A 52,904-nucleotide genomic window follows, 5' to 3' on the forward strand; every position below is an offset into this window, starting at 1 on the left:
AGGACATGGAAGCTCCGTGCCCCTTCAGCCACACCTCGCCCTGTGCATCTCTCCCATCTGGCTTTTCCCGAGTTGCACCCTTTATGTAAACCAGTAACCTAGTAAGCAAACTGTCTTCCTGAATTCCGAGAGCCCCGCTAGCAAATTAATTGAACCCAAGGATAGGGTTGTGGGAACCTCCAACTTACAGCCAGTTGGTCAGAAGCACAGTTAACAACGTGGGCTTGCGGTCGGCGTCTGAAGTTGAGACGGTGGGGGCAGTCTTGTGAGACTGAGGCCTTACCTGTGGGATCTGACTCCAACTCCAGGCAGACAGCGTCAGAACTGAGTTACACGGCAGGACACCCAGCGCCGCAGCAGAACTGCTTGGTGTGGGAAAATCTCCATACATCTGTTGTCAGAGTGTCGTGTGAGCGTAAAGGAGAAACAGGGACTTTTCCCCAATAATGGGCTCCTTAACCTTCCAAAGAAATGCCTTTATTTATTTACAGGGTTTAGGAAAGGAAAAAAGCTCTAGAAAAAGGAAGTTTCCAAAATAGGTCTTCAGCAAGGGTGGGTGCAGGCTGGAGTTTTGCTCTCACTGGTGGTCACTTCCAGGTTGTGAGGACGGTCCTCCCGGAGTCTCTCGATCGGCCCCCTCTGGGCCCCAGCGACTGGCCTGGCCGACTCCTCAGCTCTCGGTCAGCCCCGTCGCCCTGTGCCAGCTCCTCGTCGTACCTAGAAACAGAGAAGCATCTCCAGGGCTCAGCGGCAGTGTCGCCATGGCTGCGGTGCGGCAAAGGCCTGTCACCCGGAGAAGCAGCCTGGCCCCGTCCCACACGCCTCCAGCCCACCAACCACTGCCCCAGGCCATGGAACACAAGTACAACTGCCTCAAACTGTTACTGTGGGCGGTCCCCACCCCTGCAGCTGACATTTTATACAGGCCACCAGACTGAACTTGGCAATGACCCCAAGGAAAGGAATGAGACCTCAGGGTAGCGAGGGAGAGAAGTGAGGTCTGGAAATACTTTACACGCAGCATCTCACTCAGCATCTGTGGGGCGAGGATGACTAACCCCGTTTCAGACAGGGCACAGGGTGTGGGTGGCCTGCCCAGGAGGAGGCCAGGACAGGGAGAGGCCCTGCAGCTGGCTCACAGGCAAGGCCAGTGCCGCCTCCACCAGCTGTGACCCCCCACCCCTCCCCCCCACCAACGTTCCTGCGTCAGGCTGGCGCGGCGCTCAAGCACGGCCTGGACAGAGAGTACAGCCTGGACTCTTTTGCATCAGAAAGAACTGGCCTAGAACCTCAGCGTCCCTGACCGTTTTGGCATCTGGGTGATCCTTTCTTGCCGGGGTGGGGCCCCTCTTTTGGGGGTCCCATGAGGGTGGTGAAACCCGCAGGACCTGTTGTGGGCCCTGGCACCAGGCAGGCTCCAGCAAACAGGGTCTCCTACCCACCCCCGCCGTAGCTTCACAGCACCCTCCTGACTCAGACCAGGAGGCATTATGATTCCCACTTCCTGTTTGAGGAACGTGGGGCTCAGAGGGGTTGACTCTGTGCTCAAGTCACACAGCTGGTACACGGCAGAGGCAGGATTAAATAAAATCCAGGAGTCCGGATTCCTAATTCGGAACTTTTTACCCTGTAGCTCAGAGCGTGAAGTTCCTGCCACTGTTGAAGTGTGTGCGTAGGTATCACTGCTGACCACACCCTGACCGAGGAGCCTCTGTGACACGTGTGAAGACGTTCACATCAAACGTAGACGGTGCTAAGATGCTCAGTTATGTTGCGTTAGCTACATCTTGCTGACTTCTGGGAGAGCGTGTGCTTCCGTTATAAGCTCATTCCCAGAGCCAGAATCCGTGGGTTGAGTGTGGGTTAGAGGCTCTGAGGTTGAAGAACACATTTCTGCATTGGGCTTCTGGTGGCAAACGGGGCTGAAAGGGGAGGGGAGGGAAGAGGAAGGCCAGTCGCCGAGTGTTGTCTACGCGGCAGGTACAACGGGGTTTCCCTCTGCCAGACGTAGATGTCAGACCACAACACATGGGCCCCCCTCTCCTCCCCGTCTCCCTACAGAGAGACGAAGCTGGACAGAGGACTCCCCAGGGACACTGGCGGTTCTGCCCGTGGGGGGCTCTCCTGGAAGCCACCCTGGCCCCTCCCCTCCCCCAGGGACTCCCGTTCATATGTCATCACTCTATTGCCTGTGCGCGTCTGCAGTACCGACCAAAGGGCTGAGTGACCCCTCCCCACCCCACCCCCCCCCCGTCTGCTTCACGGTCGTTCCCAGCATCTCACTCGTGGGGTGGTGTGCAATAAGAATCTGCTGAATAAACAGAGGGGAGACCCACAGGTGGGCTCCCAGTTTCACTGGGTATTTGTGCAGCTTAACAACAAAATGAACTGAAATGAGCGTTTGGCAAGCAGCTGGCAACCGGGACTCCCAGGGATGGTGTGCCCACGGACAGAGCGGGTGTGGAGCAGAGTCAGAGACCGGATGGCTCTTCTCAGGCCCCTCCTGTGCTGGTGGGCTGCTCCCCTGGCCTTCTGACAGGCAGAATCCACTCACTGTCAGGGTTCAGAGCATTTCTTTTTTGAAAGGCTGTAAAAGTAGAACGGGGCCCTGGAGGGAGCAGATGCAAGGTGCCAGGCCCTGCGGCCCCAAGGCCAGGACGGCGAGCTGGGGCAGCGGCAAGAGCGCCTGTTTCTGGGTGCCACACCCGGGGTGCCGGCACCCTGGCTGGGATGCTCTGAAGGGCACTTGGGAGCACGCAGCGGAATGCAGAGAGGCTGGCACGGCAGGAGGACAGGGCGGTGCCTGTGACGTCAGGGCCCACCCCACGCGGCCCCAGGGCTGTAAGCCCACCCGGGACTCTGACAGGTCGTCTGAAGCACTGGGAACAGATCCCGAACGGAAGGATTCAGAACTGTCGCCCCGCGCTGGGGCTTTCCTTATCACCTCATCTGGGGAGAGGGTGGCTGAACGGATTGAGGGGGGCCCACCTTTTTGTCTCTCCAAGTAAAAGCACTGAGGCTTTGGACCACTACGTCTTCAACTGGAAATGGAGCGTCTGCCCACTCCCTCAAGGAGGCAATGGGTTGATGGGGGCAGAGCGTCCCACAGGGCCCTCATAGCCCGCCTCCCCACCACCCTCAGCTGGACCAAGGTGGACCCACCAGACCCTGGCCAGACTCCTTCCCCACACAGCCCCCCATCTGTCTCAGGACTGGGCCCACGAGGCCCTCCATCACAGTCTGATGTCCGTCACCCGCGTGTCACCCTGCACCGCCCACAATGCTAACCTCCGAGGCTCTGGACGGGCCCCATCCTGGCCCCACCAGCAAACTCTCCCTCCCTCTGCGCACTGAGAGTTCTGTCCATCGTCAGCAATGGACACAGCACCTCCCATCCTCCACCTTATCCTGGAAGGTCCCCTTCACCTTCCTGCTCGGCAACCTGGCTTCCCCTGCAGCCCCTGGAGTGGGCCTGTTTTCCCTCCCACTCTGGAGGAGACCCTCCCACCGCAAACCTCCTTCCCAGGTCGGCAGAATTCACCACGCTCACCCGGCCTTGTTGGTCACCTCTAATCCTCCGTGTCACTGCCCCTAATTCCTTAAGATTCAGGCTCTCAGCTCACTGTTGCTGGTGACCGCAGTGACCAAACAGATGGGACCCCGACTCCCTGACCTACTGCCCTCTCCGATGACCTTGTCCTCCACCCCAGCTCAGCCCCGTTCCCAGGGCACCCGACCTTGCCATGTTTGGTGACCGCAGCCCCTGCAAAACCTCGGCCGCCAGCCTCACTCTGACCTCTGCCCCTTCTCTTCCCAGTTCACTGTCCTACAGCCCTGACCCCATGATCCCTACCCACCCCCGCACTGTCCTCATCTGCTCACACCCTCATGCTTCCTTGCCCTTCTCCCGCACCTGGCGAGCACCCCACCCCAGGCACTTCCACCCTCTGCCTACTCTCTACCTCACCTGCGCAGCAGAAGCGCTGGAGGACACAACCGACCGGCCAACTGGTCGCCCTTTCGGTTCCCGACCACCCTTCCCACGCTGCACACTTATGTCCACATGGCAGCAGTGCTACCAGCCAAGAGCCTGGGATCTGTGCGCTGTGTAAAGCTCACTCACCACTTCTCCATTTTTTAAAAATGTTAAGTTAAACGCACATGTTTACTTTTACAGGATCATGTAATGTGATCCTAACATATTCAGTCCTACGGGTTGGGTGCTGTTCCCCTCTCTTCCTGGCTCCCCTTCCCCGGCCCACACCCCTGCAGCAGTGGTGTCCATGCTGACACCCTAATGCATGTCCCTCCACGCCTCCGGGCCCGTCCACTCTCAGAGCAGCCACCACACGTGGAAATGCCCATCACACCGAGGGAGGAGGCACGGGACCACTGCCCGTTTCACGTGGATCACATCAGGCACCCTTTCCTGCACTTGCTTTCCTCCCGGGCCCCCGGCACAGCCCCAGGTCAGTCCTCTTAACGTCCACTCACTCTTCTATGGTGAGAACGAATTGGACTTGCTCGACCACTGCCCTCCTGATGGGTTCTCACTTTCCCCCACTTTATGTCACTACCAACGTGCCACGTAACCCCTCTGAGCCTTTGCTTCCACACGTGTAAGATGGAGCCATTGACAACCTCACCTCACAAAGTTGCTGGAGAAATGAAATGTGTGTCAAGCCCTCAAATGCTACGCTTCTTTTCCTCTTACCACCATAAGACAGATTGTATCATCCTCATTTAAGAAGATGTACACACGGAGACTCAAAGAGATCGATTAGTTCCTCAGTGCCACACAGCTCTCGGGGTGGGCCAGGGCGTGGCCCAGGGCGTGGCCAGCCTCTGCTCCACGGCCGGTGACCAGCTCCCGCTGCCCCAGCAGCAAACGTGGCAAATGCTTCATTAATGTTTCTCAGGCACAAGACCAGACCGAGGCCTGGTTCAGCACGAAAACGCTTGTCTGCTACAAGATCTATCCCATGACACCAAAAACCAAAATACTCTACCCGATAAGGTGAGTCCACATATACCTAGAAGATCCCAGGTGGGCCCTGGTACCCCCCAATCTGACACACACGAGGCCAGCTGCACAGACACACAAACTTACAGAATTTCATAATTGCCAAGGACTTCCTTTGGGGGTGACTTGTTCCATTTACAGTCTGGAATTTCGCCGTTAGGGACGGCGATGTTGAGGGTGTCATTAATCAGGTTATACTTAAGGATTCGGTCGTTGGCCGTGCTGGAGGTGAGGGATGGGGACGCGTTCACCTACGAGAGGAAAGAGAACACAGCCTTTGGCTGGACAGGAAAGAGAACACAGCCTTTGGCTGGACCACTTACTCGCCTGGAGCGAGGGCGCGACGCAGACAAGGTTGTGATTCACACTGTTCATACCTAACACCTTCAGGGACCATTTTGTGATCTATTTCATTAGCTGTTAGGTGAAATACAAACGGTATTTAAGGACAGGATTAGGAACAGAAGCTACAAATCCGTCACCACGCAAACAAAAGTCGTAGGTCAACGTCCATCACAAATGTAATTTCAGCGTCTACCTGTGTGATGAGCTCTGTCCTCAGCACCAAAAGCTGCCCAGAGCTTTGCTGGAATCAGTAACCCAATGACCCTGACCAGGCAGCATCGTGGGTCGAGTAAAAGGAAAAGGACCCTTTCTGCTGAGAGAGTAAGTACTAGCTCACCAACAAAGCAACATTCTGACCAGGCCTCTGAGGAGGTCAGCCAAGTCACAAAATCCACGTGTTAAAACATGGCCATTTACTCCGCCGAGAGTCCCACGGGCCCTCAGTCAGTACCTATTTACCCTTATTTTAGGCACAGTTGTAATGACTTTGGTGGGCTGTTTTCTCAGGCCGTGAGAGAGAAGAGACAGCAAATGGGCAAGTTGTTCAGGCTTCCCCGCCCAGTAGTCAGACTGTGTCTTTGTGCCGCCAGCAGGGTGGACCTCGGTTGCCCCTGAAATTACCACTGTGGTTGATCGTATAATACTGTAATTCTTATTACAAATATGCTACAGTTAAGACCTGTTATTATTTTAGAAGTAATGTTCGCAATTAAGATCCTAGTTCATCAAGGAAAGCTTGAGTTCCATTCAAGTTATTTACTCTGTTTAAGATGGAGGGGAAAAAAGCATAAATGTGTTATATCTAAGGACTGACCTACCTGTCTATCTATAGGCACATTTATCTACACACACACACACACACACACACACACACACAGCTCGCCCTCCCGTAACCTGTTCTCCTGGCAGCTCCCTGCAGGGCCCCCACTGACTTCCCTACAGGGGACCACTCACTTGCTCTTGTGACTCAGCTTCGCCTGCAAACAGGACTGAGCTAAAGGGCCTGAGCCGTCCCGTCCACATGGGTGTGGTGAGAGGACACGGCACTCAGGGGCACTAGCGGGGAGATGAGTCACCAGAGTGGAAGCCTGCACCCTTTCTGCCCGTCCAGCCCTGCGCCCCTCAGAGGCCTGAGCCCCTCTTCCTGGCAGCAGAGCAAAGCAGGACCACCCGGCAAGGTGGGCTCCGTGTCAGGGCCTCAGACGGGTGTGCCAGCGCCCGCTGCCACTGTCATCAGGAAAAGGGTGTATGAACCTTGCCCTTTCTAGAACAGCCACCACTACATCCTGTCTACGCCTTGAAACGGGCATATGAGTCCACTTCCAAACTGCGCCTTCCTCCCAAGAGGATAGCGTTCCTTATTTCCAGACAGAACGCTACGGCCTCCCAAGGGCTTCCGGGTCTGTGAGCTCCTTTCCTGAATGGGAACAGTGTCTGACAGGGCCAGGCCCCAGGACCTGGGCTCACCCGGAAGCACCCATTCGGAAGGGGGAGGATGGCTCGGGCTCTGTGGGCTGGGCTCGCCGGAGGTGACAGACCGGGAGTGTGTATTCCCCAACCATCAGCAAACCGTCAGACCTGGACATCTGCCCCCCCATCCTACCGCGCCCACCGTGGCCTGGGAAACATCTGGCTGGGGCCGTGGAGCCTGAGGCAGAGGCACCGGGAGGGTGTGGGGCGACCAGGCACGCGGGCATGCAGCGCGTGGGTACCTCGATCAGCCAGGGCTTCAGCTTGTCGTCGATGATGATGTCATAGCCGTAGCACTCAAAGCAGTGTTTGTCGTTGTTCATCACCGGCTGCAGGGAGAGGACCAGTGGGTTACAGAGCCAGAACTGGGGGGCCCAGCCGAGACCCACATCATGGAGATGCGGGATGTTAAAGTGGCAGGACCCTACTCACGGTGGTGACGCCAGCGGCTCACTCCTGTGACCAGCGGATCCCCATCTCCGCCCTTTCCCCTCCCCCCTTCCTCTCCATGTTCCTCCCGCAAGGTCAGGGATGGAAAGGGGGTTCGTGAAGCAATCATCGTCTCCACGTCTCATTCATCAGAGGCCTGACGACCAGCAATGAAAGTCTCCGTCGGCACAAGACTTTCTTCAGAGTGGGCAGAAGTCCAGCTCCAAGCGCAGGCACCCAAAGTTCAGGCCTGTGCGTCTTACACACACACACACACACACACACACACACACACACACACACAGCCCACCAGGCTGTCAGTCCCTTCACAGACCCCTCGAGATGCAGCGTACGAACCTCTGTTCTCTGTGACAAAAGTCAAAAGTCAAATCCACTTACTTAAAATTTTTCGATTGGGCTTCCCTGGTGGCGCAGTGGTTGGGGGTCCGCCTGCCGGTGCAGGGGGCGCGGGTTGGTGCCCCGGTCCGGGGGGATCCCACGTGCCACGGGGTGGCTGGGCCCGTGGGCCATGGCCGCTGGGCCTGCGCGTCTGGAGCCTGTGCTCTGCAGCGGGAGAGGCCACGGCAGTGAGAGGTCCACGTGCCGCAAAAAAAAAAAAAAAAAAAAAAAAAAATTTTGGATTTTCTTAGGTTTTTTTTCTTTAATTAATTTATTTATTTTGGGGTCTTCGTTGCAGTGCACGGGCTTCTCACTGCGATGGCTTCTCTTGCTGCGGAGCGTGGGCTCTAGGCACACAGGCTTCAGTAGTTGCAGCACGTGGGCTCAGTAGTTGTGGCGCACGGGCTTAGTTGCTCCGTGGTATGTGGGATCTTCCTGGACCAGGGCTCGAACCCGTGTCCCCTGCATTGGCAGGCGGATTCTTAACCACTGTGCCACCAGGGAAGTCCCTTCTTCTCAGTTTTTAATTCCATTTCAAAAACTGTTCTCCAAGTGCATAAAAAAGCCACCAGCGGCTTGTTTACAATACAGATTTCCAGGCTGCCCAAGCTGCCTGGATTAAACCCTCCAGGAGAGGCCCAGCCAGCAGCAGTGCCACGTGCTCCCCGGGGACTCTCATGCACCCCACAGCGAGGGGAGCACACAGACGCGACTGTGAGGATGGTGAGGCCTATTCATACGTTAGTGGATGCCTGGACTCTCCCTAAAACACTGGATTTAGAACAGGAAACGTCTAAGGGGGAGAGAGCCCAGTGCAGCCCCACTCACTGGAGGAAAACCAGGCTGGGGGGCTGTTTCATCTCGTGGAAATTTAGCGGAATTGTTGCATTTCCACTGAAAGCCTGGTGTCCTAACCCGGCCAGCGTACACACCACTGTCCCCCAAAGCCTCTGCAGCACAGAGGGAACAGAGGACAGTCACTCACCCTCTGTCATCCCCCAGCCCCCCTGTCTCTGGCCCTCTGAGCATTCTGCTCCCGAGCTCTGCCTCTCGGCCTCTCCGTGGGCCCCCACGTGGTCCACACCCTGCACCAGGCCCTCCTCACGAGTTACCGCAGCCTCCTGTTTCCCTGCCTGCCTCTCCCCTAGATTCCCCGAAGGCAACAACCTGGTAAAAACAAGGTGACCAAATATTTGCTAAATTAATAAAAACTGAAAAAATAAATCCCTGCTCCCCAAAGCCTCAGAGCCTTAGAAATCCAGCAGCTTCTCAGCTCAGGAGGCTGAGGCCAGGAGAAGACGCTCAGAGGCGCCTGGCGGATCCAGCCTCGAGACGGGCTGTGGAGCCGGGGCCAGGACACAGGCCTGTGTGAGAACTCTTTCTCAGAGTTCTGCCCATCAGGCCAGGACGGGAGCGGAGGCACTGGTTTAACCAGGCACTAAGGCTCCCACATCGCCTGTGTTACAGCCGCTGCCATTTACCTTCCCAGCCCGTAAGTTAGCCTCCGCGGAGCGCGTTCACACAACCAGCCTGAGACACCAGGGTCGTGATCCCAATTTCACAGAGGACACCCCCGAGGCCCACGGAGGGCAGGCACTTGTGCCACGTCGCCAGGAGGCACATGGTGGCCTCGGCTTGAAGTCTGAGCCCAGGCCCCCCCACACATCCGCACCGTGACCCCTGAGACACCTCTCTCCAACCGCTAACTAGACTAACTAGACCCTGGGCTCTTCCCCGCCGAGTCCTCCCTGGGGGCCCGAGATGCAGACTGAAGGCACAGGCAGGGCTCATCAGCGCTTGGTGACACAGGAAGAGCTCGATTCAAGGCACAGCAAAGCCAAGGTGTCCACTGAAGGGTCACCTTTCCTGTCCATAATTTTCTTTACACAGTTGTTTCAACAAAGCTTTTCACGTACAGGGGAATTAGTATAAGTTGGCAGTTTCAAAGATAAAAATGGGAGAGCAAATTCCCCAGCGGTCCAGTGGTTAGGAACTGCCGTGGCCCAGGTTCAATCCCTGGTCGGGGAAGTAAGATCCCGCCAAGCCGCACAGCGCGGCCAAAGGGGGAAAAGGAAAAGTGGGGAGAGAGGGCCTTAATCTTCCACTGAGAAGGTTTCACATAAATTTTTTCACACACGTCCACCTCGCTGCCAAACCCACATCACACTTTCTCCAGAACAGCAATCTCCCCGCGTTTCTGACTCCAGCAAGCGCAGCTCTTTTCACAGCCCCTCAACGCCGGTGTGTGGGCATTACTGCAGTCTGCCCACCGCTACCTGCACCAGAAATAGCGGCCTGCGTGCTGGTGCTCCAGGGTTTATCCTTTGCTTTCCCTTTGAAAATAGATGCACACCTGCTTTAGAACGGTGAAACGAAACACAAAACCTTCAAACCAGACAACAGATATGAGACTTGAGTAAAAAAAAAGGGAGGCTCTCTCCAGCCCTAAATGTCTATGAAATAGCAAAGCAGGAAGCCTAAAAATCGGGAGGCTGCTGAAAAGTCCATCTCCAAAGCATCAGCTCATGACAAAACACTCATTCTTGACTCAGTGGGCACAGAAGAGCCGACGATGACGTCACGAGGTCCCTGCCCTTCTGTAGAGGTTCCAGGGCCATGGCTGCAGCAACGCCAGCCAGGAGCCAGCCCCTCTCCCTTCCCGAGACCACCCTGGCCCCTGGCAGACGTGTAGGAGGTGAGACCATAAAAACAGCTATTTTTAACAAAAGAGCCACCTGCACCCCCAAATCCCAAACTCTTGCTAGGCCTGCGTGGTCTCCTTCGCTCCCTCTGCTCCCAGGGCGCCCCGCCCCGCCCCCCAACACCCCTGGGACTCACCGCCACAGCCTTCAGGGACTGCACGATGATCCAGTGGATCTCGTCGAACAGCCTGCTGGTCACCTCCTTGCCTCGGGTGCTCTCCAGGTAGAGTCGCAGGTTGTGCACCGTCCACTTGCCCCCGTGGATGTGGTTGTAATCCTCCTGGCCACAGAAAAGGGGATGGGGCCCCAGGCAATGCTCCCAGAGGAGCCCAGCGCTTGCTCTCACCCTTGTGCATTTCCTGGTGCCCCTTGGTGTGCGGGGGAGGGGGGCGGGCGAGCACCCGGGAACAAAGCGGATGCGCCCTGCCCCTTGAGGATCTGGGCCTCCTACACATGCGATTTTTTAAAATACAGTTGTCCCTCGGTATCCACAGGGGAGTGGTTCCAGGACCCCCCCTTGGATGCCAAAATCCTTGGACGCCTAAGTCCCTTATATAAAATGACATTGTATTTGCCTGTAACCTACACACATCCTCCCCATCTCCTGTGTACTTTAAATCATCTCTAGATTCCTTATAATAGCTAATGTGATGTAAATGCTATGTAAATTGTAAACACAACATAAATGCTACAAAAATAGTTGCCACTGAGCAGCAAATTCAAGTTTTGCTGTTTTGGAAATTTCTGGAATTTTTCTTTTTTCTGAATTCTCTTTGTTTGGTTGCTTCTCGCAGCTGGCAGGATCTTACTTCCCCAACCAGGGATGGAACCCACGCCCCCTGCGGAGGAAGCGCAGAGTCTTAACCACTGGACTGCCAGGAAAGTCCCTTTTCGAATATTTTCAACCCACGACTGCTTGAACCCACAGATGTGGAGCCCTGGGATATGGAGGGCCAACTAATCAACTCTGCAGTATTCTCATAATCAATGCTTTATCCCTCGCAGTGCGTGCTGTGGAGGGAGTGCCACCCAGACACCCCTTCAAGATCAAGGCGCTCCTCCTTGCAGCAGAGACCCTTTCAGGGAGCTGCCCTTGGTTAAGAGGACCTGCCTAGTCCAACCCCTCCTCGGGCAGCCCACAGACAGTGAGGGGTTGGTGCCTGGGTATTGGCCCCTGTCTCCGTCTGGGACAACTCTTCAGGGGCACCCAGCTGCAGAGCGCGCTGAGGTTGGCTGGGGCCCCTGCTGCAGCTGTGTCCCCACTTGACCCCCCTCTGCCCGATCCGGCTCCCCCCAACTCCTGGCGTTGCCCATGACATCGTGCCCCAGTAAACCTCCTGCACGCTCATCTCTGCCTCTGTTTCCTGGAGAAGCCAACCTGGGACACACCGTGCCCCGGGCACGATGGTTTAAGAGACCCACACGTGAACCTCCCTCACAGGATCCCAGCTGTCTGAGAGACTCGGGCTCAGAGAGGCCCCGTTACTTGCCCAAGCTTTCATCCTGGCTGTGACAGAGCTGGGACCTTAGCCCAGGGTTTCCAATGCCAGTTCAGTGCTCTTTCTACTTCTCTGACTCTGAACATTAATTCTCCACACACTGCCCCTTTGGAGGCAAAAAGCTAGAAAATACTGACGTGTATTAGAAAGTTATGAGACGGAGATTTCATTTTCTAAGTAGAAAGTTGGTAACTGTGAACTAAAACAAAATCAGCCTAACAAGGAACAAACTCAAAGCAGACTCTGTTTACACATAAAAGCCAAGAATTATCCATATCTTTAAAAGCATCTTTTCAAGGTCAGAGACAAATTCCTTTTACATGTCAGTTCTTACTAAAATGCCTCAAAAGATGAGGTGCCCAAGCTTGTTCACCTCAAACAGGCTCTCAAATATATTATTTGGTGTTTGTATTCCTAAAAAAAAAGGACTGTAGCCCTAAATAAATTATAGGAAAAACTAGGCTAACTGTCCAGCAATACCTTTTCTTTTCCTATATACAGATTCTTTTTACTATCAAGAAAAATTTGTTTACTTAAAAAAAAAGTTCCAGAGGCATAAAGTGTACACTTTATGAAAACACTGTCTTACATGTGCATAAATATAAAAAGTATAGATACAGGGCTTCCCTGGTGGCGCAGTGGTTGAGAGTCCGCCTGCCAACGCAGGGGACACAGGTTCGTGCCCCGGTCCGGGAAGGTCCCACATGCCGCGGAGCGGCTGGGCCCGTGAGCCATGGCCGCTGAGCCTGCGCGTCCGGAGCCTGTGCTCCGCAACGGGAGAGGCCACAGCAGTGAGAGGCCCGCGTACCGCAAAAAAAAAAAAAAAAAGCATAGATACAAAGTAATGATACAAAAAGCGCCTGCTTTTTGGCAGTAGGAAAGTTATTTTATCAGAGTTATCTCAGAACATTTTTCTCCTATCAACGTGCAAACACTGCGCATTTCAGGACCCACCCTGCACCCTGGGAAACCCGCCAGCAGTCGTGGTTAAGCCAGCCTCCTGGCAGGCCCCAAACCCCACTCCCGCACTCTCAAGGCAGCACTGAGGTCTCCTGACCTTTCCTGACACTCAGTCCTTTGCAATCTGCCCCTCTGGCTGGACTCTGAGCTTCCTGAGGGCAGGGATGTGTCTCATCATCCTGCCCGAGAGTGCAGGGCGGTGCTCTGCCCCCAGGGGCCCTCAGTGGACAAGCAGATCCACCGGTCCACAGCATTTCTGTGTTCAATATAACATCTATTCTCTACGCAATGCTGAAGCTTTCATTCAAGGGTGAAACGGACGTTTCTCGGAGTAACCTGTTTCTTACATTAAAAAGCGAAGCATTTAGAAGTAGGAAGAACGTGGAGAGCACTGCTGCTTCCGGTGCACGTAGAGATGCCAGGCTGAAGACAGCCTCAGCTCTCTCCTTCTGTCTTTTATGCTAACACATATATATGGAATTTAAGAAAAAAAAAATGTCATGAAAAACCTAGGGGTGAAACAGGAATAAAGACACAGACTTACTAGAGAATGGACTTGAGGATATGGGGAGGGGGAAGGGTAAGCTGTGACAAAGCGATAAAGAGGCATGGACATATATACACTACCAAACGTAAGGTAGATAGCTAGTGGGAAGCAGCCACATAGCACAGGGAGATCAGCTCGGTGCTTTGTGACCGCCTGGAGGGGTGGGATAGGGAGGGTGGGAGGGAGGGAGACGCAAGCGGGAAGAGATATGGGAATATATGTATATATATAACTGATTCATTTTGTTGTGAAGCTGAAACTAACATACCATTGTAAAGCAATTATACTCCAATAAAGATGTTAAAAAAAAAATACTATATATAATACCATTCAAATGCTAAGCAAAGGAAACCCGGTATAGTTATATTGTTTTCAGGGAAACTAGACCATAAGGTAGTAAGTATTGTTAGAGATAAATAGGGTTACTTCATAATAATAAAGAAAGATATAACAATTTTGTATTTTTATATACCTAATAAGAAAGCCTCAACATATATAGGTGAAAAACTGACAAAAGAAAATAGGTCAATTCGTGCGATGAATTGGGAGATTGGGATTGACATATATACACTAATATGTATAAAATGGATAACTAATAACCTGCTGTATAAAAAAATAAATATAATAAAATTCAAAAAAAAATAAATAAATAAAATGGTTTATTTTCCTTAGTGATGGAAATAGTGACCTCGTGTTTGATGTCCTGAGAAGGCTCATCAGATGGGACCCTCCCAACTTCAGTCTGGCCCCCCCAGGGTGAGGCGGCTTAACAGGCCAGCACATCATGCCCTGTCCTCAGGGCACCAAGGGGACTGGAGGTCGGTCACTGTCATTTCCCACCCCTGCCCAGACTTCACAAAATGTGCTACTTGGTTATGAAGGGTGTGGCGTCCCCAAATGGCTGACAAGTTCTGTGCTGTGTCACCTGAGAGACCATTTCCCCAAATTCTTACGAGTAAGGCCTTGGCTGAGTCACCCCTTCCCCTCTAGCTGTGAGCACCGTAACGGCAACGCTCTCTCACTTTGCTCGCAGGAAAACCCGAGGGGCAGGTGAACTGGGGTCAGCCCCACAGGGAAGCCAGTTGCCACGACCAGGACGGTAAAAACCAGGGCTCCTGTTTGAGAGGGAGGCTGGGTGACTTGCCCAAGTCACCCAGAGGTTAAGTGATGGGCACGGGATTGGGCCCAAGCTGGTCTGACCAAACCTTTCAGTAGTTTACTCAGAAAAGCTTGTTTTCTATCAATATTTACCCTCTTTCTATTCAAATGATAAAAAGACTAGGGTATTCAGGCTTCCATTCCAGCAAGACCCAAATAGAAGAGTCTTTCCTATAGAAATGAGACCTTCAGGCCTTGTTCGCCAGGACTGGATTATAGCCCCAAAGCCTGCACAGAACCTACCACGTCCTGTGTCCCGGCCTCCGCTGGCCTCTACAGGGCCCTCTCACTCTACCCGCCTTGCATGGGGGCTCCAGCTGCCCCAACTCCTTTCAGCTCCTGCGATGCTCCTTCCTGTCACGGGGCCTTGGCACGTGCTGTGCCCTCTGCTAGAATGCTCTTTCCACTCCTCCACCCAGGGAACCCCCGCTCAGACTTCAGCTCTCTGCTCAAGGCCACTTGTGCGCGGCGGCCTCCGACCACCTGGACTACAGGCCCCTTCATTCCAAGCTCCTCCAGGCCTGCATCTCTACCTGCAGAATGCGCATCTCAGTTGCAGTGTGATTATTTGATGACTGCCTTCCCCCCACAGGCTCTAGGCTCCATGAGAGTAGGGATGAAGGAGGTTTTTGCCCATAATTGTAGCCCTCATCATGGGACCAACCCAGACAGATGCTCAGTACCTGGTCTTTAACTGAATGACCAAGCACAGGTTCTCTCATATAATCCTCCCACAAGCCCCACAAGGTAATAATATTATCTCCTCTTACAACTCGAGAGACCCAGGCTCCAAGAGTCAATGAAGTTGCCCAAGGTCCCAGAACTACTTGAATGCGGGACTTTCTCCAAATGCCCCACCCCCCGAGGGACAAGCACACTGGATATTTGGGGTTCCCCCTCCCAATCAGTGCCAGAGCATCTTAAATACAACTCTTATACCAACCCACCCTCTCCTGCAAATAGAAAAATGAAGAAACCCACAAAATCCTCATCAGTGCCAGGGCATCTTAAATTCAACTCCTGTACCCACCCAACCCCTCCTGCAAATAGAAAAACAAAGAAACCCATAAAATCAGTCCATTTCCTTGAGCTCAAGGGAAAAGAAACACTTACCCCGTGTTTCTGAATGGCAACGTTGGTGAGATGAACAAACATGTTGTCCAGCTCACTGGTACTCGGGGTGTATTTTACTGTGCAAAAGCGGCAAAATCCAAGTTTATACCTAAGTGGGAATTCAGATCAATTCAATACTCTGAGGACAAGCGTAAACAAAATATAACACTTTTTTTTCTCTTAAAAGAGCTGCTTTTTGTTTTAAACTTTTTAAACAGCTGCTTTGTTATTTTTTATGGTTCTTTTTACATAATAGCTTTATTAAGATATCATTTACGTGCCATACGACTCATCCACGTGAAGTGTCCAACTCAACGGTGTTTGGTGTATTCAGAGTCGTGCAACCATCACCACAATCAATGTTACATCTGCATCACCCCAGAAAGAAACTCTGCGACCATCAGTAGTCACTTCCCAACCCTGGTGTTGGGCAAACACTAATCTACTTTCTGTTTCTACAGTTTTGCCTCTTCTGGGTGCGTCATATAAACGGAATTGAACAACATGTGGCCTTCTGTGTCTGGCTTCTTTCTCTGAGTATCTTTGTAAGGGTAAAAGAGTTGCTTTTTGTTTTAAAGATTCACATTCGTGTCAAAGTTACTGCCTTACTCAACATGGATCACATGCCAGGCACTACGCGTACAAGGAGTTCGACCAACCCTTGCAAGGTCTCCGAGGAGTAGGAAGTATCGTGTCAAAGCACGGTCTTTTTTTTTTTGCCACAGCGCGCATTATGTGGGAATCTTAGCTCCCCAACCAGGAATCGAACCCGGACCCCCCGCAGTGGAAGCCAAGTCCTAACCACTGGACCACCAGGGAATTCCCAAAACTCAGTCTAAAGAAATGGAAACAAAACTCCGGCTCTTACATGTAGCAGCGCAGTGGGCGGTACGTAGACACCAGAACATACAAGCGCAGGTCAAACTTCCTGCCGCCGATTAGTAATGGGTTGTTAATGTACAGAGAGATCACGTAGGCTTCCTTGGTAGACTGAGTCATGAACCTGGGCATGTCAAAGTCGAGGTTAGATGCAAAGACCAGAGGTCTCATAGAGAACAGACTTCTGGTTGCCAAGGGGGAGGGGGTCAGGGAGGGATGGATTGGGAGTTTGGGGTTAACAGTTGCAAACTGTTATACATAGCATGGATAAACAACAAGGTCCTCCTGTACAACACAGGGAGATATATTCAAATATCCTGTGATAAACCATAATGGAAAAGAATACAAAAAAGAATCTATATATGTATAACTGAATCACTTTGCTGTACAGCAGAAATGAACACAGCATTGCAAATCAACTGTACTTCAATAAAATAAATTTAAAAAAAAAAGACCAGAAGTCTTTAGTCGGCTGGTGACAAGCTTGCTGCCTCTCATTAAGTGAGAGGCCAGTTCACGGGGAGAAAACGAGGGTGGGGGGTATCCACAGAGGAACCCCCGGGTGCTGGCATCATGCAGTCAGACTTAAATGCGGGACACAAGGAGGCATCCCTGCCACTCCTGGGAATTCAGGGGAGCCATCGGCCCACCCGGAAAGGATGGCACCAATGGTGGCCTCCAGGCACTTCCCGGCAGTTAAGGACCTCGAAGAGGCAAAGAGTGAGCCTTAGAGTAAACCTCCTGGTGTCCTCCGTTCTGAGGGGCACCCAACCCAGAGAGGAGACCTGACTGACGGTCACGTAGGTCTTCTCTACGCTGACCGCACACACTGCCTGGCGCTCGGGTCCATCCCCACCTCGGCCCCGTGAGGCTGGTGCTACTTGTGTCCCCAGTTTACCCGGATGAAGAACCGAAGAGTCTATACAACAAAACTCAGGTGGTGAGTGTCAGACAGGGGTTCAAGCCCAGGCACCCAGGTGTTAAGCATGTGCTTCGCCACCTCAGAAGCACCAGGACTGGACGGGTCTCCCCCCAGCTTTCAGGACAGAGAGCGGCCAGCGAGGCTCCCTGCTCCTGTGACCTTACGCCAGTTTACCCACCATCCCCAGGTGAGATTCTACGACTGGTGACGCTACAGTGGCCACAGAGCCTTGTCCTGCTGCCACGTGTATACCTGAACAAATGCTGCACACCTGGAAAAGCAAGCAAGGGCCCCCCCTCCACCCGTGGCAAAGCACACGCAACGGGCTCCCCCACTTACGAAGACGTTTTGCTGTCCCGGGACCACTTTTTGATTTGCGAGAGCTTGTTGATCAGAAAGATGCCCTTTCCCTGGGCTTTGCCACAAGGTTTCATGATCCAGGTGCTAGAGGGGCTTTTCCTGAACTCCTCCACGAACAGGTTGTAGTCGGCAGGCAGCATGTAGGTGACGGGGACGAAGTCTGAGGGTAACAGAGAGGGGACAACGGTGAGCCAGCCCGCCGGGGGCCACGGACAGAAAGATGCTGCCACTGCCTCTTCAGGGCCTGTTTCGCTCCCTCATGCCCCCACCCAGCATCTCACAGGGCAAGGGCTTCTGCAGTTCAATCCCGGTACAACGCAGGCGAACCTCGTTTTATTTTGCTACACAGATAATGCATTGTTTACAAACTGAAGGTTTGTGGCAACCCTGCGTGGAGCAAGTTAATCGGCACCATTTTTCCACAGCATTTGTTCACTTTGTGTTTCTGTGTCACGTTTTGGTAATTCTCACAGTATTTCAAACTTTTTCATTATTATCATGTTTGCTATGGTGATCTGAAATCAGTGATCTCTGATGTTACTACTGCAAAAAAATTACAACTCACTGAAGGCTCGGATGATGGTTAACATTTCTAAGCAATAAAGTATTTTTAAATTAAGGTATGTCGGGACTTCCCTGGTGGCGCAGTGGTTAAGAAGCCGCCTGCCAATGCAGGGGACACGGCTTCAATCCCTGGTCCAGGAAGACCTCACCTGCCGTGGAGCAACTAAGCTCGTGCGCCACAACTACTGAGCCTGCGCTCTAGAGCCCGCAAGCCGCAACTACTGAGCCCACGTGCCACAACTACTGAAGCCCGTGCGCCTAGAGCCCATGCTCCACAACAAGAGAAGCCACCACAATGAGAGGCCTGAAAACCGCAACAAAGAGTAGCCCCTGCTCGCCGCAACTAGAGAAAGCCCACATGCAGCAACAAAGACCCAATGTCGCCAAAAATATAATTAATTAAGTAATTAAGGTATGTACATTGACTTTTTTTTAAGACATAATGCTATTGTACACTTGACAGACTACAGTTTAGTGTAAGGATAACTTTTACATGCAGTGGGAAACCAAAAAATTTCATGTGGCTTGCTTTTATTGCGGTATTCGCTTTATTTTATTTTAAAACTTCATTCTTTTTATTTGTTTACTTATTTATTTGGGGCCACACCATGCAGTTTGCAGGATCATAGTTCCCTGACCAGGGATCGAACCCGGGCCCCTGACAGTGGAAGCGTGGAGTCCTAACCACTGGACCACCAGCGAAGTCCCATTGTGGTAATTTGCTTTATTTTGGTGGTCTGGAACTGAACCCACCGTACCTCTGAGGTCTGCCTGTAATGAGTTTTCTCTTTTAGCTGTGTGCTAAGTACTTTACAAATCTGTATCATTTAATCCCCACAGTAAACTGTAAGATAGGTATTGTTATCATTCCCATTTATCAGATTAGGAAACGAGGCCCAGAGAGGTCACTTATGTACTTTTCCCCACGTGTGCTAAAGGGATTCTGAAATTACCCAACAGCCCAGCTTTTCTCACCAGACGGGGCAGGGACGCACTGTGCTCCCCAGGCATTGCTGGACACAGTAATGGTCCCTCCTGGCAGTCTGTAACTCAGGGAGTGTCCCCCACGCCCACCACCTCCTGTGCACATTCCCAAGGCACTCACACAAACTCAGATTCCAAGTGGAGCCCCCTCCCCCAATTCTGGAGATGCCTGGAATGAAAGAGGTGCCCACAAACACGTTCATCCCTCAAAGCCAACAGTCACCATCTCGCGGTCTTGTGCCACTGGAGAATACTCCACTATCTATTTAAAACGTGAGGCCGGTGGAAAGGACACAAACCCAGGTAGAGGTATTTCCCACTTTCGTCCTTCTCTGCCAAAGGACTCCCTTCCTTCTCCAGCTCTTTCCTGTATCTCTTGATGTTTTTCACCATCAGATCCTTCCGCGTCAGTTCATAGTGGTTCGGGAAATGGTTGACTATTTGATCATCTGAGAGCCGGTAGCCAGTCTCGACACTAAAAACATTGCGGATGGTTTGCACACTCATCCTGAAAGAGAAGCACAGAAGGGATGTGCAGGACAGAAGCTCAGAATGTGTCCATGTGGAGGCGGGTGTCATTAAAGCCCGGGGACTCCTGACCAGGAAGCACGCTCCCTCAGAGCTTACCTGTCCCCAGCCCGGCACCGAGCCAGGTGCCTGGCCCACAGCAGCAGGCTGTGTGTCCGCTGACTGTACCTCAACTATCTGAGGCAGGGGCTGTTTTGACTCTGCCCTGATTGGTTGTACTCTCTGGCACAGAGTAGATGCTCAATAAATGTTTATCAGTTAATGATAACATTGATTTTGATACCCAACTAATGAAAGTCAGACTCTGAAGTCAGGAAACTCATTGACTCAATATCTGCACCCAAAGTCAGGAAGGACAGGGACCCCCTAAAACCAAAACCCCACGGACTTCCCTGGTGGTCCAGTGGTTAAGAGTCCGTGCTTCAACTGCAAGCGGTGCAGGTTCCATCCCTGGTCAGGAACTAAGATCCCGCAAGTCACGTGGCAAACCCAAAAAATTAAAAACAACAAAAAAACAGGGGTTATTTAAGGACCCTGAGTTGGCATGTGATATTCTTGGAGAGACCCCTGACAGGCCAGCTAAACCGCGAAGCCCCCAGTGAAATGAGAGTTGAAAGAGAAATAGATTCCTTCTCATCCTCTAAGAAAGCCAGTCTCCCTGCCACACCTGTCTGACTTCCCTAGCCACCCCCAGAGAAGCAGGAAGGACAGAAGGGCTGGCACCCACAAGGGAGTCCTGGAGTCACAAGACAAGGCAAGGTCCTCTCTGTACTCCCTGCCCCCAACCCGCCCCCTCCCCATAGCACCAACCAGAGGGTTTCTTTTGATTCCATAATCATTAGAACAAAAGGATTAAAAGGATTAAAAAAAAAACAACAACACTGTTTATTATGGGAAAGCTCAAACACACGAAGAAGTATAGAGAAAAGTGTAACAGAAGCCCGTAATCCAGCTTCAACAGTCACCACGAGGCCAGCCTTGCTTTGCCTGTACCTCACAGCACTGGCTTATTTTGAGGCACTTCCCAGATACCATATCATTTCATCCAAATTATTCCTGTTAGAATCTCTAACAGTTAAGGACTCCTTTTTATATTATATGATATGCTATTTTACACTGTTATCACAACTTAAAAAAAAAAGGAGCGCAGCCAATTCCATTTTTTTTTTTTTCCTGCACCACGCAGCTTGCAGGATCTTAGTTCCCAAACCAGGGATCGAACCTGCGCCCCCTGCAGTGGAAGCGCAGAGTCTTAACCGCTGGACCGCCAGGGAAATCCCAGGAGCAGTAATTCCTAAATATCATCAAATATTACTCAGTGTTCAAATCTCCCCAGTTGTCTGATAAATATTTTTTTACAACTTTTGCAAATAAGGGCCAGGCCTTCTGATTAGTTGTTCTCTCTCTCACACATCTCTTTAAATCTATACATTCTCCCCTACCCCTCCTTAATTTTTTTCTAGGCAATTTATTTGTTGAAGACACCGGGTATCTGTTCTGTAGGGGTTCTCACAGCTTCCTTATTTATCATGCTCCCCAGGGCCCTGTACTTCCTGTAAGTTGGGAGTCAGACCTAGAGGTCTGATGAGCTGCAGGCTGATGGGGGCAGAGCTGCGTCCCAGGGTGGCATCCAGCCGGAGAGCCTCTCCCTTCGGGATGTCAGTGACTAATCAGCTGCACTGCGCAATAGAAAATGTGACCCACAGCTGAGGCACATAGTGAATTTTCTAGTAGTCACATTAAAACAGAAGTTAAAGGGGGACTTCCTTAGTGACACAGTGGTTGGGAATCCGCCTGCCAATGCAGGGGACACGGGTTCGATCCCTGGTCCGGGAAGATCCCACATGCCGTGGAGCAACTAAGTCCATGCACCACAACTACTGAGCCCGCGTGCCACAACTACTGAAGCCCGCACACCTAGAGCCTGTGCTCCGCAACAAGAGAAGCCACCACAATGAGAAGCCTGAGGACCGCAACAAGGAGTAGCCCCCGCTTGCCGCAACTAGAGAAAGCCCACGTGCAGCAACGAAGACCCAACGCAGCCAAAAAAAGTTAAATGAAAGAGGTGAAAGTAATTTTAATGTATCTTATTTAACCTAATATATCCAAAATATTATCATTTCAACAAATTACCAACATAAAAATTTGTGATGAGGAATTTTACATTTGTTTCTTCGTACTAAAACGGGAGCGTACGTCACACTCCGGCACATACGTCTCTGTCTGGACCAGCCACACTTAAGTGTCCTATTGTCCTGTGGTCAGCGGCCTCCGTCCTGCACAGGTGTAGATCCTTAGGCCATGAGGGGTTGCAAAACAGTGAAATTCTCCTTTTTCATTCCGCCTTCATTTATCGGCAGGAATATTTCTACAAGGAGAAACTTCCCTTCGTCAACAATTTAGGTAACCCATGAATGGTTCGTACAGGGAAGACTGAGTAAGTGTGTGACTCTTTCCCTTTACCAGTTTTCAAAATAGTGAGCTGGTTCCCTACCACCCGCAGACGTGTGGTGAGCTGTGTTCTGGGAACCTATCACTGCAAAACGAATTACCCAACGTTAGCTACTTAAGACAACCACCATTTTATGATATCTCGAGGTTTTGTGGGTCAAGAATTTGGGCAGGGCTCAGCAGAGCGCTCTGCCCCAGGCAGCACTGAGGTCGCTGGGTGGGATTCAGCCGGCTGGTCTGGGGGCCCCGAGAAGGCTTCTTCCACATCCGGCACCTTGGCAGGCGTGGCTGGAAGGTGGGTGCAGCTGCAACTTCTCCAGCACAACGGCCCCGGGACGGGCAGGCTTCTCACGTGGCAGCTCAGGGCTCCCGCAGGGGGTTCCCACACAGGAGGAGGAAGCTGCTGGTTTCTTAAGGCCTGTATCACACTGACTGGATCACACTGACTGCATCCCACTGGCCAAAGCAATCACAGAGCCCACCCAAGGTCAGGAGGAGGGGAACGAAGACCCCATCTGCAGAAGGAAGTGGTGTCAAAAACTCTGTGGCCATTTTAACGTGCCACAAATTATGTGGGGTTTTGTTCCGTTTCAGTTCTTTTGGGGGGCATTTTTATGAACTCATAGATTCAAACATGATTCATGAGTTTCAGTCTGCTGTCATTATTCTTATGGAAGCTCTAGGTGTCCCTATTTGGGGCAGAAGGAACTCTGCAAGCTGTCTCCTGAGTTTTATTAACCTGAATCCAGCAGGCCTCGACGACGTCCTCGCTTTCCCTTAAGACAAGCTATTCCAAGCTCACCTTGTACAATTCTTCCTGAGGCCCAGCATCAGGCATCTCTCCAAGGAACAAAGGACCCTTTGTTATAAATAAATGTTCACCTACTGTGTAGCCTGATTGTAAAAAGGGTCCCAACTGTCCACCCCTCAACTCCCATCGGGAGGTGAAATATATTTCCCCTTGAACTGGGGCTGACCTAATGCCTTTCTTTGGCCAAAAAGAAGGGCAGAGTGATGGTGTGCCATTTCTGAGACTAGCCCCGAAAGGCCTTGAGAGCTGCCACCTCCCTCTTGGGCCCCCGACACCACCACGAGCCCAGGCTAGCCGGTTGGAGGGATGTGAGAGATTTGTGGAGAGAAGCCCCTGTCGTCCTAGCCAAGGGCATCCTAGACCAGCCAAGCCTCAGATGACCCACCAGGTGACAGCAGATGTGTGAGTGAAGTTCTGCCAGACCAAAAGAACCGCTCAGCCAAACCCACAAACTCCTGTGCAGCAAGAAGTGGTTGTTGTTTCAGGCCCCTAAGTTTGTGGTGTTTGTTACTCACCATCAGTTCGGCAATGGATAACCCATACACCCCCTCCAGGAGAGCCAGTGTTTACCTGTTTCTCACTCCTTCTACTTCCTGCCCACATGCAAGCTGTTTTCGCATAGTTGTTATCAGAATACAAATACAATTTTGTAATATGTTTTTCTTCACACTTACTGTTATTCAGTTTCCCAAACTGCTTTATAATCATCGCAATTATTTCAATGGCTGTACCGTAATCCACTTGGTTAATCTATTCACCTTTCCCCAACCAGTTAATGTTTAGTTGTTTCCAATATTCTTCCCTAACCAATTTTTAAGACCCGACAGGACACTTAGTGCTTAAAGCATGAGCTCTCAAGATATCTCAAATATCCAAACTTATCATACTGTTTAGCTCTTTTCTTCTCCGTCATTCTCTTGTTGGTTAAGAAAAGCTCCAAAACGCTTCTCGGCATGAAGAAGCAAGCATTCAAATCCCCACCCCCCCACCCCCATCCCTGGCATGTGACCCCCTGCCCAGAGAAGCCGAAAGAACGCGCTGAGTTCTGCTGGGCCCCACAGCACTGGGCAGTGGGACACCAAACAGCAAGTACAAAATACTGTCCTGTTCAGCCTTCTTTTCAGAGCTCCCATGAAACAGGGCTCTGGATAAAGGATTTCACTTTACCTTTGAGAAGAAAGAACGTAAACTTGACACTAAACCATACACAGGCACTGAACTACTCCATAAACACCCTTCCTCTCTGCAGTCCACACTCCTGAAGGGAAATTAGGTTGCAGTTTGTTTGTTTGTTTGTTTATTGGCCATGCTGCCTGGCTTGTGGGATCTTAGTTTCCCAACCAGGGATCGAGCCCAGGCCCTCGGCAGTGAACGCGCAGAGTCCTAACCACTGGACCACCAGGGAGTTCCCAGGTTGCAGTTTAAAGGGCAGGTGACTTCACTGCTGCCAGGAGCAAAGCTAGGGTCACCTCTCCATCCACCGCTGCAGCTGGAGGCTGGGTGCTGCCTACTCTGTGCCCAGGCCCGGCCAGGCTCCGGGGATGCTGACATAAGCCAGGCCAGGTCCTCATTCTCCAGGGGTTCACAGTGACACTGGAAGAGGGGACAGGCCGGGAAATCACAAATCATGGCACTCAGCATTTGCTGCCACGGCACCTGAATAGAGCAGCCTGGGAGGGCGCGAGAGGCAGAGGTGGCTTCCAGGGCAGGTGTGCTGGTGCACAAAGGACAGTGGCAGCACATGCTGATGGGGCGCCCGCCATGTGCCAGGCGCTGCCCCGAGTTCTGTGCTTCACTGCTTCCTTGAAACCTCAAACAACGGTATTTGCAGAGAGAGGCCAAGTCCTCTGCTAACAGCCACACAGACGGCAGCGGAAGAGCCAGGGCTGAAGCCACGCGTGGCTCTGGCTCCAGGGTCTGGACATGTAACCCCTGGATGCACTGCGTCTCCAAATGGGGGGCTGAGGAGGCATAGAAAGCGTAGCACGTACACAGACGGAAAAGAAAGACCGTTTCAGCAGCGGGTCAACAGGGGAAAACGCGCAGCCCGCTGCACCGGCGGGGACCAGGGGAGGAGCGGGGAAGGGAAGTGGCTGAGAGAAGCCGAGTAACGTCTCTCAAGGTGGCGGCAGGGAGAGTGAGTCCGGGGCGGGGGATGTACAGGGTGACAAAGCCCCTGCCGACCCCGACGTGTGCCCCCACTGGCCCCCTGCCCCCTCAAAGGTTCACTGCAGTGCTCTGGACCCAGGAGCTGCACAGGGTCAGCCAAATGTTTAGCTGAGGAACCCAGCAGGGATGTGGAGGCCGCCCCAAGGGAGGGAGCAGACCAGGCCTGGACCAAGGAGGACACAGGACCTCACCCTGAGGAAGTGAGAGGCGAGGAGAGGAGTCTAGGAAGCCTCCAGGCTCCTAGCTGGGTGGTACCACCCGGGACTCAGGGCCCACACACTGCTTTTCCAGCCTCACGCATTTCTGCGGTTTCTCAGTCAGTCCAGCCGGCACCCTCTTGGCCTAACGGGAGAGAGGTGAAAGGAAGTCCCGAGCCCTCCCCACAGACCTTTCCCCAATCTCCTCCCCACACCACCCCACAGGATGCTGACCTCCCCAGCGCACCCCGAGGTGCCAGGCAACAGGGCACCACTGTGACCAGCACGAACTGGAGGCGGGTGGGGCTCTGGTTTCTCACCCAAATTCCCACTGCCGTGTAACCACACTCAGCCGTGCTGAGACATCCCGGGACCTCCTGATAACCAGGAGCAGGGGACGCTCCACCATGTATACTAACCCAGGGCCTTCTCCCCACGCGCACAAAGGGCCCGGATGAGCGAAGTGTAAGGGGAGGCGGCACGATGGCGTGGGGGCGCCTGCACAGGACAGTCCGTGCGCCGGTATGGGATTAACCGCGCTGATAAACGGGCTCTGGAAGACAACCAAACCCTGGTTTATACTTACCAGTAAAAATTCCAGTCCTCGTTTTCTGTCACTTGGACCCATCCTCTCTTTTCAAAGTTATTTATCAGCACCGACTTCTCGATATCAGTGACCCATTTCACTTTTCCTGCCATAATCCTGGAAGAGATCACCTTATCGGAGCCATGAAACTTAACAGCTCACGTCCCTTCGCCCAAAGGAGTCCTCTACACGAGGCGAGCAGACGTCCCCCACCCCCAGCTCAGTCCTCCCCACAGTGGCTCTCAGCCAGGGCAGCTCACCCCCGGGGGACATCGGCAATGCCTGCAGCACTTCGCTTGCCAGCACTGGGGGTGAGGGATGCTTCTGGCATCTGGGAGCAGAGGTAGGGATCCTGCTCAACGCCCTCCGACGTACAGTATGCCCCCCGCCAGCCCCCGCCAACAAAGCATCCAGCCCCAAAGGCCAGGTGTGCTGAGACTGAGAATCCTTGTTAAGCGGGAAATAACGGCAACACACGCCGAATGGCAGCTGTGACTGGAACCACGAGGACAGGCATGAGGACAGGCACCACTGTGAGAGCGGAGGCAGCGGGGAGGCTGCCCTGAGCAGGGATCCTGGAGCTGGCTTCTGACGGGTGGGTGCGAGTACTCACCCCAGTCTGGGCACCCCCCGTCCCCTCAAGTTCTGCCTATCTCCCTGCTGCTTCCGGATTCGCTTCACCAATTCACTCTCTTTAACTGTGGGTGATCTTTTTTAATATCTATCTGTTTATTTATTTTGGCTGCATCAGGTCTCAGTTGCAACACGCGGGATCTTTTTAGTTGCGGCATGTATGTGGGATCTAGTTTCCCCGACCAGGGATCAAACCCGGGTCCCCTGCTTTGGGAGCATGGAGTCTTAGCCACTGGACCACCAGGGAAGTCCCTAACTGTGGGTGATATTAAGTGTTTGTCTCACCACATCAATCCTGGTGAACAAGCAACGTGGCTCTCACTGTACTTAAAATACGCAGCCCCCTGGCCCTCACCTGCTTTTCCAGGTACATCTTGTGCCACCTTCTCCCTCACCCGCTGTTCCTGCCACATTGGACTTCTCTGCCCACCTCCTCTTCTACCTCAGGGCCTTGGCACATGCTCTGCCTGCAGCACTCCGCCCTGCTCTGCCTGGCCAAGCGACCGCCCACCAGTCTGCCAGCATAAGTGAATGTCACTTCCTCCACAAAGCCTCTCTGACTCTCCAGACCAGCTACGCAGCCCCTTGGCACCCTGCAGTTCTGTCCTTGCTAGAGGGCAGGAGCTGGCTTTCTTTGTCACTGCTTTGCACCCAGGGCCTGGCACCGTGCCTGGCATGCAGCAAATGATCACTTCAGAGAGAATGAGTGACTGTGGTCACAGGCCTGTCAGTACCACCATGTGACTTTGAGAAAGTTTCTGGACTTGTTTCCTCCTTTGAATTCTCATTTTCAAACTGCTGGGGCAGCCCAGGATTCCAGGCTCCCACCCCAGCGCCGACCAGAGACGGCTGCATTTGTTACGCTTCTGTGTACCTCTTCACAGAAGGTGAAGGGCTTTCAGGAAGGGCTTCTGTGAAAAACTGGGCTTGAAAGCCGGGGGACCTGAGGAGCCTCGAGGGCCTTTTATGAAAGGAGGCACCTCCCCCATGGACTTAAAATAGCTTCACGTTTGGGGCAACTTAACCGGGCAGAAAAGGCATGGGACGTAGAGATGGGGACCCAGGTATGTGTTGCTTGGGAGAGGAAAAGAGAAGACACTCTCATGATAGAATCCACCAGGCGGAGCTTGGGGTGCTTCCACCCAGCATCAGCCCACTCCCTCCTCGTGTTGCCCAGCAAGGCGGGTAGTATCATCGAGGCGGGACTGTGGTCAAGCATAGGTCCCGGAGCTTGGGTTTGAGGCCCAGCTCCACCACTCACGAGCTGTGTGACTTTGGGCAAGTTACTTAACCTCTCCGAACTTGTTTCCCCCTCTGTAAAATGGGGATAACAACAGTATCTATCCATGTCATAGGCTGGAGTGAGAAGTAAATGTGTGAACACGTGTAAAGCACCGAGAATGGTGCCTGGCACGTAAGAAGCACTCAGGAAGCATCTCATACGATTGTCATTATCCCCAGTTTTCAGATGAGGACGCTGAGGCTCAAAGGTTAAGAGCCTGTGTAAGAACAGACCAAAGGGACTGATGGTGGCTTGAGCCAAACCTAGGGTGACCCTACCCTAAACCTCTTTCCACACAGCCCAGCCCTTCCCTCTGTGAACTTGGCCTTCATCAGGATGATGACAACGCCCACAGGGTCAAAGTGAGGAATAAATGGACCGCTCTCTGCAAGCTCTAAGTGCCACGTGACAGCCACATAAGGTTGCTGACTGATCGGTCATGACCCACGTGCAGGTCAGCAGCCACCACACGGAAATGATGGCAGAAGCACCACAGAAGCCGAGTCCCCGTGTGCCGGTAACTCATGTCTGTACCGGAGCAAACCCCGCATGCCTCACACCCTCTTGCACTGTCCAGGCCGACTGCTGAGGGGAGTTTACTTTTTCACCACCGGTGATTTGCACATACTGCGTGTGTTACAAATTGAAGTTTTGTGGCAACCTTGCATCGAGCAAGTCTGTCGGCACCATTTTTCCAACAGTATTTGCTCACTTCGTGTCTCTGTGTCACAATATTCTTGTAATATTTCACACTTTTTCATTATTATATATGTGCTACGGTGATCTGTGATCTAGTGATCTTTGGTGTTACTACTATAACTCACTGAAGGCGCAGGTGATGCCTACCATTTTTTAGCAATAAAATTTTTAGTTAAGGCATGTACCTCTTTTAGACAAGTTGCTAACGCCCAATACAGTCTGCAGTACAGTGTAAAGATAACTTTTAAATCCAGTGGGAAACCAAAAAACTCATGTGACTTGCCTTCTTGCGATAATTCGCTTCACTGCGGTGGTCTGGACTGGAATCTGCAGTTATCTCTGAGGTCGGCCTGTATTTGATTTCAGTCTGAACAGCCCTGCATCCCTGACCAATCCTGCTCGTACTCTGCCCCCTAGAGTCCAACTGCAGACACAGGATTTCGGTGAGAATCACCCCCAAGCCAGGTAGCGCCTACACCACAACCCACACCCTGCACTTCAAGCGCCAGTCTCACTGGGCGACCTCACTCCCGCCACAGCTCCCACCTGGAGATGACGCAGAAGTAAGAGCAACAACACAGAATAATGATAAAGGCCATGCTTTATACGTGTGCTGCACTTCAGTTATAAAATAGTCTGAAAATACTTCCAAGGGTACACTCCTAAACCCAATAAGGCCGATGGGGCAAATATTCTCACCTTCACTTTACTGAGCAGGAAATGGAGCCTCCGAGAAGGGTAGGTTTCCTCTCGGCCTCCTGCAACCTCCACCTGCTGTGTGGACAAGTGGTCACCAAGGAAAACATCTCAGCCCGGACCTACCATAGGTACTTATGGAGCCACCGGGAACATCCAATTTCTCTTCAGTTTCACCAAATTTTGACTCGGATTCTTACCTAAAATAAAATACACAAATGATTGGCACAAAAACAGACATAGGGATCAATGGAATAGAATAGAGGGCCCAGGGACTTCCCTGGTGGCGCAGTGGTTAAGAATGTGCCTGCCAGTGCAGGGGACACGGGTTCGAGCGCTGATCTGGGAAGAGCCCACATGCCACGGAGCAACTAAGCCCGTGCGCCACAACTACTGAGCCTGCGCTCTAGAGCCCGCGAGCCACAACTACTGAAGCCCGTGTGCCTAGAGCCCGTGCTCCGCAACAAGAGAAGCCACTGCAGTGAGAAGCCTGCACACCACAACGAAGAGTAGCCCCCGCTCACCGCCACTAGAGAAAAGCCCACGTGCAGCAACGAAGACCCAACGCAGCCAAAAAAAAAAAAAAATGTATTAAAAAAAAAGATTAGAGAGCCCAGAAATAAACCCACATACATATGGTCAATTAATCTCTGACAAAGGAGGCAAGGATACACAATGCAGAAGACAGTCTCTTCAGCAAGTGGTGTTGAGAAAGCTGGACAGCCTCGTGAAAATCACTGAAGTTAGAACACACCCTCACACTACACACAAAAATAAACTCAAAATGACTTAAAGACTTAAATATAAGACATGACACCAAAAAACTCCTAGAAGAGAACATAGGCAAAACATTCTCTGACATAAATTGTACCAGTTTTCTTAGGTCAGTCTCCTAAGGCAATAGAAATAAAAGCAAGAATAAACAGATGGGACCTAATCAAACATAAGCTTTTGCACAGCAGAGGAAACCATAAACAAAATGAAAAGACAACCTATGGACTGGGAGAAAATGTTTGCAAATGATGCAACTGACAAATGCTTAATTTCCAAAATATACAAAGAGCTCATACAAGTCAATAACAAAAGAAAAACCCAATCAAAAAATGGGCAGAAGACCTAAATAGACATTTCCCCAAAGAAGACATGCAGATGGCCAACAGGCACAAGAAAAGATGCTCATCATTGCTAATTACTAGAGAAATGCAAATCAAAACTACAATGAGGTAACACCTCACACCAGTCAGAACGGCCATTATCAAAAAGTCTACAAATAACAAATGCTGGAGAGGGTGTGGAGAAAAGGGAACCCTCCTACACTGTCAGTGGGAATGTAAATTGGTGCAGCCACTATGGAAAACAGTATGGCGGTTCCTCAAAAAACTAAAAACAGAGTTGCCATATGATTCTGCAATCCCACTCCTGGGCATGTATCCGGAGAAAACTAATATAATTTGAAAAGACACATGCACCCCAATGTTCATAGCAGTACTATTTACAATAGCTAAGACATGGAAACAACTTAAATATCTATCAACAGATAAATGGATAAGGAAGATGTGGTATGTATATACAACGGAATATTACTCAGCCATAAAAAAGAATGAAATAATGCCATTTGAAGCAGCGTGGATGGACCTAGAGGTTATTATACTAAGCAAAGTAAGTCAGAAAGAGAAAGACAGATATCATATGATATCACTTATATGTGGAATCTAAAATATGACACAAATGAACATATCTATGAAACAGAAACAGACTCACAGACATAGAGAACAGACTTGTGGTTGCCAAGGGAGACAGGGTAGGGTAGGGAAGGATTGGGAGTTTGGGATTAGCAGATGCAAACTACTATATATGGGATGGATAAACAACAAGGTCCTACTGTATAGCACAGGGAACTAAATATATTCAATATCCTGTGATAAACCATACTGGAAATAAATATGAAAAAGAATATATGCATGTATAACTGAAACACTGCTGTACAGCAGAATTTAACACAACATCGTAAATCAACTATACTTCAATAAAATTTTTTAAAAATTAGGGGGAAAAAAATTAGGGGAACTTCCCTGGTGGTCCAGTGGTTAAGAATCCACCTTCCAAGGCAGGGGATGCAAGTTCGATCCCTGGTCGGGGAACTAAGATCCACATGCCGCAGGGCAACTAAGCCCGTGCACTGCAACTACTGAGCTCGCGCGCCTCAACTAGAGAACCCATGTGCCGCAAACTACAGAGCCCATGCGCCGCAAAGAAGAGCCCACATGCTACAACTAAGACTCAATGCAGCCAAAAATAAATTAAAAAGAAAAAAAAATTAGGAATTTCCCTGGCAGTCCAGTGGTTAAGACTCCATGCTTCCAATGCAGGGGGCACAGGTTTGACCCCTGGTTGGGGAACTAAGATCCCACATGCCATGCAGCCAAAATATTAAAAATGAGAAAAAACATTAATACACAGAGAAATGTACATAGCACAAGATCAAGAGGTGTTCTAACAGTTCATGAATACAGCCAAATGGTAACTAACCAGAACATTCAGTGGATGGCGTCTTCTGTTTAAGTGCCCAACGGAGGATGCCTTGGGTTCCTCTCTTGTCGTGATAAGTACTTCTGAATTAATTACTTATTGGCTCCCGCTGACCTTCCCAAGCTGCCAGGCCACCCCTTCACTTCACGCAGCCCTTGCTCTGGCTGAACGCACCCCCCTCTGCTGCTCCGTGCTCATGTGCTCGCCCGCGAACCTGTGCCCGCGCTGTCCCTCCATCCTAACGTCTCTCTCCACCGCTCTTTATCCAGCTCCACCAACCACGCGGGGCACAGTTCGAAGGCCACTTCCCCCAGGGGGCCGTTCTCATCGCCTTCACTGGAATTAGTGTTTCCCTCCTCGGGACCCCCTGCAGACCCTTCCTGCCATCCTTGCGGGCACTCAGAACTTCCCGACTTGCATTTCAGTTCTTTCTGTGCGTTCCTTCCATAAACGTGTGAGGCGAGGGACTCTCGTAGTCACCCGTTTCCCTCTCAACCCACTGATTCTAGATTTAAAGGGGAGTATTTGAAGCGACCCTACAGTCCATTTGCCCGACCCCATTATCTCCAGCCCTTCAGCACATGAGACGCAAAAAATGACTGCTTGTTGTGTGAGTGACTGATGGACAAGTCCTCAAGGCTGGGTCCTTGGAACCCGACTCATTGCTTCCCTGAAAATGTTATGGGTTGAACTGTGCCCCTGAAAAGATACATTGAAGTCCTAACCCGGGTACCTGTAAACATGACCTTATTTGGTCAAAGTATGGTCTTTGCAGTTACGATGAGGTCATTCGGGTCAGCCTTAATCCAAAGACAGGTACTCTTATGAGATGGAAAGTTGGACACAGACACACAGGCAGGGAACGCCTTGTGAAGACACAAGAACGGACAGACAGACAGAGGGAAGGCAGCCATGTGCAGATGGAGGCAGAGATCGGAGGTAAGGCTGCAACAAGTCAAGAAATGCCGGGGGCTCCCAGAAACTGGAATCTGCAAGGAGCCCTCCCCTAGAATCTTCAGAGAGAGCACGGCTCTGCCAACACCTTGATTTCAGGCTTCTGGCCTCACTGCGCCACCCAGTTTGGGGCACTTTGATACCACAGACCTAGGAAACTAATACAAGAGATAACCATCCTAAACACTAGGGAAAAACGAAGCATAAGAAATGTACACCCATAAGGAGGTTTACGTATATATATTTGGGGAACAGAGCACAGTAAAGTGCTGAGCAAGAAGACAAGACAGTCATTTACGGTTAAAAAAGGAAAGGATGAAGGAAGGCCCCCTCTCCTTTAAAAGAACCTCTTTTCAGAAATGCACCAAATCAATGTGGAAACCGCCACTGAGAGCAGATGAAAAGGCAGCCTTGGGAAGAGCCAAAGGAGGGAGGGCAGTTCCCTCCACACCCGAGGCTTAGAGACCCAGCTCGGTTAGAGACGCATCTGAGCCATGGAGCCGCCGCTGCGGATCCTGGCAAGTCCTCCCCGGGCCTCAGCCTCCCCAGTGAAATAAATGGGAAAGAACTGACTCACTCAGTTACAAAGCATAAAATACCACACCATTGTAAAGCAATTATACTCCAATAAAAATGTTAAAAAAAAAAAAAAGAAAAGAAAGAAAGTGACAGCTCCTGGGCGGTGCTGCTGGGATTACTGCAAGGTCAGGTGGGCGTGGACCTGGCACACAGCAGGTTCTCCAGACCGTCAACTGGGTTTGAAACGAGTGCATCAGGCAGAAAGAGCTTCACCCTGAAGCTGCCCCCGATTTCGGCTCCGCACGCGCCTCCTTTCCAGCTCCTCCTCCCGGAGGGCTTGCCAGGCCCCGCCCTTACACAGTAACTGAGTACGTATTTCTATCATCGCTGAAACAACAGCTACCACTCCCCGAACACCAGGATGCATCAGGCCCCAGGCTGGGTGGTGTGTGTGTAGATCCTTCTCTACTGGGTACATAGTTACGGCTCACCTGAGGCCGGCAGGCAGGTACTCTCCCCACTTACAGACGGGAATGTGGAGCTTGGAAAGCAAGAGGCAGAGCAGAGACTGCTGCCGTGGCCACCCGCACAGTCTCCCTCCCACACGCGGGTGTCAACCGTCATTACATGCATCCCCCTTGTCAGGCGTCATCGACCCCACAGGGCAGGGGGTGGGTCCCCCAGCACCCAGCCAGGGCCAGGCACAATGAGGGGGCTCAGGTATCATCTGTAGAAGACTAAGGAACCAGCTGGCCAATCCCCACATTACGGAAGCCAGGGCTGACGCCTTCCCAACCCTAGGAAATACTAAGCCTTATCTATTTATCAGGTAAATAGAGAAATACCTGATGTCAGATTGTTTTCCTGTGGCTTCCTCCTAAAATAGAAAAGAAAAAAAAAAGTGGAATTAGCGGTATTATGTGATGAACTTGACACGTTACCTCTCTACTGGTTCATATGAACTGACACCTCAGAATTTTAAGCCACAGGGTCAGCTACTTTCAAACTGAACATCATAAAAACCTAATCAGGAAAAGCAGAGAGTGACGTGCTGGTCCTCATGCTGCTCACAGCTTGAAGTCAGAGTGGGCTGTCACCGCCTGAGGCATGTCAGCCTCGGAAAGCCATCCTAAAACCAGACAGTTGCTGGTTATTTCCAGAACACCGTGGGTCCCACTCCTGGGGCAAGTGGGCAGGATCTTCACAAGCCTGAGAACAGGTTTCCGCCAGGACATCCCTGGGCGTCCGGGCCACCGACAGTGTAGTTTCTCATCCATCCACTGGGCACCAACAGCCACTCCGTGCCAGGCGGGTGACGGGAGATGGAAAGCCACCCGGGACCAGGGGCTCCTGGACAGTCCTGATCCAGCGAAGGCAAGAGACGCGTTCAACCAGCGGCAGCCCCAGTGGAAAAGTGCTTTAACAACCTAACAAAATCCAACCTCAGTCCTGGGGAGGAAGTAACCATCAGTCCAGTCCAGCAGCAAATCATGCCCGCTCCACCCCCAGAAAATTCCGGATCCGTCTGTGTCTCTCCCCAGCATCCCCACAACCCAGGCCACAACTGGCTTCCTTGGCCCCATTCTCACCCCATGGCAACACATTCCCCACCCAGCAGCAGACCAATCTTTTCAGACACAAAGCAGATCTTGTCACTCCTTTCATAAGCCTGCAGCGGCTTCCCACTGCACTGAGAATAAACCTAGCAGTCCACCCATGGCCTGCAAGGCTGGCCCAGCGTGACCCGGGACCCCCATGCCTCTCGGGCCTTGTCTCCCAGCGCCCTTCCCACCTGTCTTCCCTCTCCAGGCGCCAGCCTCTTTCAGCTCCCCACACCCGCCAAGCGGCATCCAGTCTTAAGGCTTTGCTCTTCCCCCACATCTGGCCCTTTCTCCAAGGTCAGCTCCTCAGACTGGGCTTCCCAGTCTCAATCCTCCCCCTTTACAGAGCTGTCACTTTACTTCTCCGTGGTGCTCACGTTGTACACAGTTGTTTAGTCGGCGCCAACTCAAAGCATGGTCCGCGGACCAGCAGCATCCGCATCACAACCTGCAGCTCGTTAGAAATACAAACCTTCCAGCTGCCCCCATGCACACGCAAGAGTGTACACATTCAGACTCTGGGAGCGGGGCCCAGTAATCTGTGTCTTAACAAGCTCTCAGGCGATTCTTATGCAAGTGCAAGTTTGAAAAGACCTGGCCTATGAGACTCCCCTGGTGGTCCAGTGGGTAAGACTCCATGCTCCCAATGCAGGGTGCCCGGGTTCGATCCCTGGTCAGGGAACTAGATCCCGCATGCCTGCCACAACTAAGAAGTCCATATGCTGCAACAAAGATCCCGTGTGCTGCATGCAACGAAGACCTGGCACAGCCAAAAATAAATAAATAATAAATAATTTAATTTAATTTAATTTTTTAAAAAAGGGACTTCCCTGGTGGTGCAGTGGTTAAGAATCCGCCTGCCAATGCAGAGGACACAGGTTCGATCCTGGTCCAGGAAGATCCCACATGCCGCGGAGCAACCAAGCCCGTGCGCCACAACTACTGAGCCTGCGCTCTAGAGCCCGCGAGCCACAACTATGGAGCCCATGCGCCACAGCTACTGAAGCCCACATGCCTAGAGCCTGTGCTCCGCAACAAGAGAAGCCACCGCGATGAGAAGCCCGCGCACCTCAACAAAGAGTAGCCCCCGCTCGCCGCAACTAGAGAAAGCCCACGCGCAGCAACAAAGACCCAACGCAGCCAAAAATAAATTAATTAATTAATTATTTTTAAAAAGAAAAGACCTGGTCTAGTTCATGTATTTGGTTCCTTGGTGACTGTCTGTCTGACACAGATACGTCACATTGTGAGCAGCAGTGCTGTGCCACGTTATCTCCTGCTGAATCCCAGCACCCAGAACAGCGTCTAGCAATAGCAGGCTCTCAACCAATACGTGACGAATGAACAAAAATAAAGACGTGAATTCCCTCCACACACACACAGTCAAACAAGCACTGTTTGTGCCAAGCAGTGAAGTAGGCGCAGCCCAGCCCTACAGGGGCTGTAAGTCCGAAGGGGGAGACCCAGGAAACCATCACCCATAAACACTTCCACAGCTTTACCCTGGTGAGAAATAGGAGGCCGGGAGTTTAGCTGATTTCCACCGAGCGAGGGAACATCTTGGGAAATCTCTGTGCCTACAACCCCAGGAGGACAAAGCTCTGCCAAGAGGCCTTTTACCTCCTGGAGTTATGACTACTCCCAGACAAAAGTTAGAACAACCTCTGAGGAGAAACAGCGGAGGGCGGGGGACTCACCCTCATGGGAGTCACTTCACTCTTCCGGGTCCAGCCATCGGAAAATGGGAGCAGTCTCTGCCCTCATCCCCCTACCCCAGACACTTTGATCACTATCAGTTTCAATAAAGTCCCAGCTGGGGTTCCCTCGTGGCGCAGTGGTTGAGAGTCCGCCTGCCGATGCAGGGGACACGGGTTCGTGCCCCGGTGCGGGAAGATCCCACATGCCGTGGAGCGGCTGGGCCCGTGAGCCATGGCCGCTGAGCCTGCGCGTCCGGAGCCTGTGCTCCGCAACGGGAGAGGCCACAACAGTGAGAGGCCTGCGTACTGCAAAAAAAGAAAAAATAAAGTCCCAGCTAGGCCAGGATCCTAGGACACTTGCATTCTTTTCCAGCTAGTTAAGTCTTTTTTGAAAAGGCAAAAAAGAGCCATCTTTAAATAAAGTAACAATATAAATGACTTCACATCAGTGCCGTGCAGCATTCAGTCGCAGCTGTGTTGCCCTGCCCGCCTCCTCACCCCCATGCTCCACGTACCTGTTTACCAGTGCCTGTAACTCCCTGAGTGCAGGGCAGGGCCAATCTTTTTGTACTGTCACAACCCAGCACCCAAATGTGCTCATTAAATATTTCCTGAACAAAGAACCGCTTTGCAAACAAACCTCCAAACGGCTTACAACGACCAGATACTTTTAGGTCTAGAATGAATCCCCTGTAATGCCACAGCTACTCTAGGAGTGTATGACTACCACCACCCCACCCCGTCTAATGATGGGAAAACAGTCCCCCAGAGAGAGGTGAGCAGGGCGGGGAACACTTATCTCCTGTCTCCTGTCCAGAGCTCTAGCCACAGGTACACCGCGCCCTGCAAGAAGCCAATAGGAACGATACAGATTGCAAATGAATGAAAAAGCCTAGGAACAATGAAATTCTGGGATAACCAATAATAAGAAGAATGCAATTACAAGGATCGAGCGGCACAAGTTAAGTCATAGGAACTCGGAGGAGGAAGAGGGGTACAGTGGTCAGCGCAGGCTTCCCGGGGAACGCGAGTCCAGCGAGCAGCATCTAAACCGCACCTTCCCGGCCCCGTAGACCAGGGCCCACAATCGTTCGCGCATGCGCACTCGCCCACCGGGCACGGCCACACCCTCGGTCCCCGGAGGCGGCGGCCTCGGCGGCGGGGCCTCACCTGTGGGCGCACAGCGCGGAGGAGCGCCCAGAAGCGCGGAGCACGGCGGCCCGGCGCCGCGGCCCGGCCCCGCCTCCAACCCCACTCGGCGCTCAGAGGAGGACGCGAACCGCTACCCAGCGCGGACAGGCTCTACTTCCGGGGCGGCGCCCTGGCAACCGAAGACGCGGCCTTGCCAGCGCCGCGACTGCTTCCGGGGTCAGACTTTCCCTGCCGGTCTCTACACCTCTATGCCGGTGGCCTGCTACGCCTGGCGCTGAGATCCTACGAGGAGTCAGTCATCCACCCCCGGGAGCCTTGCAACCTTCAGGGCCCAGAAATGAGGTTGCGAGGGGTCGGGATCGAGCCTGATAGTGGGAGGTAGAGCGGTATGATGCCTGGGGCCCTGGGTCCAGTCGGCTCTTTATCCCCTCTGCTGCTCAGCTTCAGTATCTGTACAACTAGGACTGTTCATAGCACCTCCCTAGTGCTATTGTTGTAAGGATAACAAGTTGTGCTCAGCAGCCAGTAATCAATAAATGGCCTACTCAAAGGTAACCTCATTGGTGAAGTGTTCCCTGAGCGTGGGACAGGTTTAGGTCCTCAAACTAGATTTTTAAAACGCCTTCTGTTAGGAAGAGGCAGCCTAGCCTAGTGAGAAATTTAAAACTGAAGCCAGGGGAATTCCCTGGCGGTCCAGTGGTTAGGACTCCGCGGTTTCACTGCCGAGGGCGCGGGTTCAGTCACTGGTTGGGGAATTAAGATGCCACAAGCCGCGCACGCGTGGCCAAAAAACTCAGAAAAACAAGCCAGGCCTAGATTGAATCCTTGCTTCAAAATCTACTAGCTTTGTGGCTTTTGGCAGGTCACCGTCACTTCTCTTGCCTCAGTTTCTTGTCTGTAAATGGGACAGTAGCACCTATATTGAAGGGTTGTTGGGAAGATTATTAAAAAAAAAAAAGGCACAAATACTAATTGCTCAAATACTTGTTGAATTAATACAAAATAAAAGAGCATGTACCCCAGACATCTGTCAGCCATGAAAATGTACTTGAAGGCAGCATAAAAGAAGAGACACAGAATTTACATCCCTGCTCTGTTACATTCTAGGTGTCTGGGCACGGGAAAATCCCAGCCTTTTCTTTTTTTTTAAATAAATTTATTTATTTATGGCTGCATTTGGTCTTTGTTACTGTGCGTGGGCCTTCTCCAGTTGCAGCGAGCGGGGGCCCTCTTCACTGCAGTGCATGGGCTTATCACTGCGGTGGCTTCCCCTGTTGTTGCGGAGCACAGGCTCCAGGCGCGTGGGCCTCAGTAGTTGTGGCACGTGGCTTCAGTAGTTGTCGCGCACAGGCCCAGCTACTCCGCGGCATGTGGGATCCTCCGGACTAGGGCCCGAACCCACATCCCATGCATTGGCAGGCAGATTCCTAACCACTGTGCCACCAGGGAAGCCTCCAGCCTCTTAATTACATTTTTTTCATGGAGAAATGGGAATAATGATCTCCATCTCTCAAGAGTGCAAAAGTGTTTAAATTCCTAGGTGAGTAGCACCTAGGAAGATGTTTAACATGTCTTACCATGTCCTGCCCCTGTGCAGAGTACATGCCACTCCAAACAGCGTCACCAGCAGCCAAAATACCAGAAGGCTTAGGTGCAGGCAGTGGGAGGAGACCAACAGCACAAGAGCAAACAGTAGGAAAAGTTCTAGCCAATGTGAAGAATTAACTGGGAGCTAGGTAGTCCCAGGAGAAAGACAGGAAACTAAGAATCTCAATGCTAATCTAATCATGTAAATCTAGTTAAAAAGTCTTTAAGGACTTTCCATTGCCATCAAGGTAACATCCAGACTCCTTAATATGTTATTAGTTTTAATGTAGTTAAAATCTGTTAACCTTTTTCCTGTATAGTATCTCAGTTTCCTGTTGGGCCTAGAAAGATCCGTCTTCACAAGTTGTAAAAACATAACTTATAAGAGGCCAAAACTACAATCAACTAAGTTAAATGATAAACTGAAAATGTGTCCATCATCTGACAAAGCATTAGTTAATATCCACAATATACAAAGAGTTTGCACAAATCAATAAGAAAAAAATACAAAAATTGGCAGAAGAAATGGAACCACAAATTCCAGAGCAGAAGGGTAAAGAAAGATGGTAAGTAAAAATATGAAAATATGCCCAAGTCACTAAAAATTAAGGATATTAAAATGTTTAATGAGGTATTTTTTACTGACAAAATTGGCAAAAATTTAAGATACAGTTACAACTAATGTTAGAAAGGATATGGGAAAAAAGCACTCACATCCACTACTAATAGAAGTGAATATTAGCATAGCTTTTAGAAGGCTGGCAATTGGGCAATATTCATCAGACTTTTAATACATGTTTAATTATATAATCTTTAACCTATAAATCCCAGTTTTAGGAGTTTATTCTATAGAAATTCTCTCACAGGTAAACAAAGATATGTGTACCATAGCATTTAAAGCAGTATTATTTCTAATAATTAAAAACTGGGGGCTTCCCTGGTGGCACACGGGCTTCCCTGGTGGCGCAGTGGTTGAGAGTCCGCCTGCCGATGCAGGGGACACAGGTTTCATGCCTCGGTCCGGGAAGATCCCACATGCCGCGGAGCGGCTGGGCCCGTGAGCCATGGCCGCTGAGCCTGCGCGTCCGGAGCCTGTGCTCCACAACGGGAGAGGCCTCAACTGTGAGAGGCCCGCGTACGGCAAAAAAAAAAAAAAAAAAAATTGGGAAAAATATAAATGTTTTTTAGCAGAAGTCTTATTGGCTAAATTAAAGTTCATCAATTTAATGAAATAGTATTTACCTATTAAAGGGATAAAGTGGATCTACGTGTGCTGACCTGGAAACATATACATAATATATTAAATGAAAAGTGAAAATTACACAACTTTGTATAGTATGATTTTAAAAATCATTAATATGTATATGCATTATATATAAGAGGCATAAAAAAAGCTTGAAAAAAGATATGCAGTTACTGTTAAGAGTCATTCTCTTCAGAAGTTGGCATAGAAAGTACTTTCTCTTCTTATAGCCTATATTTTTTATTGTCTGAATTTTTTAGTAGCACAAAAGTGTTATTTTTAAATTTTTTAAAGCTTCAATAAAATAAAGTTAAAAAACAAACTTTTGGGACTTCCATGGTGGTCAGTGGTTAAGAATCTGCCTTCCAATGCAGGGGATGCAGGTTCAATCCCTGGTCGGGGAACTAAGATCCTACATGCTGAGGGGCAACTAAGCCTGTGCTCCACAACTAGTGAGCCCACATGCTCTGGAGCCCATGCACCACAACTTCATTGTGTTGCAATGAAGAGTCCACCTGCCGCAACTAAAATAAAAATAAATAATAAATTAATAAATAATAAAAATAAATATTTTTAAAAATTAAAAAAATAAAATAAAAAACAAACTTTTTTCCATTTTGAAACAGTGGACTGAACATCTTTTCACACCCCAAAATCTCACTGAAATGGCAGAAGAAGAAATAGAAAAATACAATAGAAAATTAACTATCCAGGAATCTGAATACCAAAAACATGCAAATAAAGGAATTTCTCTAAAAGGTTTTGTTTTAAGATCATCTGTTTCTGGGAACTCCCTGGTGGTCCAGTGGTTAGGACTCGGCGCTTTCACTGCTGGGGCCGGGTTTCCATCCCTGGTTGGGGAGCTAAGATCCCGCAAGCCCTGAGGCACGGCCAAAAAAAAAATCATCTGTTCCAAAATCATGCCTTTGTGGCTAGTGAGGATCCGTTTGTCATTCTGCGTTATCACTGGTGTTCTTAGCTCCACCAGGCAGGCAAGGGGGATTGCTCATATGGGGCACTCCCATCTTCCTCACATGGGCAGAAGGACTCAGGCAGGGGAGATGTCACCTTGGAGTATCACAGCACAAGTTATGGCAGATCCCAGTTTATACGTTTTGAAGGATAACCATTGTATAAAGTACTAAACTGCAATTGTTGGTTGTTAAATTCTTTTCAAAGACACATCTCCCTTTTGGTGTTAAGTTAGTTGAACTACAGACTGCATAAGTGATCATCTGCTAGAAATCCATGACATAGTTGGAAGACTAGTAGAAATACTCCCAATAGACAAAAAAAAACAGTGAGGAATTCCTGGAAGATGAGATAAGAACAGATAAACGGGCAACCCCAATAAAAATGAGGACAAATGCTCCCCAACATGCAAAAGAGAGAAGTTCCACCCATAATCAGTTTTCTGAACAAAACTCTGAAATTGCCCTGAGATAAGAAGCCGTGACATGGACAGTTGGGCAGAAAATTAAGTAAGGTAATCACTGGTCGGTCTCCTTAGAGAGCAGTCCTCTGACACTTAGGATAAATCCATGTGTCTTAGTCCATTTGGGCTGCTCGAACACAAAAACACCAGCGACTGGGTGCCTTCTAAACAACACATATATTTCTCGCCATTCTGGCGCCAGCAGATTCGGTGTCTGGTGAGGGCTTGCTTCCTGATTCCTGGATAATCATCTTGCTGAGTCCCCACATGGCAGAAGGAGTGAGGGAGCTCTCTGGCGGCTCATACAGGGACTAATCCCATTCATGAGGGCTCCACCCTCATGACCTAATCACCTCCCTAAGGCCCACCTCCTAATACCATCACATTGGGGATTAGGATTTCAGCACAGGAATGAGGGGGGGGGGGGTCGGGGGTGGTGAGGGGAGACATAAACATTCAGTTCAGTCCGTGAACCTTGAGAATAGTTCATAAAAGAGAGAGTTCAGACACTCAGCCAAAAACATTAAAGACCAAGAACATTCAAGAAAGGCACAAAATTTAGCAAAAGGAAAATTGAATGCCAAGGAAACAGTTAACGCAGTTAAAATACTAGATCAAGAGTCAGCAAACCACTGGCCGAATCCAGCCCACTACCGGCTCCAGAAAGCTAAGAATGATTTTTACTTGTGACCGTTTGCAGCCGATTTGTTAGGGAACACACTAACTTTGGACCCCAATTAAGTGAAATTATCTCCTCTCCTGCCCTGCAAAGAAATCCATTCTTCTCATTAGTAGACCTGTATTACCAAAAAAATTATGCTCAATTGTTATTATATTTTTATTTCATCAGTTAAAAAGTTGTGAATTTTTTAAAAAAGCAATGAAAAGCTAGGAAGAATATCAAATAAAACTTATATTAAGCAAGAAAAATAAATAAATAAAAATTTAAAAGTTGTGAAAATGTGTGGAACTTTTAAGTGGCAGAGCCTGGATTTGAACCTAGGAAACCTGATCGTTCACACTACTGCCTCCCTGAAAAACAAAGAGCCGCCTTCTGGAGAGACGGCTGCACTTTCAAGGTGATGCTCTGAGCTTTGCTTGCGGGCATTCCAGAAACCTCCGCACAACCCCTCCCTGGCCCGTGGAGCTCTTTGCGCCCATCATTATTTACGTTTAGCGCCATCTAGTGGAGCCAGCGCTAACCTGGAGCCCGACTGGCCGGGTTCACACCCCACTGCTGACACTGGTCCCTCCTTGGTTCCCGGCCTCAGTCCTTAAACCCAGAATGTGAATGAGAACGGGAGGATCACAGATGGTGTGTTTACCGCTGGCTCATAGTAGGTGTTCAATAAACACTGTTTCGCGTATGAGACGTTCCTTCGATGGCTGATTTCTGAGGCTGGTTCCTTGGGGCCTCGGTCTGCCGGGGGAGACTTGAAATACCAACTCGGCGATGGCCGGGGCCCCATCTTGGGGTGATATGGCCCAGCCCCTTACCAGCCTCTGCTGTCTGTGGCCCTCTCCTCCCTTGGCAGGTGGCCCCACTGCTCCTCAACCCCCAGGGAGGGGTGCTGTTGCCATGTGGCCCCCATACCCTTCTCCACCCCCAACACAGCACATCCTTCACCAGCTCTTTCTGAACGAGGTGGATGGCAAGGTCTGTCCAGGTGTCTTTTTCACTAAGAACCACCAGCCTCCCATTGGCTGAGGGGCAGAACCAGCTACATAATTTGTAGGACGCCGTGCAAAATGAAAACGCACGTACCCTTGTTCAAAAATTATTAGGAATTTCAACACAACTATAGCAGCATTAACCAAGTGAGGGACCGATCTGAGCTCAGGGGCCCTGTATGGCTGCCCAGGTTGCAGGCCCATGGAGCCCGCCCCTACTTTGTGCAGGATACCACCCTAAGATCTTAGCCGGAAGTCCCCTCGTTACACCCTCTCGAGGACCCTGCTTGGTGAGTAGTGTTATCTCATGTTTCTTTTTAATGCGGTAAAATACACACAACATAACGTTTATTATACTAACCATTTTTAAGCGTACAGTTCAGTAGTGTGATAAAGTATATTCACATGGTTGCATAACCAATCTTTAGAACTCAATCATCTTGCCAACTGAAACTTTTCCCACTAAACACTAACTCCCCATTCCCCTCCCCCCAGCCCTGTTGACCACCATCTACTTTCTGTCTCTATGAATCTGACTACTTCAGGTGCCTCACATAAGTGAAAACATTCAGAATTTGTCTTTTTGTGACTGGTTTATTTCACTTAGCATAATGTCCTCAAGGTTCATCCCTGTTTGTAGCGTGTGTCAGAAAGCTTTTTCCTCTTTAAGGCTGAATAATACTCCATTGTATGTATTTATCATTTTGTTCATTCATTCATCAGTCAATGGACGTGTATTTGAGTTGTTCCCACCTTTTGGCCATTGTGAATAACTCTGAACATGGGTGTTCAAATATCTGTTCAAGAGTCTGCTTTCAATTTTTTTGGAGATATTCTCAGAAGTGGGCTTGCTGGATCCTATGATAACTCTGTGTTTCATTTTTTGAGGGGTGTCTACACCATTTTAAGTTTTGAGGCACTTTATTTTTAAAAAGCTGGTACTCAAGTACATAAGTGAATAAGAACTTAAAATTCATCATATGGGAATTCACTGGTGGTCCAGTGGTTAGGACTCTGTGCTTACATTGACGAGGACCTGGGTTCGATCCCTGGTCGGGGAACTAAGATCCCCCAAGCTGCGTGGCTCGGCCTAAAAAAAAAAAGTAAACTTCATCATACATTTATTTCATTTTTCAGTTTGACCTTCTAGTAAATCTTTAGCATCACTGATTTTGGGCTGCTATATAAAGAGATCCCCCCCTTGTCATGTGATTTAAAAGCATAGCTCGTTAATAAACATTTCTTATTTTTCCTTTATTGGCAGTAGGGCTTACACTAATTACCATGCTAATGCTGCCTCCCATTTTGTCATTTTGGGTTCAAACCCACCTCTGTAATAACTACCACAGAAGGCACATTTTGGTAGACTTTGAAAAACTTGTTTTACTTGAGGCTCCATGTGTTTCCTGGCTTGCAAAGCTTAAGACAGCCTACAAGGGCTTCCCTGGTGGCGCAGTGGTTGGGAGTCCGCCTGCCGATGCAGGGGACACGGGTTCGTGCCCCGGTCCGGGAGGATCCCACGTGCTGCGGAGCGGCTGGGCCTGTGAGCCATGGCCGCTGAGCCTGCGCGTCCGGAGCCCGTGCTCCGCAACGGGAGAGGCCACAACAGTGAGAGACCCGCGTACCGGAAAAAAACAAGCCTGCAAACTCTGCAGCAGCAATGGTCAGTCCAACCGCTACCACTGTACTGGCTGTGGCTCCCCTGGCTCCACCCCGAGCGAGGTTCATCCCAGCCCAGAGGCCTCGACCACCCTGGCTACAGCATTTCACACCCCCGCCAACAGGGCACAAGGGTTCCAATCTGCCCACGTCCTCACCAATGCTTATTTCCTGTTGTTGGGTTTGTTTATTTATTTATTTAAATAGCAGGGATCCTAATGGGTGTGATATCCCCACTCTTTAATATGGTATCTGAAAAAAAAATGGAATCTGAGGCTTGAAGGCACTAATTAACTTGCCCAAGGCCATGACGCCCATTACTATTATCAATCCAGCTGTGACTGGCACTGAATGACCTGCCTGACTCATGCTGCCTCCAAGGGCGGCTTGCCATTGTCAAGGTGCCAGCCAGAACCATTCAAGGATTTCGATGGAGCCCCAGCCCAGTTCCCTGAGGCCATGACGAACCTGCAATGGCGCCCAGCATTACTACAGAACCAGCACCAACCCACCACCCTGCTTAGGCTCAGGCCAGCCAGCTGGCCCTGCCCTGCAGGTACACAGACCTCTGCTCCCCCCACCTTACTGGGGTCCCTAGTACCCTCACCCCGGGCCCTTGCTGCGTGAGGCCAGAAGGCCAGAACCAAGATCCAGACCGAGCATCCGCTAGGGACTGAGGAAGGGACTGGACACTGGAGCCCAGCTCTGGTTCTGTCACACCCATTTCTGGCCCCAGGGTGAGGGTGGGGGGAGGGGAGCTGCCTGGCCTGGGGCCAAAGGGGTAGAGTCCCTGTGGGCTCAGAAATAGGTGAAAAGGGGGCTTCCCCGGTGGCGCAGTGGTTAAGAATCCACCTGCCAGTGCAGGGGACACGGGTTCGAGCCCTGGTCCGGGAAGATCCCACATGCTGCAGAGCAACTAAGCCTGTGCGCCACAACTGCTGAGCCTGTGCTCTAGAGCCCGCGAGCCACAACTACTGAGCCTGTGTGCCAAAACTACTGAAGTCCGTGCACCTAGAGCCCGTGCTCCACAACAAGAAAAGGCACCGCAATGAGAAGCCCATGCGCCGCAACAAAGAGTAGCCCCTGCTCGCCGCAATCAGAGAAAGCCTGCGTGCAGCAACGAAGACCCAACACAGCCAAAAATAAAAATAAATTAATTAAAAAAAAAAAAGAAATGGGTGAAAAGGGAATTCCCTGGTGGTCCAGTGGTTAGGACTCCATGCTCTCACTGCCGAGGGTCTGGGTTCAATCCCTGATTGGGGAACTAAGATCCCATAAATTGCACAGTATGGCCAAAAAAATAAAAGGGTGAGAACAGACCCTCTTGGGAAAACCTGTCAGGAATAGCATCTTTCTTGATACTGTGGCTGCCCAAGAGTGGGTTTGAGCTCTGTTTAGAAGGCAGCACCAGCATTAGAAAACAAACATTGTCATTATCATTTGAAAGATAATTACGGGGCCCTTACCCCAAGCTTGGCTTCAGTGGGACAAACACAGGTCCCTTGGGGGAGAGGGACCATTAGCGCATAAGCGAATAAGTACTTATGTACTATTTGTGGACAAGAAATACACACAGGCCCTGTGGGGCCAGTGATTTCTGACCTCTGCAACCTGTTCCGGCTTCCTCCATTTCACTCCTTTGTCTATAAGTTTCTCCTGTCACTTCCTCTTTCTCTCTTCCCTTTTTTTTTTTTTTTTCCTCACTAGCATGGCTTGAGGGATCTTAGTTCCCCAACCAGGGATCGAACCCGTGTCCCCTGCAGTGGAAGCGCAGAGTCTTAACCACTGGACCACCAGGGAAGTCCCATCTCTCCTCCCTTTTTTTCAAAATCGGTGGTGAGTCTACTCTGGGCCAGGCCCCTTGTGGACTTGTCCTTCCCCTCACCCTCCGCCACGCTGCTCCCCACTCAGGCAGAAAACACAACCCCGAGCACCTTGGTTTCGCATCTCGTGCCTGTGTCCCAGGCCTGGCCCTGAATGCCCTGTGGTCCTGTCCAGAAGCCCGGGCTGCGGGGCCAGGGCCCAGGCTCCCCACCCAGCCCCCAAGCCAGGGCTGGCACAGGGTAGCTGAAAGAGGGGTGAATCCGCAAGCAGGTGGCGGGGGACACATGGCTGCTTCAGGCTTCAGCCTTGTCCCAGCTACACGCCCCAGGGGGCTCATGGACCCAGCAGAGGGAGGAGAGAATCCCCAGGGCTTTGAGGCTGAGAGGGAGTTCAGAGGTCAGAATGCCTGTCACTGCACAAAGTGGACGCACAGACAGCTTCTGGAAAGAGCCTTCCGTGCCCAGAGCCAGTGGGCGGGTGAGGGCAGCTCCTCAGAGAAAAGCCACCTGGGCTGGGGCGGCACTTCTGCAGGGCCCAGCTCTCTTCTGTGCCCACGGGAGCTCTCCCTTGGTCTTCATGCTGGGCTCCCCCCAACTGTACCCCAGCCGGGGTCAGGTGTTCAGGCCTTCCGCCAGGTAGCGCTGAGTAGGTGTCCAGTCAGTGATAGAGGAAGGAGCCGCCCCACCACAGGCTGTGGCTTTGGACGCCTAACCTGGGGTGCTGGTGCGGGTCTCTCCTCTTTCAAATGGAGTTACTAGTAGATAACGAACCAGCTTGGGGGATGGGCGCTGCGAGGACTAATGCAGGGGAGGATGTTGAGGACAGTCCAGGCACAGAGGGCGGTTTCTATCATTACTGTTGTTGTTATTGTTATCCATCATTAATGAAAAATAGGCCCTCAGGTGAGGATCACATGCTGTGTGTGTGTGTGTGTGTGTGTGTGTGTGTGTGTTCACCCACAGCAGGACCCAGGTTTGGAGAGTTGGGATGAGGGTCTGGAAGGGAAGGGACTAGAGTCTAGACCTTCTCTACCAGACAGATCTCAGATTCCTGGGGAATCTGCCCTTCCCTCCCTCCCCACCCCTGCAAAAGGGCCCCAGCACAGACACAGAAGCCCCCGAGGGAGACTGGGCTGATCTTCCCAAGACTCAGGGTCCTGCACGCCTCCCATGCCCAGTGCCCAGTGCGGCTCAGGAGTCGAGCCCTTGCAGACATTCTTGCCTCAGCCTCCTCCATATGGCCCAGGCGAGGGCCACTGAAGGATGGAGGGAGCTGGCAGGTGCCAGAGGGATTTGAGCCCAGGTCTGCGGGACTCTGCATCTGGGGCTCTTTCTTCCATAGTAGCTGGCGGCAGGGGGACTGTGGACAGACAGTTCTGTGAACTATGGAGGCTGAGAAGTGGGGATACAGGTAAGGGAGGCTCAGGGAACCCACTTATGGGGCCGACCAGGACCAGTCCCCTGCGTGTCCCCACTGCCTGCCTGTGTCTGCTCGTCTCTGTGCCCCATGGAAGGTGACCAGTAAGGACTGGGAAGAAAAGGCCTGAATCTTGATCCTTTTCTTCAGGTCTGAGCTCGGGTCTACAGGCTGCTTTCTGGGCCTCGGTTTCACATCCCGTAGTGTCTGTGCACGTGCCCTTGCAGCACTGTCACTGGAATTCAACAAACTGTGTAAGGCGCACGGACCCGAATTTATTTTATTTATTTATTTTTAAAAAATATTTATTTCTTTCTCCTTTCTTTCTTTCTCTCCCTCTCTCTCTCTCTTTCTCTCCCTCTCTCTCTCTCTCTGCACTGGGTCTTAGTCACGGCACCCAGGATCTTCATTGCTGCGGCATGCGGGTTTCTTAGTTGCAGCATGCCTGCAGGATCTAGTTACCCGACCAGGGATTGAACCTGGGCCCCCTGCATTGGGAATGCGGAGTCTTACCCACTGGACCACCAGGGAAGTCCGCGGACCCGAATGCAATATGCCCTCGTCCCTCCCTTCAGCCCAGTACACCACACGCTTTACCCCCACTCCCCGAAACTCTACTGCTGGCCGCTGTTTATAGACGGAGGGTGTGGGGAGGAAAACATCTGGAGGTGGCCAACAGGGAGGGCTGGTGTTGGTAAGGAGGTCATAGAAAAGTTCCTGCCAATGAATTAAGCTACCCAGCCTCCCATGGGAACATGAGAACGGAAGCCCCGTTCACACCAGGGTCTCCGCATCGTCCCTCTGTGGCCTTGGAGGCTGACACCGTTATCCCTGTTCAGCACAGACAGAACCTGAGGCTCATGGAGGCAAGGAGGCTGGCCCAGGCCCCGCAGTTCTCCTGGGGCCCACACGGACCTGGGCCACGTCCCATAGAAAATGTGCAAGGACATTCTGGCCCAGGCAGACATTTGGTCCTGAAAGGGCTGCACTAGGTTTCATTTCTTCCCTCAGATTCAACAATCCCACCCTCAAAGGCACTGGGGTGTCAGAGGACTCAGACCTCTACGCCATTGGCTGAATAGTTTTTCCCAGTTCCAACCACTCCTCTAGACGCTGAGTCCCCTGAGGGCAGGGGCTTTGGACACCCTCTGTTGTCCCCAGAGTCATGCTGCCCAGGGGAGATGCTAAGATTCCAGTTGGGAATGAACGAATGAGGGACCTTGAAGCTGGACGTCAGTCACACCTGAGTTCAAACTGGAGTTTTATGGTAGACCCGGCCTGTTGCTGAGCCTGTCACCTTGCTCGTCTGGGAACTGGGCTCATAAAACACGCTTCCCCAGATTATAGAAAAAAGAAATAAATGCTGCAAGGGCTTCACAGGCTGTGCACGCCAGCCCAGCACAGGCAGCTAAGCATCTGTTTCCAACCTCGACCAGGTTCCAAGCCGGGGCCTCCTCTCCAGAATTCTCCTTCCCCTGAAGCGCATTCGACTCACTGACGGCTCAGCCCAGTCCTTGCGGGGACGAGTATGTCCTGCCACCTGGCGGGGCTGGCAGCTCCCTCCCTTCCGAGGCCGAGGGCCAGACTAGCCTTTTCTGTCAAACGCCCACACTTCAGCTTTCCGATCTCCACACCTTTGCTCATGCTATCCCTTCCGCCCAGAATATCCTTATGTGAAAAACCTGGGTCAGAGAACACATGCATCTGTCATGTTTTGAGACGCTGACCAAGCTGCCCTCCTGAGAGGCGGCATCCAAGTGTATTCCCAAGAAGACAGGGTCCCCACAGCTTTGCCAGCGCTGTGTGCTATCAAAGGCTTAGATGTTGGACAGTATCGTTATTGCTTTATTTGCACTTCTTCTGTTATTAGTGGGGATATGGGAATACATACACTTCCTCAGAAAAAAGGACAAGTCTTCAGATTTTTTTTTTTTTTTGCCTCATATTATGGCTTGCGAGATCTTAGCTCCCTGCCCAGGGGTTGAACCTGTATCCACGGCAGTGAAAGCACAAAGTCTTAATCACTGGACTGCCAGGGAGTTCCGCGGAAGAACTTTAAATACAAGGAAATTGTTTCCTGGAAATTCCTTAGCAGTCCAGCGGTTAGGACTCCACGCTCTCACTGCCAAGAACCCAGGTTCCATCCCTGGTCGGGGAACTAAAATCCCACAAGCCGCACAGCACAGTGAGGCCAAAAAAAAAAAGAAAAGAAAAGAAAGAAAGAAATGATTTCCTGTGAGAGAAACCATCCCCAAATGCTGTCTCCCAGGTCCTCCTTGCTCTTCCAGGCAGGAGAAGCGGAGTTGAGAGAGTGGTAATTAACAGTCATGAGACAGGGAAACCCAGGGCCTGGAATGAGAAACTGGCTCCTGAGTCGGGTGCACCATTTCACCTGCCTGGCCTCAGTTTCCTCCTCTGTAAAGTGGGACCTTCAGTTCTTAGCCTGGAGGGTTGTTGTGAAGATGAAACGGGATGGCAAAGGGGAAATTCACTTATCTGTGAAACAGATGGCTACTGAGGGCCCAGCATGTGGGGTACACGGCCTCCCGTCTCGGGGTACAGACCAGGTCTTCCTAGGGGCTTCCTCCCCCAGAGCAGAGGTGTGGACAGCAGCTGCCGCTGACACCATGGCCAGCCGTCCCTGCTGAGTGCCGGCTGAGGGAGCTGCTAGGGCTGCTGTTATTGTTTTGAAAAAATCTGCTATCATGCTGATAAACTCGGCTGTCAGAAGGGATGTTATTTCTGGGTGAAAGGAGATTCTGCAGGACTGGGGCTCCTTCCTGCCGGCACCCACGTGGGCCTCGTCCCTCCCGCCAGACCCAACTTGAGCGATAACCTGGGGCCTTGAGTCTGCTCCTGGCAGAGGACGGTGGTGGCCGTCACTGCAGGATGTCCACAGCCTGCTGTCCAGGGCCTCTACAATGCTTCAGGAGCAGATATCACCCCCTCCCTGACCCCGGATTCCTGGAATTGTCTGACCGAGTGGAGGCTGTTCTCTGTCCCCCTGACAGGTTGCATGAGATTAGGTTATTTTGGTCACACGGGCCATTTAGTCTTTTGGTCCTAGCGCGTGTCTATTAAATTGTCGTGGCTCTGAGCTGAGCGACCTGGCTGGTTAAGCCTCATAATCTGCTCTGAAACGTGCTGGTTCTGTTTTCAATTGCGATAGTCCCCTTGTCACCAGCACAGCTGGCCCCTCTGGCTCCACCGCGGGCTCAGCCTGCCAAGCACCCCTGGGAGCTGTAAACCTGGGTCTTGATTAAAACCCTCACTCTTGGCCGTCTCAGGTCTGATCATTGTGCTTTGTAGTGTCAAGTTTTCATTCACGTACCCAAAAGTGCACAAATCTGAAGCATTCACCTCAGTGCATATCTACAGGTGCAGGTACCCCTGCGACCACCATGCATATCAGTCCAGAAAGTTCCCTCATGCCCCTTTCCAGTTAATACCCATCCCACCTCGGGAGGTGCCCACTAGTCTCACCTCCATCCTGTAGATTAGTTTCGCCTGTTCTTGAACTTCATATAAATGGATTCATACGGTATGTTCTCTCTTGTGTCTGGCTTCTTTCACTGTTAAAAAGTTACTGTTTTGGGAATTCCCTGGCGGTCCAGTGGTTAGGATTCGACGATTTCACTGCCGAGGGCACGGGTTCGATCCCTGGTTGGGGAACTAAGATACCGTAAGCCGCACGGCAAGGCTAAAAATTAAAAAAAAAAAAAAGTTACTGTTTTATGACCAGAAACATAATACATGTTTATGGCAAAAGTTACAAGTAATGTACAAGAGAAAGAAAAGACCAGTGAGTGATATCCACACCTGTTACCCAACCTTGACCTTCTAGTGTGTTCCTTACAGAACTTTCAAGGCAAATGAAAAATACTCTTCTACGTAAGTCAATTCACATTATACTTATTCTACAGTGTTTTTATCTCATTTAACACAGCACAGGTACAGATGTCTTTCCGTGTTAGTACATGTGGGTCTACCTCAGACTTGCACGTTATATTCATTAGAAATGAGTCCCCAGGGAATTCCCTGGTGGTCCGGTGATTAAGACTCTGTGCTTCCACTGCGGAGGGCACGGGTTCGATTCCTGGTTGGGGAACTAAGATCCTGCAAGCCGTGTGGTATGGCCAAAAAAAAAAAAAAAAGAAGAGTCCCCAGATCTGACCCACATTCAAGGAGAACAGAGCTGCCATCAGCTGAGA

General features: G+C 51.1%; 1 protein-coding gene and 1 pseudogene across 19 annotated transcripts; both read right to left on the bottom strand.

The window, feature by feature from the left end:
- Positions 1-455: 455 nt before the first annotated feature.
- On the bottom strand, positions 456-38,022 carry TTLL1 (TTL family tubulin polyglutamylase complex subunit L1). Of its 19 annotated transcripts, XR_010932689.1 has the most exons (15): positions 37,877-38,022; positions 34,254-34,285; positions 29,533-29,606; positions 28,994-29,134; positions 26,097-26,213; positions 20,271-20,343; positions 19,654-19,862; positions 17,786-17,966; positions 16,514-16,648; positions 15,646-15,754; positions 10,505-10,648; positions 7,081-7,167; positions 5,111-5,274; positions 1,627-1,922; positions 456-717 (listed from the first exon to the last, which is right to left on the bottom strand). XR_010932689.1 is itself a non-coding variant. In XM_067698318.1 (9 exons), exons 1-9 carry the CDS (start codon positions 26,207-26,209, stop codon positions 588-590), a joined length of 1,272 nt encoding a protein of 423 aa, XP_067554419.1. In that variant the 5' UTR covers positions 26,210-26,213; the 3' UTR covers positions 456-587. The 19 variants fall into 19 exon arrangements, 1 of the variants encoding a protein (XP_067554419.1); XR_010932674.1 differs by lacking the exons at positions 20,271-20,343; positions 29,533-29,606 and adding an exon at positions 29,410-29,484; XR_010932673.1 differs by lacking the exon at positions 20,271-20,343.
- A 6,898-nt stretch (positions 38,023-44,920) lies between these two features.
- Positions 44,921-45,522, bottom strand: LOC137202700 (mitochondrial import inner membrane translocase subunit TIM14 pseudogene; annotated as a pseudogene).
- Between the last annotated feature and the right edge of the window lie 7,382 nt (positions 45,523-52,904).

This window comes from Pseudorca crassidens, chromosome 11 (genome assembly GCF_039906515.1).
Source record: "Pseudorca crassidens isolate mPseCra1 chromosome 11, mPseCra1.hap1, whole genome shotgun sequence".
NCBI lineage: Eukaryota > Metazoa > Chordata > Mammalia > Artiodactyla > Delphinidae > Pseudorca > Pseudorca crassidens.

Excerpts from the sequence above, each read along its gene's own strand:
- TTLL1 (XM_067698318.1), bottom strand. The coding sequence starts at position 26,209 with ATGGCAGGAAAAGTGAAATGGGTCACTGATATCGAGAAGTCGGTGCTG. Across the intron at positions 5,275-7,080 it reads TGAAGCCCTGGCTGATCGAG|GTGAACGCGTCCCCATCCCT; the intron begins GTACCCACGCGC and ends TTCCTCTCGTAG. Across the intron at positions 718-5,110 it reads CTTGGCAATTATGAAATTCT|GTACGACGAGGAGCTGGCAC; the intron begins GTAAGTTTGTGT and ends CTCTGTTTCTAG.